The sequence below is a fragment of the Mizuhopecten yessoensis genome, unplaced genomic scaffold (genome assembly GCF_002113885.1).
Source record: "Mizuhopecten yessoensis strain PY_sf001 unplaced genomic scaffold, ASM211388v2 scaffold716355, whole genome shotgun sequence".
NCBI classification, from domain to species: domain Eukaryota; kingdom Metazoa; phylum Mollusca; class Bivalvia; order Pectinida; family Pectinidae; genus Mizuhopecten; species Mizuhopecten yessoensis.
In genome coordinates this window covers 780,793-838,216 of record NW_018480075.1, presented here as the reverse complement: position 1 = coordinate 838,216, position 57,424 = coordinate 780,793, and the positions used below count along the sequence as shown (strand labels likewise).

At 35.0% G+C, this 57,424-nt stretch overlaps 3 protein-coding genes across 5 annotated transcripts in view; 1 reads left to right on the top strand and 2 right to left on the bottom strand.

Moving 5' to 3' along the window:
- Positions 1-12,682: 12,682 nt before the first annotated feature.
- Positions 12,683-23,375, bottom strand: LOC110443631 (spindle and kinetochore-associated protein 1-like). The gene is made up of 6 exons (XM_021487968.1): positions 23,225-23,375; positions 21,438-21,721; positions 20,702-20,811; positions 19,229-19,408; positions 16,710-16,879; positions 12,683-15,080 (listed from the first exon to the last, which is right to left on the bottom strand). Exons 2-6 carry the CDS (start codon positions 21,654-21,656, stop codon positions 14,923-14,925), a joined length of 837 nt encoding a protein of 278 aa, XP_021343643.1. The 5' UTR covers positions 21,657-21,721; positions 23,225-23,375; the 3' UTR covers positions 12,683-14,922.
- Positions 23,376-23,403: 28 nt separating this feature from the next.
- On the top strand, positions 23,404-31,024 carry LOC110443630 (cilia- and flagella-associated protein 53-like). The gene is made up of 7 exons (XM_021487967.1): positions 23,404-23,683; positions 24,640-24,869; positions 26,398-26,571; positions 27,196-27,499; positions 27,903-28,121; positions 28,717-28,933; positions 29,529-31,024. The coding sequence occupies exons 1-7, from the start codon at positions 23,615-23,617 to the stop codon at positions 29,864-29,866; spliced, it is 1,551 nt and encodes a 516-aa protein (XP_021343642.1). The 5' UTR covers positions 23,404-23,614; the 3' UTR covers positions 29,867-31,024.
- Positions 31,025-33,903: 2,879 nt separating this feature from the next.
- The window catches only part of LOC110443624 (phospholipid-transporting ATPase ID-like), a 76,016-nt gene continuing 52,495 nt past the window's right edge, over positions 33,904-57,424 (bottom strand). For all 3 annotated transcript variants that reach the window (XM_021487959.1, XM_021487958.1, XM_021487960.1), the window contains exons 9-25: positions 56,818-56,900; positions 56,258-56,505; positions 55,557-55,786; positions 54,635-54,797; positions 53,612-53,701; positions 52,372-52,534; positions 51,266-51,345; positions 50,666-50,767; positions 50,229-50,348; positions 49,336-49,433; positions 47,803-47,981; positions 46,673-46,959; positions 45,853-46,036; positions 44,550-44,773; positions 44,063-44,146; positions 43,154-43,399; positions 33,904-42,488 (exon numbers count right to left, since the gene is read on the bottom strand). In XM_021487959.1, the coding sequence (XP_021343634.1) occupies positions 41,898-42,488; positions 43,154-43,399; positions 44,063-44,146; positions 44,550-44,773; positions 45,853-46,036; positions 46,673-46,959; positions 47,803-47,981; positions 49,336-49,433; positions 50,229-50,348; positions 50,666-50,767; positions 51,266-51,345; positions 52,372-52,534; positions 53,612-53,701; positions 54,635-54,797; positions 55,557-55,786; positions 56,258-56,505; positions 56,818-56,900 (3,172 nt within the window). In that variant the 3' untranslated portion in view covers positions 33,904-41,897. The remainder of the gene's footprint in view (positions 42,489-43,153; positions 43,400-44,062; positions 44,147-44,549; positions 44,774-45,852; positions 46,037-46,672; positions 46,960-47,802; positions 47,982-49,335; positions 49,434-50,228; positions 50,349-50,665; positions 50,768-51,265; positions 51,346-52,371; positions 52,535-53,611; positions 53,702-54,634; positions 54,798-55,556; positions 55,787-56,257; positions 56,506-56,817; positions 56,901-57,424) is intronic.

The window sequence follows — 57,424 nt, the reverse complement described above, 5'->3', positions numbered from 1 at the left end:
CCCCCCCCAAAAAATGGTGGTGATTAACCGCGTCTTTGTTGTAAAAATGTTCAGGTTGTCTGAAGGATGTCGACTCTGTGTCAACCAGTTTGCAAATTCCTACTTAGGTCTACACCTAATTAATTACCATATCTGTAAACATTCATTGAAATCAGCCAAGTAGTTTATGAGTCAGACACAGTTTTTTTTAACAATGGGCCATAACTCTGTTTTAAAGGGTCGGAATGAAAATATACTACTTGGATGCACAATGTCAGGGGGCAGCTACCATATCTGTAAACTTCCGTTGAAATTGGCCCCATAGTTTTGGAGGAGTTGTCTGTACAAGGATTTTTCAACAAAGGACCATTACTCCTAAAAAGGGTCAGAATGACAACATAATGCCTGGATGCATAACTGCAGGAGTCAGTTATCATATCTGGAAACTTTCGTTGAAATTGGTCCACTACTTTAGAAGGAGTTGTTCAGACAAACGTTTTCTAAGGACGGTCAGGCGGACGGACAGGCTGATTCCAATATCCCCCTCCCTAACTTCTTTGCGGGGGGTATAATAAAGTGTATAATAGTTTTAATATTAAGATTATTTTATTGTTTTTATATAATTGCAAGTTACAAGTTAAGTACCACCAATAATGAATCATAAAACATCGGTGTCGTTTATCTGTATCTATGATGTTACATGTTAGGTTCCACCAGCAATGATGATATGATATTGCCAATGAAGATGTGTCAACGATGTTACCAAGTAATTACCGCAAAAAAACTATACAAATCTGGTGGTGCTTAACCGCGTCTTTGTTGTAAAAATGTTCAGGTTGTCTGAAGGATCTACACCAGACATACCGACGTCAAAAGTTACTGGTTCCGTAAACAGCAACAACTACCAAATGGTGTTCTAAATACACACAAATCGAAATAAAAACAAGGAAGGAAAAGTGCGCATGCGCTTGAATAAAGGTTAATTAAAAAAAGCAGTAAAGTAGAACTTGAGGAAAAGATACAAATCGTAGCATTAGACTTGGATGTACTTGTAATCAGAATTGATTGAGCGTCTACGTACAATTACAGAGAAGATGTTTGTTCATTAAGCCGACAACACGCCACAGTAACTATGGCAGAGGCTACAACTACGCTTGGGACACAATCGATGCTGATGTATAATGGAAGATTAAATCAGAAAGTGACGGACAGGGGGCGACCGCTGCCAAGTTAATGGCGTCAGGGCACGGACCGTGTTATATAGTGTGTGCTATACTATCGTGCGTGAACGAGAGTCTCGCGAAGTTTTTGATGAGGCGTTAACGGAGAGGGGAATACCGGAAGTAGAAGTGCGGCTGTTGAATCTGGAGCAATTTTCTGAGAGTCCACTTAAATTGGTCGCGCCTCCCGGGGTTCTAGGGGAAGGCTACTACACGCCGTCCAACTTGGCCACAAGACTAGAGACCGCAAGATGAGTGAGAAATGACGTTTCGAGGAGATAGACAGGCAATCGGCTCGTGTCTACATTCACCAATTCTTGGGAGATTATAGTTTAGAGGCTGCAGAAATAAGGGACGACGTGGCGTGTTCCAATATTATCACGTACGAAGTCAAGATGACTTTTGGTACGCCTTTGGGCGGGAACAACAATGTACATCATTATTGACGTTTCTCGTCCTTGACGCATGAAAGCTGCTATTGTCTCTCTTAAAGCAGGAAGAATGTAAATATGAAATGTCCTTGTTCGAAATTATCGCACTGCCTCAACAGTGATCGATGTTTTAGCGTATAGACGATCATTAACGTCACTGTACCCAAATCTGGACACTATTGAGATAAATATCATTGTTCTTTATACCATACTATCAGTTCCAATTTTTTTCTTCATTTTTCATAACAAGATACTATCCACTTTTCATTTCTATCACAATTAGATATTTAGGGCGCGTGGTTCTATAAAAAGAATGCGAAATACCATCAGAGTTACGTAGGTCCTTGAACCGGCATTACTGTACCCTGAAAGGGACACTTCCGGTATTTGGGACTAAACGATCAATATCGGCAGAAAATATGCATAGTTGAAATATTTTAGAGTAAACGAGGGTTCTGATTAAATTTTTCTCCAAACTAGCATTAGTTGTGATAAAATAGACTTTTGAAAATGATATCCAAATAAATAGCGTCGCACGTGCAGGCACGTAAATCAGGAAAGTATTGTTTGGGTAATTGTTCTTACATTTGAATTGTCCATGTAAGGATAATCCGCAGTCAATAAAGCTTAATACAGTTTAAGTCTCATGAAAAGTATTATCAAATGAAAACTGTATACATAAAAGCACTTCTTTGCATTGAATGACAGTTTATTGGGCCGTTTTCACACAAGTGTCCCGTTTTGGGTGCTGTCCCGATTTGGGTACAGTGACGGTAGTCCAGCGGCGTGGTCTAACGATATTTATGGAGCCCGTGATGGAACATTCGAATGTTATCTTCAAACGCAAATTTACGAAAGGAAAGCCTGAACATTACTTAAGAGCACAAAGACAACGTTTTTGAATGTGACTAATTTGCGTTTGAACGCAGAGGCTTATATTTCTCTCCAATTCTTTGCATGCTCCGGGTGTAAATGGATGTTAGTCAGCGTAAACATTCACGTCTAAAATAATTAAGTCCGCAATTGATTACCTATTTAAGTGCATAATCCTATTAAATATCCGGTCAATCAAATGGTCTTTTATTTATCTGACCCTTCAGCACCGGAGACATCACTGCAGATTACGTTAGCACACCCGTCCTGTACGTAAGTAGACTCGTCCGTCTTATTCCTTCTGTTGTTGGTGTGTTTAGTGTGTAGATGAACTTTGTTAAGATCTCTAATCCTCGCCTTGTGAGAAATTACTTTGCAGATAGTTAACTATGTGACGTTAGGACATCGTGACGTCACGTTCAGTCTCTTCAACCCTCAGTTGTATATCGCTGTTGGAAAGTTAAACTATAAAATATTACTTCGCCAGCACACAAGGACGAACGAAAAACACAATTGTTAAGAAAACAAGAAAAATAACTGATGAGACTCGAACAAAAGAAATTACATCACGATGCGTCTCCCACTCCCAAACCCCAAACCACTACCACCAGAACGAATACCAAAATCTGATTCAGTGCCAAGGATCTTTATATACAAATTGAGCAAGTACTTTATTCGGCTAAAACAGGAATTTGATGATTTTAAATACATATATACTTTCGTATCATTATTGATAACTACCGAAACACACTGTGTATATTGAATTATATCCTATATAAAACCCGGACTACATATAATGTATTGGCCAACATGACACATCTATCCAAATCTGGTGATATTCAACTCATCAATTCTGAGAAGAAGTCATGATTGATTCACAGTAGGAGAGATAATAGCTACTGGCAGTTTCAACGTGTCGGCGTGGAACGAATCCCTTATGACTTGTACAAGCATATGCACACTATTGGCGTGAAATAGCAGTTAATCTGCTGAGAATCTGCGGGACCCTTCTTTAACAGAATCAATAATTCAATTTACAAAAAAGACTGCGGGTATGTAGTTTTAAAGTCAGAAGTTCTTGTTACACAATACTTGTCATTAATCGATTGCGGTAAAATCCGCTCGTACGCGCAATACATCATCGGTCAAGCTCAACCGAAAAGTACGAGACAGTGGACGAACGGCGTAAATGTGTCAGAGGAAACGCGCATTTAAGCATATTTGAACCCCCCCCCCCCGTCCCAAAACACACACGAACAGAGTGAGACGACATGTAGTGAGCCTACTTTGCGAATTATAACCCCCAGATCACAATAGTTGCACAGTTGCACAGTTGCACAGTTGCACCCCCCCCCCCAACGGCGTACAATGGCCGTACATGTAGCTGGCATATTTGTTCTTCAAATCACCTGTCTTAGCGACTATCTGTCTATAACGAAACGTTTAAAATCGTCCAAGCCGTATTTACTACATAATGACTTTGTGTAGCAACAAACTGCTCAACGCGATTATATGATAATAGCATTGTATCCAACCTTTACATTCTGACCATCTGTCTAAAACGACCGTTTCCAAAGTCCAATGAACAGAGAAATGTTGAAATGCTTCATATTTTCGAGTTTATTTTATACGTTTTTTTCTTCTAAATTCCATCTTGAAATTATACTTCTCATACATGTAATTATAAATAAATCCTTAATTGCTTTGAAACTATTTCGGATCTAATACTAGTTTAGTTAAAACATATGTTATTGTACAAATATACAAATGGATCGGACAACAAGTTATGACAACTTAATAGAGTCCTATCTTCAATACAATTTTTGGGGAAAGGGGAAAAGATAGGGTGGAGAAGGAAAGGTGGGGTGGGAGGGGGTCGGGGTGATGGAGGGGAGGGGTGTTACCTAGAAAATAAACGTGTAAACTGAGAAATCGATCCGCATTTGAATAAATTATAAATTATACAAATTTCATGACATGCATCCTGGTAGGGTAATTTAAAAATGAATGGAATCAATGTAACAAAGAAATCAGGCAAAATAATGCAACACAATTTCTTAAACACGTATAACAACTTCCACATAAATAACAAGAGGCCCATGGGCCTTAACGGTCACCTGAGTCCTACAGTATTTATTTTTGTTGTTGAAATATGTACCAATTTGAGTAAAAAATTGTTTAGTGTAACGTTAACTAAAGTTTGTCAGGACCATGAGCTGATCTTTCCTAGATCGATTTTCAGTTAGACAGCCTATTAGAACTTGTTTTAAAGTTTGAAATAGGTATTTTCAAAATAGCGGCCATGTCAGCCAAATTTTATTTCTGATCGACCCGAAATTTAACAAAACCTTGTCAGGACCATGAGTCGATCATTCCTATAAAGTTTCAGTTCAATCGGCCTAGCAGAACTTGACTTTAAGTTAGAAATAGTTTTCCAAATGGCGGCCGTATCAGCCATATTGAATTTCTGATAGACCCGCAAAATAACAACACTTTGTCAGGACCATGGGTCGATCATTCCTACAAAGTTTCAGTTCAATCGGCCTAGCAGAACTTGACTTTAAGTTTGAAATAGTTTTTCAAAATGGCGGCCGTATCAGCCATATTGAATTTCTGATAGACCCGCAAAATAACAACACTTTGTCAGGACCATGGGTCGATCATTCCTACAAAGTTTCAGTTCAATCGGCCTAGCAGAACTTGACTTTAAGTTTGAAATAGTTTTTCAAAATGGCGGCCGTGACGGCCACATTGGATTTCTGATCGACCCGAAAAATAACAACACTTTGTCAGGACCATGAGTCGATCATTCCTAGAAAGTTTCAGTTCAAACGGCCTAGCAGAACTTGACTTATAGTTTGAAATAGTTTTTCAAAATGGCGGCCGTGGCGACCATATTGTTCTGATCGACCCGAAATATAACAACACTTTGTCAGGACCATGAGTCAATCATTCCTACAAAGTTTCAGTTCAATCGGCCTAGCAGAACTTGACTTTAAGTTTGAAATAGTTTTTCAAAATGGCGGCCGTGGCGGCCATATTGGATTTCTGATTGACCCGAAAAATAACAACACTTTGTCAGGACCATGAGTCGATCATTCCTACAAACTTTCAGTTCAATCGGCCCAGCAGAACTTGACTTTAAGTTTGAAATAGTTTTTCAAAATGGCGGCCGTGGCGGCCATATTGGATTTCTGATCGACCCGAAAAATAACAACACTTTGTCAGGACCATGAGGCGATCATTCCTACCAACTTTCAGTTCAATCGGCCCAGCAGAACTTGACTTTAAGTTTGAAATAGGTTTTCAAAATGGCGGCCGTGGCGGCCATATTGGATTTCTGATCGACCCGAAAAATAACAACACTTTGTCAGGACCATGAGGCGATCATTCCTACCAACTTTCAGTTCAATCGGTCCAGCAGAACTTGACTTTAAGTTTGAAATAGGTTTTCAAAATGGCGGCCGTGGCGGCCATATTGGATTTCTGATCGACCCGAAAAATAACAACACTTTGTCAGGACCATGAGGCGATCATTCCTACCAACTTTCAGTTCAATCGGTCCAGCAGAACTTGACTTTAAGTTTGAAATAGGTTTTCAAAATGGCGGCCGTGGCGGCCATATTGGATTTCTGATCGACCCGAAAAATAACAACACTTTGTCAGGACCATGAGTCGATCATTCCTACAAAGTTTCAGTTCAATCGGCCTAGCAGAACTTGACTTTAAGTTTGAAATAGTTTTCAAAATGGAGGCCGTGGCGGCCATATTGGATTTCTGATCGACCCGAAAATTAACAACACTGTTCAGGGAGATGTCAGTAACCTTCCCATGAAATATTAATGAAATCCCTTTGCCAGTATTTCAGCTTAAGTTGGAAATGTAAAATGTTAACGGACGACGCACGATGCACGACGGACGACGGACGAAGACGGATAGCAATAGGTCACTTGAGCTAAAGCTCAGGTGACCTAAAAATAGAAAAGTAATTATAACTATCAAAACTAATTGCTGGATTTGATGTAAAGATGCACATGTCTAAAGATACTTACGTTGTTTTCTACCGAAAGTTGACTGTTACCAAACAAAAGTAGTTCTAAATTAAAATCAACATGCAAGACATTCACATTTTGGGATAGGGTGTGTCTGTCATTGTTAAAAAGTAAGCACTCACAAAAAAAGGGAAAGGCATTTTCAGAGGGTTGGCCACAATAACAAACTGGACTATCAACCAGATTTACTCTAAAATATCTTACTAGAGTGGACTACACTGATGTCTAAGTTTAGTATGCAAAATGTTCAATTTACGTTCACCGAAACCTAAGTAGATTGGTGGAGGAGATTGTACATTTGAAGTTAACGAGATTTTAAAAGAATGTAATGAGGTCAGTGATCGTACTGAAAGGTACAATGAGTTCCAACCGCGAAGATTTGAAGGTATAAAAGATGAATTTGTTAGAGAAAGCCTGAAAGGACGAATTCTATAATCATCATTGTTTCTAAGGGTGTAACGGTTATTTTCTGCAACGGAAGATGGCAATAGATAACTTTAATAGTCCGAAGTTAATTTGTTGTTCATTTTATACAAAAGTTGGAGTTTTTCTGAGTTTCTAGACCAGTTTCAAAAAGTAAGTCTTCAATTCGGGCATATGAAGGAAGACCAGTACAACCATCCCACAATTCACAAGCATATTCTAAAACTGGTAAAATAAATGATTTATAAATCTTTCAAAGATTATCACGATTTAATAAGTATTTTAGTCTACGTAAGAAGTTGACTTTTTTCATAAGTGAAGTATATATTGCACAAATATGATCCCTCATTTTGCACTTGAATTAAAAATTACACCTAAATGTTTATGATGATCAGTAAAATATAAAAAATCGCCATTAAATTCTAATTGTAAATCTTCATCAATTTCAACCAAGTTTGAAACAAACATTACCGCAGTTTTTTTCTGGATTGAATGTTACTAACCAAGTTTGGGACCATGCATTAAGAGACTCGAGATCTCTATTCATAACCGTTTGGATTTCTAGTCACGAAGAGGATGATTTTAACAAAGAAGTATCGTCTGCTAAAAGACGAGAGGTTGATTCAAACACATCAGCAATATCATGAATATAGATAAGAAACAAAAGAGGTACAGGAATCGAACCCTGAGGAACACCTGCTTCAATGAAACCTAAGTCGGAATAGAAATATCAAAAAGACTCTCTGGTGCCTCTGAAATAGGTAATTTTCCAACCAATGATACAATTCCCCTGAAATTCCATAGGATTTTAACTTAATCATCAAACCCTTATGCCAAACCCGATCAAAAACCTTAGAAATATCTCAGAATACCATACATGCATGTTTTTCTTCTTCTAGAACAATACAGATGTTATGATACATTTCAATGAGCTGATATACAGTAGAATGACAAGGCAAAAACCAGACTGGTGCTTATAAAAAAGTGAGTTTTCAATAAAATAAGTATGCAAGTATTTGAAAATTACCCTCTCAAACACTTTTCAAACTGTAGATAAAAAGAAATTGGCCTGTATTTAGAGGGAGAATGCCTGTCACCTTTTTTAAACAGTGGCATAACTTTGGCTGTTTTCCAAGATATTGGGTAAACACCAGACGATAAAGACTTATTAAAAATGATTTCAAGGGGAACACAAACTGTTTCTGATGTGTTTCTTAGCATATGGTGACTGATTCCATCCTCATCCGAGGCCTTACCAAGCTTCAATATCTGCAAAATATCTCTCATTTCATTATTATTGACTCTAATGTACCTAAGACTCTTGTCAGTTTTTGGCTCGATAAGAGGAACCGCAGTATTTCTATTTTTGTAATATAGCTCGTGTAGATGACACATTTAATAAATTAGCTTTGTCTTCGTCACTAGTAACCACATTGTCAGAAACAGGATCTACAAGAGTAGGTATAGATTGTGTTGCATTAACCTTTTGATGAGTCTCCAATAAGCTTTTGGATCAGAGGACGAGCACTCTTCAATAATACCATGAACATTTCCATAAAATAATTTATGGGCATATTTTTTCTTGTTATTGACCTAATTTCGTTGAGATTTGAATTTGTTGATTTGTTGATTCACCGGTCACAGCATACCGATGTATTCCTTCCAAAAACAAATTGAAACCGTGGCTTATTCGGGAGATGGGAATGATTCATTTTGTGCATGTACTGTCGTGTCTACATATAAGTAAGTGTAACTGGACAAGGTTTTAAAAATAAATAGATTTTTTATATGCGAAAATGTCATCTGTTTTTAAACAATTTCTTTTTGTATAAGCAATATGACATTCAAATTAAACAAGCAATATGACATTCAAATTAAATCTTATATATGAGAAAATAATGTGTATGCTACATTTCGCCGACAATTTAATCTTGCGATTCTCATCATTGTAGTAGATTATTGGGGAATTTCGTGACACGTTCTTCAATAAATCGGCCTAGTGCCAGTTCAAATTTGATTTCCTTCCTCTGAGCCCAAGATATATCTTTTAAAGTTCTAAAGCTGCAGAATGGTCCAATTCCTCCTAATAAATGCTGTCGCTACGTCTGCGCCGTAATTGACATTTATGCAGCCTGTTCTTGTGAATCAAGGATATTAATGCTTTCTCATGATTAAGACAGTTTTAAAGAAACTTAATGCGCTTTTACGATACCAGGGGTGTCTCCGTCTTCACGACCAAGCTTCAAATGGTGGTAGGATTTGTATATGGGGGCTCACAAAATGAAAGCATCAACAGCTTGTGTATTACAAATTTAATTTGTGGCCGATACCTTCAACACAAACTAGAATGCCAAAAGATGATTATCTTGAGTAATTTTAACAAAAAGAAGAAACACTGTTTAAAATATAGTATTTTGAATATCACCTACGCCGTAACGTGTATTGTTCCGGAATTTTTTGAAGGGATATTTTTATATTAAATTTGTTTTCAAGTTCACTGTTCTGTCATGAAATATTCCAGGTTTTGCGAGTGTTGTGTGAATTTCGTGTAGGCGTTGAGTATGGATTGTATTATCAGGAAACGAAAAACTCAACACGGCAGGTCTGCTGCATGTTAAAACAGACATGCTTTGCTACAGAACGAAAACGAGTCAAGATATGGCGGATATTGTCAATGGCTGTTATGACTTTTATAACATTCCGGTTAAAACATGTCCCTTTTGCCTCGAAAAAGCAACATTAGAAGTAAAATGGAATAAAACATATATGTCTTTTCGTTCTTTAATCCAGGGAGCCCAATTTTGAACCCTCCCAAACACGCTATTGTCACAGATACCAGTGAGTCTATAAAAGACAACCATTTGATTTTTAAAGAAGGCAAAATAATCTGTAAAACAAAGACAGCCAGATTTTGTTTCTATGCAGACAAAGTCATAACATATTTTTACGCAATAAAATAATGTGGTAGTAGTCGTCAACACAAGGTCATACAATCAATGTGATCATGATGCAAATCTCGTCATCCATTTTGTCGTCATATATTTCAGTTCACGAAAATCGCCGTTGTTTATTGCGGAAAGGCACTCATTTATATTGTAAGTGTAATTATCAAAGATGGTGTACATATATAATTGATACATTTGTCTCTTTGAACTGGAAACGAACTTATGACAAAAATAATTGAAGTTTGAAATAAAATTTTGATGTTCTGGCGAGGCTGTTAATCCATTTTGTTTTATCATATACGTTCAAATTCGTTTTAAAGCAAAATATCACCTTGTCGCTCCCGATATGTGTAATTTAATATTTCGAGTCAGTAGGATTTAACCTTTTTAAAACAGGTTAATTATATGTTTACTAAGACCGACAAACCATTTTTTCAGACACAAAGAATTTCAGAATAATTCGAGTACGTCTCCTTGAAGAACACCTGAAATTCGGAGAACACTACTACATCAAATTGCGTCATGAAAAAGCCAACTAATTTACGTCCTTTGGAAATAATCTACGTTTAGATAGACACATTTTTGTTGTGTTATTCCGTTTATAGTGAATAGGCCTAATCGACCCAATTGCTAAAAAGGTTTAGTTATCAGGAAATTTTGATTGACCTAGTTTCGATACAGGAGCGCTTGAGAAAGACGTCATATACATCAGAAAACAACAACCCCGTTGCGAACATGCTGACGGAATCATTGATTCGGTGTGAATGAACTATCAGAGATGCACAGATTATTATTTCCAAAAGATTGAGCACTCGGCTTAAGCTTTCTGACAGATCGAACAAAAATGCCAATTTAACATCCAAACGTGGGCGGATTGATTAATATCCGCAAGATTCAACAGCGGTCTGTGTTAAAGGGGCATCACGCTGAAGTAACTCNGTTTTTTTTTTTTTTTTTTTTTTTTTTTTTACATTTTTATACATTTAAAAAAATAAAAATAAGCCAAGAATAATAGAGGGTTTGCTTCGAATTCTGCTTCCTCTATGGAAAGCTTAATGCAGTGGGTTTATACATGTATACGTGGTGTCAATTTCAACGGGAAATTGACATTATATTCTCAACCATCAACAGTACTTATAGTTCAGCTGGACGTTAGGCCGCAGTGATCGACGCAACATGATTTCTCATTTAATGATTTTTACCGAAAGTCGATCTTAACCCTTAGTTCAGGCCCAAATATATATAGCTGTTACAAATTCTCAGGTCCCTGTGATAGACCCAAGAGCTCAGTGACACATCAGAGCAGTAACATACGGTGCCCAATGTCACTACCGATGATGTTTCACTATGTCTGTTTAATGAAATTGAAACAGCTGTAATGAATATATCTATATCCCAATATTGATCCCTTGCAGATTCGGAGATAATAAAGTTACATTAGCCAGCTATAATTCCACAGAGTGTTCATATGAGGCGACTAATGAGGCACCAGATGGCCCCTGAAAATTAGGATTTTTCTTCAGTCCAAAGTTAAAAGAACATCAAATGAAACAAAAATACTTGGTATTTTATTACAATGTAATATTGTCATTATGTTTTGTCGTCTTTATGTAGTATTAGATGAAAAAGGCCGTCGCTCAGTAATTAATTCCATGCCTCTGTCCAGCTGTTTTCTGCAAATAAACTAAACTTCATCCCCCCCTCCCGACATATTCTGAGGATTTTGATTCAACAGCACATATTTGAATGCGTGGATTCTCTTGTCAGGAATGAGCCTGACAACAATTATCTGGCGGAGTATCAATGATTTACAGTATAAGTGTATATCATTTTGTGAGGCCGTGTTACAATGTAAATACAATTTAGGTTCCTAAAGTCCTAATTCGGGTTTGGTAGACTGGTGACACAGACATTAGCATATATGCCATTTCTAACGATTTGAGGTGAGACTCACGAAAATTACTTCAGAAAAATTCCTCACAGCATCAAGTCACATTTTTCACAAATTTCAATCAGTCTCACAAATGATTTGTCCAATATTTCTGCCTAGCATGTAATTTCAGGAATATTGATCAGCTTAAAATAACGTATTTATCTCAAATATCGCAAAACATTTTTGGTTATTAAGATCATTTTAATGTGTGCTTTGAAAAGAACCTGAACACAGGTGTATTCAATGTACCACATTTAACTTCGTTAAAGGGTATAGGCACCACTGCATAAATTAGTATCTCTGACAAAGCAGTGATAAACTAAAGTCAATTTGTTTAACTTGAAGTGTCCTTCCTTTTATATGGTACATATAAAATTGAATCAACCACAAAGGAGGTTCCACCTGGCTCAGTGTTATCATCTCTTCAGACATATTGTACAGAGGGGATAATTAGTGTCCTAGATCTGGGATTTTTTATTTTCAATGCAAATTATTTTTAGAAGGCAAAAAATTAAAATGATTTTCATTTTTATATGAACATCATGCATCTTCACCACAGAACTTTGTAAGGCTGAATTGAAAAGTTATGAAAATAGGCAGCAGAAAATTAATGTATTTCTTATTCATATACAATGTATATGAAGGAGGCACATGCATGGTAGTCTAGTGGTAGGACCGAAGGGTTGCGGTTTCGAGTCAAGGCAGGGCATTGAGTTTTAGCAAGATACTTTACTCCGCTTGTGCCGGTCTACTCAGCTGTAAATGAGTTCGTGGTTGGGCATTGCTAAAATTGTTGAATGCTAGCTTTGAGCGCCGAAATGGCAGCACTGGCTGTATGCTCCACATGGAGTTGAGAAAGATATTTGCTACGGATAATAATTTGTGAACCACTTTGAGACACCCTACAACTAGGTTGTGAAAGAACCTTGAATTATTATTATTATATGTGAACTACTGAAGTATCTAAGTAATCAAACTAGTGTGTTTACCTAAATGTTTTTCTCTTTTGCTAATGGTCATTGTATGTACTCCCAACACTCATTATAATTGTCAACTTGACTAAATAAATCTAAAATCTACCTCTGACTTATAGGAGTGAAATATTCGTATGTGTACTTCATTTTACATACATATGAATTTTCGATCAATTTTGGGTTACTCTCAATAAACTTCGTCAACAGATCAGTTTGACTTACCTCCCCTTACCCAGTAAAAGTTCAAGAAGAACATGTAACAACATTTTTCAAAATCTTACATTCTTGGAATTCTTAGCGCATATATATGCGTCCATTGAGCTTAAGATATTTAATATCTTGCCAGCTGCTTTTTGCAACATGACAACACATCAAAGTAATATGCGGCGGCATTAACTTATCCTTTTGACACGCCAAAAACTACCTTTAAAAGTCATAAACTTACACTGACTTTACAAACAATATATATACAACCTTTCAACAGTTTTGCAATTTTTACGCCAAAATCCCAAAGAGGGAGATGAAAAAAATAAAAAATATTATGAAGTTGCAGCTGAGTAATATGAAGTAAATGGAAGTTCTTCCACCATAATTTACAAAGTTTCCATGTCTATCAGTCTTACTTCGTATGCTAGGGCTTACCATATTTTACCCCTAATAAGCCCCCCACAGTATTTTAAAACAGTACAGATATTTATATCATAGGACCTGGCTTCTGTGATGTATCGCATGGAACTTCTTCCACTTAAGGATCCCTGTACCACTGCCAAAAACGGTAACTATGAATTGGGAGCTATTTTACAATGGCTTTAACCCTTTCATCCCTTTGTAACTTGAGTAGACTCTACCATGCATTAATATGGATGAGTCCATTATGGTCTACAGTGGTGAAAGGGTTAATATATTACTGTACTCGAAAAAGAAACACATACTTTTCAGTATTTTCATGAAAACAATGAAGACTAAATATAAAACCAAATAAAATCAACACTAGTGTTTTGAGAGTAAAAATAGCAGTACATCTGGTACATGTAGGTCAGACTGCTGGGATTTACAATCTGGTAGCTCTTACCATCTACGCTAAATGATCAACAGCTGAGGTACTGTGGCCCAGCTCCACTTGTTATATCCAGAATGAATTTAAGAGGAGATTACTCTACGTGTGGAAAAAACTACAGTGAAATTCTCTTGTATTCCTCCTGCAGTGGGAAAGGGATCCTTAAGTGAAACTCATACTCATTTAAAACACACCAGCAGATTGGGACATTTGTATTAACAAAACAAACACTCAGTAAAACTAGGAGAGATATGTAGTCAGGAATGTTACTGGACTACTCCGTGTAACAACATCATCACCAAAAGGTTTGTTATACAACATCATCATCACCAAAAGGTTTGTAATACAACATCATCATCACCAAAAGGTTTGTAATACAAAATCATCTGAAACGACATGTATTGATTGTGATGTCACAGGAAACGAGATGATGTCATAAATTTGCAGGAAAAAGCAAACACTGAAAGTGTTTGGTCTTTCATTTTAATACCTAGTATGGTGTAAAATATGATATTACATTTTGTAAGTAAATCCTACAATAAAAAGAATCCCACAGTCATTTCCATACATCTGGGATCCTGTATATAAGTGTCACTTCCGATCTTTATATTTAATAACACAAGTATACTACATTGTACACAAGTTGATGTCAAACTCTGTAAAATATACTTCCACACAGCTAATCTCTGTGCAGGCAAAACGTGCACTATAAAAACCTTGCATTGTCATATGCACCCTTTTCTGGGTCAGACATCTGTGTGGTTACCGTTTTATGGCATGTAGACATACGATGTAGAAGACATATGTATAACCCCGTAAGTAAAATTTTATAGCTGACATCCACACATAGGAAACAAGTATACTGCATCCCCAGTAAACTGCTATCGTTGATGAGGCATAACCGTTATGTCGACTGCCTCAGAATATTTCCACACACGGGAAGCGAGTATGTCCCCCTCAGTATATTTCCACACATGCGAAGCGAGTAGGTCCCCCTCAGTATATTTCCACACATGCGAAGCGAGTAGGTCCCCCTCAGTATATTTCCACACATGCGTAGCGAGTATGTCCGCCTCCCCGTATTTCCTTCAGTCTACCACAATGTCGTAAAAGTGTCAGCACACTTCGGTAAACACTGTCCATCTTCATGTGTGAGAACTCTTTTATATCGTCATCCACAATGAAATGCTCTCCTGAAATAAAAACAAATATCACCTTATATAATTATCCTGTGTGAAAATCAAACAGGCAAACACTAAGCCATTTGTCTGAAACAAACAAGCAAATTTGTGGAGTTTATATCCCCCGCTTTCAGGACATATTGAGGTTAGGTTTAAACATGTGAGTATCGTGCTGTTGAGACATAATGTATAGCTTGAAACTTGAAGAAAAAAAAGCCTTATCTAATATTTGCTAGAGTTATTAAGCGAAAACTGCAGATAATGATTCTGCCAAATTGAGTCTGATCAAAGCGGTCATTGAACATGGCCGAGCCCTTATAAGGCATTTAACCCTGTGATCAAGTTTGAAGAAATTCGGTTAACATTTGTTGTATTTATTGCACGGAAACGAAGCGTGAGCGATAGACAGACAGACGGACAAACCCAAATTAATATCCCCCGTTTCGGTGAATGCGGGGGATAAAAAATACAGTAAGGTATCTGAAACCATACAAATGGTTATGAAACAGTCAAAGTTTACCTCAATACAAGAAACAAGTCAAGCAACAAAATGGATGTGATGTTATCATGGTAGGCTGTGAATGTTTGACAACATCTGTGCTGGTGTACGATGTACTGGTAGTCAAAGTATCACAACTATCACATGTAAATATGAACTTTTTTTTACAACAACTCTGGACAAGTTATGTTAACTTATATCAATCGTTTTTGTAGGGCCTAAAGTTATAACACAGGGTGTCTTTGATGTGGATAACACAGGGTGTCTTTGATGTGGATAACACAGGGTGTCTTTGATGTGGATAACACAGGGTGTCTTTGATGTGGATAACACAGGGTGTCTTTGATGTGGATAACACAGGGTGTCTTTGATGTGGATAACACAGGGTGTCTTTGATGTGGATAACACAGGGTGTCTTTGATGTGGAAGGAAACTGTATGTAGTACCCTGAGAATACCCACATGGTTGGGCAGGTGACCCCATACCTTTACACGTCCGTTTTGGGATTTGAATCCCGGCCGTCTTATCGAAAGTCAAACATGCTATCCAATGCGCCATCTGACCGGCCCGACTACCATATGTATTGTGATATTCGACGTCCTCAATTTACAATCTACAGCTACTGTCTAAAACAACTGTTAAATTACAATTTAGACTTCTTCTATTTTTGACGATCTGATAGAAATCTTAACTTCAGGTGTTTTTTCATGATTATCTAACCAAAGGCCCACTTCAAGTCCAAAGCCAAGCATTTAAGAATCCAAAACCATGGGTTGAGATTCCAATGGTGTATCATCATGATCGCCATACATAAGGATTCTTTTTCTCCCATCGTTTCAATACAATGTTGGAAAACAATTGTTTTCAGCATTGAATCTATTCCTTTTTATCCTGATTTGCACATACATGACCTCTTCTGTCGAAAGCTGATTATGATGTCATATTTTATTGTTCCTGTGATGTCATATTGAAAGTATTGTTTCTGTCCACCATCTATCTCTTATCACCAATATATAGGTGACAGAAGAATTCTGATAACATAGGAGGCAAGTACCTGAATAGTGAGGGGAAATCAACTCTGGAATTCATCGCTAAGAAAAACTTGACCCCAGATCTAACACATCACAGAAATATTTGTATACCTGTTGTTTCTTTAGATTCCTGTAACTTGAACTTTTCAAAACGTTTACGGTTGACGTCGTTGAGTGTTGTCCGTTTCATGGAGAGGATCTTGTACTTTTCCTTGTAAGCTTTGTTGATTTCGTCCATCATGGTATTGATCTGGTTGTAATTCATGCGTCCCTTGATGTACCTGGTAAACAGCAATATTGTATTTATATTCCATCATTCCTCAGATGTATGGATTTATGTTATCCTACATCTGACACAAACAAAGGGGAAGCAACTGAAACGACTAAAGGGAGATAAGGGAGAGAAAGATTAGTAGGGAAATAGACGAGAAAGGGTCTCTTAAGACATAAACACCCCACCCCATTGGTCACATGGTTGGATTATGAATGGCAACAGTGATGATTGTGTTAACTTGACCAAGAATACAAAATTATCAGAAACATTTTCATACTTTACCTTTGTTAAAAAATAAAGTCAGTAGATTCATGACAATGAATTGTGACAGAAAAGGACAAACATGAATATATAACACAATACACCCCCCCCCCCCCAAAAAAAAAACAACATTAAAAGGGAGAGCAACAGAGAAGATAAAAGGGAAATGAGAAAAGGAAAGAAGAGAAAGAAAGAAAAATCCCATAAAGCAAAAAGGGAAGGAAAAGAAATAGAAAAAGTATGAAAGGGAGAAAGAGAAAACCTGGTGACTTCAAACTTTCAGCCTCTGCAGCTTCAATGTTATGGTTTTCTAATGTCTTGAGAGCAGGTTTGGTCACAATGATATTTTGATTTGTTGCATTGGGATACTTAGCTTGCTGTCTCAAAAGATCAGACATTTAACCTTCTTCTCCACAGTTTGCAATCTTATTGTCACAGAAATACTTAAGTTAATTTCACTGCACTGTAAGAGTCTGACAGCAGACAGACATGCAGATGACAAATTACTTCAGCCGGAGAAATTGACTTGAAAATTGATTATTTCTTTCATTTCACTGGCTAGAAATCTTTGTTCAGAAGTCTGAATTAAGTTTATATTTACTAACCAGTGACATAAATATATACAAAAATGTGTATTATATATAGAGTTACTATCTAGTGAGTTATGATTGTTTATTATTTATAACCAGTAGAATAAGTTTATTCTCAAATGTAATCTACAAGCAACATCAATTTAGAATAAATTTATATTAGATGTAAATAACGATCAATTCTTATATTCGTAGAATATCTTATATTAGATAATATCTGTCGCACTCACTAACTTTGTGTAAATATTCAGCCATTGATTTCTGTGCATGCAGAAGTTTGAGGCTTGGACTTAATATTTGGTTCCCTATCTTTTTTGAAATGATGGGTTACATTAACTCTGAAACAAGAGGCCCAGACGGCCTGTATCGCTCACCTAGAAATTATAGCAAAATTTAACCTGAAATAGCCAGATGTTGCTGGTAGACTAGTGTACATGTATTACATGGTTACTCAGGGTTTATATTAATATGCATTTGGACAAAATCCTGTCATTCCTTCAGGAAAAGGAGGATTTTGAAGAATTTGCTATGTTTCCCATATTGGGCTCTGCCCCCGGCAGGATCAGACCCATTGTTGATACAAAATTAAGTCCCCTTCACCTAAGGACACTTTAGACCAAATATGGTCAAAATCCTGTCATTCCTATAGAAGAAGGATTTTAAAGCTATTTTTCTATTTGGCCCCGCCCCTGTCTCCTGGGGGTTCAAACCCATCATTTATACAAAATTGATTTCCATTCCTCATATGATGCTACTGTTCAAATTTGGTTAAAATACCTTCATCCCAACAGAAGAAGAAGGACATTAAAGCTATTTCTCTATATTCCTTATTGGGCCCGTCTCTCTGCCCCAAGGGGTGTCAAACCAAACGTTTATACAAAATTATGTCCACTTCACCAAAGGATGCTTTACACCAAATATGGACAGTCCTGTCATTCCTACAGAAGAAGAAGAATTTTAAAGAATTTGCTCCAGACCAAATTTAGTCAAAATCTACTGGGCCGTTCAGGACTAGTAGCGTTTTAAAGGAAAAGTTGACGGACAGACGACGGACGCTCTAGTATGGCATAAGCTCACCATGGTCCTTCGTACCACGTGAGCTAAAAATGTTTTGCAAGAAAATTTTAACCAACAGTGACAGGCTAAAATAAATGTTTGGTTTGTTTGTCTTATGTACTATGGTCATTTAAAACATATGCATGTCAGGTTTTTGTGGTGGTGGAGGAAAGGCGGAGTATCCGCAGAAAAACCACTGACCTACGGCCAGTACCTAGTGACTGCCTCACACAGGCCTCGAAACTGCCATCATTTGGTGGAGGGTTAGTGGTAGCAGAATGTCAGACGTCTTAACCACGGTGCCCCCCCTCCTCCATTTTTTTTTATTGTTATATCAATATAAAATAAAGACCTACTAACTGCTTTTAATTGTAAAAATAAGAAAAATGGACCATAAGTCTGACAGATATAAAATCAATTTCCAATTTTACCACAGCTAAAGAACATACTTTGGAACATTTTCGAAATCTTCCACTGTGATATATTCCAGTGTTGGTATATACACATTTTTCTGTTTCTTCCCTCCTGATTGGTTTTTTCGTGGAGGCTGGTTTTCCTTACAGGAGCCCTGATTAGTTGATTTCTTGCTCTGTGCTGCAGTTGTTTTAGTTGTCACTGCAGGCTTGTCTCTGTGAATTTTTAATTAGAACCAATTAATTTATATAATGATATTGGTTCAATGATAAGTTGCTTGAATTAGAATATAATCAATTAAAATATAAAAAGTTTCAAAATATCAAAATTCACTCATCTGTTCCTTTTCATTTTGGACAAGAAACCTATTAACAGATTTTACCTCAAGAAAACCATTGTACTTCTACACAAAACTGCTGTATATGGAAGGGTCACTTTTCAAATTATAGCCCACAGTTTAATTATGAATCTAAAAACAAAATGCTGAGCCCTGTATCAATAGTAATAAAGTTCCAATGTGCTGGAAAATACATCTGAGCCTGAACAGCTTATATCCACCAATCAAAGGTCAGAGAGGCCATATTGGAATATAATTTTAATTTGATTTGATTTCGAACAGACATTTTTTTTCTGATATTTGGCCCCTTTTTGGCCTAAAATACATGTATACATTGATCAAGATAATTTATTTCAACCAAACTGATAGCCCCGGGCCCTTAACTCCAACATGCTACATCTAGAACAAAGGGTTCATTAGAAGATGATGTTTGAACTTGACCAGGTGACATGAAATAGACAAATAAAATTTGACAATGACTGCTCTGAAGATGGATTAATCTAAAAAGTTGTTTTTTTTACCTCATGATCAGAAATCAATTCTTTTACATGACTTATACAATATATTCATAAATGCCAAACAAAATAAATGTTGTGCTTCTGTAATCAGCTTAAAAAAAAATAAAAAAAATACTGGGTAGATACAACTTTTTTTTTATAAAATTATTTCACCAAATTATTTACTCAAATGTAGTTGTATAAATTTAACCAAAGAAAACTATTGTGCTGTTATAAATATATGTGTCACTAAACTACATTCTGTATGTTTGGATTAATCTAAGGAAGTGAAGTCACAGGAAACTATTAATTTTGTTAATTATATATAAATAAACATTATGATATCAATCAATCAATCAATCAATCAATCATCTTATTTAAGTGTCACATGTTAATACATATATTAAAACAGGTATCTTGAGAAATTTAAACATAAAACTAATATTAACCTCCAGCCATCAATGACTTATGAGACACTTTCAATCTCTAAAATTACTTCAATAGTCCATACCTAAGATATTAAAGAATATTACAAAAAAAGAGAAGAAAAATTAAGAACATTTCCTAAATTATAGGATATATCTACTTAGTATATATTATAGTACAGATGTAATCTAAGGAAGTGAAATCACAGAAAACTATTAATTTTGTTAATCATGTAAGGAATGCTTTACCTGATCTCAACAGCAGCCTCTTTCTGAGCTGGTTTTGGCATCCTCGATGGTATATAAGATACAGCATGACTTAGATTGGAGACGAGCGTCTCCATGTCTGTCTTCATCGACTGTCAACAAATCAACATTGGTATTTACATTGTAATCAACAAGAATGAAATACAGCCAGGAATGAGAATAAATGTACAAAATAAAGTTTGGTATGTACTTCAAATATAACATGTGTTATTCTAGAATTGCTGAAAATTGTCAATACGATATTGACATTGATTTTAATAAAGTGTTGAAATTTAGCATTAATTTGCTAAATAATTGCTAATTATTCAGTATATAGGTATATAGATTTATAGATATTACTCAATTTTTCCTTATTTAATATTCAACAAATTCAATTTCAATACTATCATAGTATTGTTGCCAGAATAGCAAATTAATACCCTTTGCTCGTGCCAAGAACTAAAAGCAGTGTTCTTTCACATTCAGAATATGATTTAAAACAAATTTAAGGGGAATTACTCCAAAGATAAATTAGTGTGCAGTACTTAAGAAAAGAGCATGACAAACCATACCTATTTACTTCATATATAATAATTCCTTTTACCTACTTCAAAATTTTAAACGTAAATTTTCATGACAGATATACATGTCAAATTTCTCTTCATTTGCCCTGCTGCTTTCAATGATAATAAATTACTTTTTATATCAATAAAGGTATAAACATATATTTATTATATACCTGTGTCTGCTTCAGCTTTATTGTCTGTTTATTGACTTCTGTCTTCATCAGGGCAATGACCACTTGAAGACTGTCCAGTTCAGTTTGTAAACTGACCACCTGTGACTGATAACTTTCACCCTCATCTTCATCTGCACTTCTCAAGTCCATGATGGTGTTTACCGTGTCCAACTTCTTCTGAAAGTGCTCGGCCAGGCCATCTAGTGATGTAGCGTCCATTTTAATGCAGTTTAACTTTCTCTCTCAATAATTCACGAGAGTAAAATATGGTGTTTTGCACTGAACTGAAAAACAAAATTGTACAGAAATGCAGATTTATTACATGTGATAAATATGTATATTATATAGTTGATTGTCATCCCTTGTTTCAAGCATTTGTGACTTATCTTTTTAATTAAAACTGAATGCATATCTACTTTATATGGAATAAAACAAGTACATCTACATTATCATTAACAGCTTATATTAATTACTCCATTATTCTACATTGGTACAAGTAGACGGTATACCAGATGATGAAACAAAGGCACACTCATGACAATTCAAATATTGCTGTTGTTTAAAGTTAAAGAAACAGAGTATTGTAGTGGAACTGGACTTGGTCGATCATCGGTGACCAGGCCTAGCTCAATATAGCTATAGGTGCATGATTGGTCTCTCTAAATTTGGAGGGTCCCAGGTTCAAATTCTCGTCTGGCCGTGCATTTTCTGCTCCTGTTACAAATCTAGTGAGCTTGCATTGTCAACCCTTGTTTCAAGCATTTGTGACTTATTCTTTTAATTAAAAGCACTTAAAAGGCGGGAGGAATGTAGCTGAACTGGACATGTGTCGATCATCGGTGACCAGCAGCATCTCGATTGGTAATTTGGTAGAGTGTACGTCCGTTGTGATTTTGGAGGATTATTATTATATTTGTTTTATTTAGTAAAAACAGCCCGAAATGAAGTGAAATTAGGTTGCAGTTACCCCATGTGTAGCTAATAAATAAATGAATGGTTCGAGGAAGGAGTAATTCCATTTATTGGATAATGAAGTTTGTGCCTTGTAATATATAACAGGAAAGAGAATATAGTGTGCTTCCACCGGGTATCGAACTTACAATCCCTATAGGTTCCTAGTCAGATGCTCAACCACCGAGCTAATGGGAAATTACTCTAGCAAGAAGCTAGAAAGCGACCTTAATCCTATGTACAATTAAAATCGCAGGTGCTCAGGTTCTGGAATATATTATTGCACCCCCTTATTCTAATAAATCATATACCTTTATGATTTATTAGTATAAGGGGGTGCGATAATATATCACATATATTCCAGAACCAGAGCCCCTGTGGATTAATATCAATGATTCGGAGAGAGAATTAATTCAATTTTTGTAATTGCAATTTTAATTCTGAAACTTCATGCTTACAAATTTATTGTTACTGTCCCTGATCGAAAAGTTCAATCAGAACCAACATTACAGTATCTTGCAAAAGAAATAACACCACAATAAGGCCTGTTTTTTTAATAAATGTGATATCGATGGCACGCAACAAAAATCTGAGTTTTATTAATTGTGCTCAAAAAGTCACAATTTCATCAACATCCTGTGTTAAAACAACAACATATATAGGACTTCACTTTGTGAGTCCAACAAGTGACACGCCAGATCAGGGATGGGGCTGTTGAAATTGAAAGGGAGGTGTGTCTCGTCTTGAAAGGGGGGGTTATAAATCCATTTCATCTTTCCACAATCAATTTACTTGTGGGCATATCATTATGTATCCACCAGTTGGCATTTCCTTACTTAAGTTCAACGATTTGATCACGTCGTCATTGTCGCCGATGCCGCGCTGTCTTCACTAAACACATGTATATCGAACAAAGATGGTCACTGAATCTCAATAACAATTCAAAAACTCCGCCAGAATTGGATGCCGGAAGTCACAACCAAAATCACGTGTAACTTCTCGGGATCGACTTCCTGGCAACGTGACGTCACATCTTCGAAACGTAAATACTTTGGGCAAAATGGATTGACAGTAATAATAAGTAAACAACGGGAGGCCAAAAGAACAGGGATATCTGGTCAATTTCATCGAAGACTAAGACCAGAGGATAACTGTGGCAGCACAACGAGCGTATATTACGCTCTAGATTGTCTTATATAACTAAAAATCAAACGTTAGCTTTGAAGATGATGGTCTCACAGAGAACCCGTAGGACCCGGGAGTTCACTGGACCTACCCCTCACTCCGTCGCTATCGTAAGTATATTTTTTGTTTCAAACAATAATTCAATGGAAAGTTGACGTTGGTATGTTTGTGTAAATAGCACTGGTTTAAAATCATCACTCATCAATTTATGTCAAGGCTTGAAGCCCTGTTCATAAAAATATCAGGTGGTTTGGAAAAAATGATTTTTTTTTATTAAAATTTCCAGTTGAGTCGCAAATTTGGCAGTTGAATATCTTTGACTGTTAATCATAGCACGATAAAGGGTGAAACATTTCACGTTTGGTTACCGCCAACCCCCAGCACGATATTACTCCTTCACCGAAATGCAAACCGTTCTGAAACCATTCATTGCTTTTTTACATCAATGGTGACATATTGCTGAAAACCCCATTATAGCTGTACAATTTAACAATGATTATGGAACCATGCTTGGAGTCAAAGTCTCAATACACCGATAAAGATAATGAAACGAGAAATAATTTGAGTTGTAGACTTGGTAATGTAATGTTAGAGATAATTCTATTCTTTATGGTGTAGAGAATTTCCTATATAGTGGAACTGGTCTGGGCTGATTGCCAGCAACCAGGTACCTCAGTTGGTTAGAGCGTCTGTCTAGAGCTTGGAAGTCTTGGGTTCAAATCCAGTTCTGGCCATGCATTTTTCATTTCCTGTTACAGTGGCATAAAAGCTTATTTAACTGGAATATTTGTCATTATAGTGTTTTATATTGGAAAAAGTTAACTAAGTAATATTTTCTTTAAAACTTGGAGTTGTTCATCATGTATTAACCACCTATCATTTTATTATGGAGATAAAAAAAATCTTAACTACATGTACTGACCCAAACATCAAAATGGTCGGCCTCGCAATGCCAAACAGAGAATATTTTCAAGGTTGGCCTTAGCTGTGCATTTTTTTACCTCTCCTGTCACACTTTTATCAATGTGTCATGTAATTTAATTTCAAAATCATTATTATTTTACAGCGAGCAAGGCCTCCAAATGTTCGTCCACCAGAGCACCTCATCCTAGAGAGGAGAAAGAAGGAAGAAATGCTTCAAGAGTATAAGAAAAACACACAGTACATGGAATTCAATGATTTGAAAAATGAATGGGAGAGATTTACCGACAGAAAAATCAAGATCAATACAACCATGCGAAGAGTTGATGGTCTAATGTTAGCTAACCAGTTTAATGTAGAAGACCGAAGGGAAAGGTAAGGCTACATTTGGATTATTACAGACCATATCATATTTCTACAGGCCAATTCATTTGAAATAACAAGTGACTTTTCTTCTCTGGTCTGAAACTTAATCCATACTATAGTGCCTAAACTTGTCTGTTTAAGCCTAGCCGACTGATTGTGTAACAACTAAGGAATTTGAGGGGGAAAATACTGCCTTACTGTCAAGCTAGCTTTTTCAGTGATGTGGTATGACCCGGGGACCCGCTCACTAGTTCAGCACATCGAGCGTGGTCAGTAGTTCGATGGTACCAATTGTAATGTGCGGGCGGTCACCCATCCAACTACTGACCACGCTCTATGGTGCTGAACTAGTGACCGCGTCCCCGGGTTGTACCGCATTAGTTTTCTTATCTGTCCTGAGAGTTGGCCTAAGGAATCCAGTCCTCCCTGTTTATCAATGCACCTTCTTTAACCCTGGGAACTGGCCTTACCTGATCACCCAGAGTCCCAGCATTGCCACCAATTCCTTATAACTGTTACAATTGCAACTCAGTCAAGAATGTTCAGACAATTGGTTTAAAGCTGTCCTAGTGTCATGGTGACCTCTAATTTACTTTAGAGGGTCAAGTTTTACTGAAGAAGGTAACCTGAAATGTCAAAATTAAAACAAACAAGAATTTCCTGCACAGCCATTTGAAATCCATAATGCCACACAATTAATTTCTGATTAAATTGTTAGAGAGTTAACTACCCTATGCCAGTTAATTATAAAATAAAATTAGCATCAAATGTCTTTTCAAGCATAGAAACAGGTTTGATACAGAACTTAGACTCAAAATGCAAATAAAATATTATACCACTGTCAGTGTTTAAATAGAGAAATCTAATCTACTTCTCACTGTCTGATTTTCCCTCTATTGTAACATATCATTTATAAATATGTTTCCGTCTTTATTCTGCTAAGTCCTTTTATAATACCAAACTTTCACTGGAAAAATGGTGGCAATATTACAAGGATTACTGTATGTATCATATGTGTTTAGTCTACCGACTTTAACAATTGTTTTGCAATACTGCTTACAATTAGCAGAGCACTGGACTGATGTAATATAATCAGTATTATCTTGGGGAGTGGGTTGGGGGTTGGAATACTTAATTACTTTAAAATTTTGTTATACTGCCACCATCAGTTCAGAAAAAGTTTGGAATCATAATGGAGTTTGGCATTATAAAGAGGGAAACGTAAATGAAATGTAAAAAAAAAACAGAACAAAAAAAGGGACTTGAAATGTGTTGGCAGTAAAGATGAGGTGGAGACTGAAATGATGGAGGGGCAGTATATCAAGGTTTTACTGTTAAGTGATAAATGACAGGCGTTGTATCGGGGTTTTACCGTATGTTATAAAGACAGTTCTAATGAATAACTAGGTTTGGAATTTAGACCAAAAAAAATGTTAATGAATGTCAAAAGTGCAAATCAATAATTAGAAAGTCAGTAGCCGGAAACATTCTTTAGATTGACTTTATTCTGATGTTCAATAAATATCTCTGTTGCTAGGTTAAGAACCATGCTCCAACAAGAAGAAGCAGCCTATTTACGTGAAATGGACGAAAAAGAGGAAACAGTATTAGAGAGACAAGCCAAAATGAGAGAACGGGCAAAATACTTAAAGGACAGGCGGGAATCAGAGCGGCTGGAATATGTACAGGAAAAATATGACCAACAGTTCAGGTAAAAATCTTGTAATTACTAAAATACAACATTGTATAGAACAACATGTAAGTTGTTCATTCCATATTTCATAAAACCTCCTTAAATATAATCTTTCCATTGTTTTGAGAGAAGACGCATAGTGAAAATAAAGTGTTTTTTTTTAATGAATTCCTTCTATTTGATGTCAAAGAATTGTGGGTTTTTTTGGAGAAAAAAACCCTCCCCCAAAAAAACACCACTCAAAAACCACAGTAATAATAACAACAAAAAAACACTAGAAAATAAAGAACAATTTTGTGTTCTGCGAAATTAAAGAGCAAAACATTAGGGTTTTAGAATATTTTCTTTCTTCTTAATCGTGCTATCACACCTATATGTATAAGATATATTTTTTTATTACAAAGAATTATTTACAATTGATAAGAAGTTGCCAAATTTCATCAATCAGAGAAAAACAACCCACTAAAGACCTTAATTGCTCTGACTCAAGCTGTCGCTGTGCATTGTACTTTAAGATAAAATAAACTTATTAATAAAAAAATCAGAGAAATGTTCATTCTATATTATATAAATGTTAAGGTGTGTTCAACAACTGCTTCCAAATTTATGGCAAATACTTATTTCAATAAATGCTATTTGTAGAAACCAGTGTGAGGAGCTGAGGTCAACACTGTCCAAACGTCAGCAGGATGAAGTATGTGCCGAGAGACTTGAACAGCTCAAGATTAAGGATGTGATGGATAGAGAGAGGATGGAAGAGGATCAAATGTATGCCAGACTGTGGGAGGAAGACAGACAGAAGAAGGCAGATAGGGAAGAACGAGATGCAAAGGCAGCACAGGAGAGGAACATAGAAACTCTGAGTACACTCAGGACACAAATGGCCTCCCTGGAGGAGAAGAAAGAAACAGCCCTCAGACTGAAGGAAGAGGAAGCCCAGTTGTTGGTAAGCATTAATGAATTTAAGATCTTCAACATTTTGTTTACTAGATTTATGATACATTAGATTAAAATTTGATATAAAGACACTAAATGTTTTGAAAATATTTCCATAAAAGATCCAGAGAATTTGTGTTTGAGTGGCAAAATATGAAATTTCGATTTGATTTATAAATCCAGTTGTCATTTTAAAATTGGAAACTAATGCCAGAGCTGGGTTCTGGGAAGCAAGAATGTCCCTTTACATGTATAGAAATCAATGTAGCAGCCTAAGGGTTAATTTCAAGTTTTCAAGTGGAATTACAGACCCAGGAAAGAGAATTTAACAGATTTTAAAATGATACCAAGAATGTTCGGATATACATTGTTCTTCTTGCAAAGTATTTCTATGAGATTTTATTTGTTTACAGAGGGAACAGGCGGCTCTGAGACAGCTGGAGGAACAGAGAAATCGCGAGGAAAAGCTCCGATTACAACAAGAAACACGAGACATGTTAGATTTGTCTCTCAAACTGAAGATGAAGAAGAGGGCCAAGGCAGAACAGGAACAGTTGGCCTTTGACCTCAAGATCCTTGAGCAACTTCTGGAGGAATCTAGGAATGAGGCCATGGAACAGCTCCAACGAAAGGTAACTACAATAAACCCTCGATATAATGCCCCTGGTGTATTGGCCACCTCCGTTACCGACAAGTTTCAAGGTGCCTTTTTGGCAGTATAACAAGGTGTTATGATGTATGTAACATTGTTTATTGTGGACTAAAACTCACTTGTCCTTTATGTGTCTGCCTTTTATGTGTAAAAGTACAATTATCATTATACAATTATTCATGTCTCTTGAGGTCCATACAATGATTTATCAACCTTTGGAAAATAATTATTTTGTGGCCAGAAGCTAATAATTGCTTTATTATATATATGACACTTTCATACAATGTTAAATACGATAGACTCTGTCCGAGCCCGTTAGGTTTACATGGGGGTAATGAGATTGAAGTGCAACTTTATTCCTATTTAAGGATGATTGCAGTCTTTTATTTACATTTTCTCAGGTGAAAAAAAGAAAAAGATTTTAGATTGTAGTTCGTTTTTTATTGCAATTTTTTTTTATTTTTTTTATTTATTGGTATTGGTTTTATAACTTTCTTTAGTAATGAAAACTTATGACTTTTTACTCTATTTTCATTAACAACTGTCATCAAGGTATTTATTTCTTTTTTTCCCAGAGAGAACTGCGAGAGGAGGATAAACGTTATCGTGAATATTTGCGTAACTTGATGGAGGAGGAGAAGGTAAAGGAGGTCGAACTTGAGCGACTCATCAATGAGGAGGTCGAGAAAATGTGGCAAAAACGACTCGACCAATGGCGATTGGAGAGACAGGCACGCAAGAAGTTAATGGAAGATGTTCTTCATGTCAGAGCTCAACAAATCCAGGATAGACGTAAGTTTTTTTCTACCTCCAATATCTCGATCAAAAGGCAAATATCACCAGACTTGTAAAAGTTGTTCACTCAAGGAAACTTGTTGTAAACTTTTGATTTTCAAGGTATTAAGGCGTTTCAGTTTTTTTAAAAGCATTTTTCATTTTTGTTTTCTTCTAGTTATTTGAAATTGAAACTGTCATTTAAATTCAAACTAAGCCAATTTTGAAAATTATGTTCTTATATTTCAAAGCATTGTGTGTACATTTTACGAGAAATAAATTTCTTGAACATAGATTTCCTCATTATCATGTCAGTTTTGCAATGGATAATACTGCTAAATAGCAAGTTAGATGTAAATGTATTGTAACTATAATGACACTTGATTTGATCAGGGTTGCAAACAAACTTTTACAAAAATAATTAGATAAGGTAATATTTTGTGTTTTTCTTTTCAATAGTGAGATCTACCGCAGATTTGAAACAGAAATGTCACATTTAAAAAAGTTTACAATTAATAAATGGTCTGATTTTAAGTTTGAAAGTTGAAATTAACAACTTTTTTTCTTTTAATCTTAAAAACAACAACAGCATGACTTTATTATTATTTTTCAGTGATGACCAATGACCGAAAACAGAGAGAAGCTGAAATGGAACGTCAAGAACTTCTACGAACGATTGAAGAAAATAAGATTCTTGAACAACAGAAGATGGAAAAGAACTGGAATAAAAATCGTTCATACCAACAGGATCTTCGCGGTCAAATCACGTACAACAACCAACTCCGCGAACTTGAATTTCAACGTGAGGATGAGGAATTTATCCTGGGCATGCAAGCAGAACGAGAGTACCAGGCTCGTCTTAAGGACTGTCTGGACAGTCCGGAATATGACAAACTTCACCCGATGCGTAGAGCAATGGCGGCTCGGAGTGCTCAGCAAAGCCGTCATTGATTGGTAGCCAAATCTCTTATACATTATCTTGACAAATATTTCAAACAGATCAAATTTGAATTATTGGTCCATTTTTATGTTTGAATTTTATGATATATGTAGAAGGTTTTCAATCTGTATTTGCCTTCTACGAAGAACAAATGAAATCGGCCAATCCAAGTTTTTTGAAATGTAAATTATTATACATGTACATATGTAAATCTAAATGCATGTATTTTTTTAACGGATTATCAATGGCGAATGGGATGTTATTAAAAAGTCAACATGAAACATTCGTTAAAGATCTTTTCTATTACCCGGTAAAATAAGGAATATTCCAATTAAAGAGAAGATGTCACCAAAATCTGTTGACAATATCTGCCTTGTATGGAAGTCTTTCTGATATAGTGTTATTCTATAAAGAGCTTTCCCATAAACAAATCTTCAATTTTGACCTACACATTTGATCCAACATGCTGTGGAAAGGTATTAACTTGAAAAAGACAATTTTGTTACTTTTAATGTAATCAGAAACAAAATTTATTTCAACCTAAACATCACCTTTTTAAGAGATTAACCCATATTTTTTTTTCATTCAAATTGCTGGTATAAAAGAATTTCCACATTAATTTTATTTTTTTAATGAATATGGAGCTTATTCATTGATGTATAGAAATGTACTCTTTTTTAAATATTACACTGTGATGCGATAGCTCAGGTGTAGACATCATGATTGACTAAATATATATTTACTTATTGCATTCAAGTTGATAATGAAAAACAAAATTTGTTTGAATCATTATTAAAATATTTAACAATCTGATGCTTTTATATATAAGATAAAAATCATGTCATGGAATGAAAACTAGAATGATTTTATAAATGATATAACAATTGAGATTTCTTTTTAAACCAGATAATAATTATTTAGTTGCTAGAGGTGGAGAGGAAGACAAATATATTTTGGTTTTTATTGAAATTTAATCATTTGTTGGCTCATTAACAGTAATGACTGCAGTGAAGAGCGAAATTAATTTCGAGAAAATGGATCTGAAGATTTTTAGAGTGTGTGGTCATCTCTAAAGGAAGTTGACATTTTCTGCATAAAATTTATTTCTAAAACCCTTTCAGATGGACAATATAAACTTTGTATCATAGTTAAATAAATGTTAAACGTTAGCCTTTCTGTCTTTTTTGTTTTGTTTTGTGAGTTGGTCACTCTGTGTTGTCCCTGTAAAAACCTCAGGGGGCCTTAAGCTTGAAGTACATTCACTTTTGAAGACTAGTTTTTGAAAATGAACTTAAATTCAGAAAGTGCTTATTTCCAGATGATAATCCTTAAATCTGTTTACCAAGGTAATATTGAGGTGAGTTAAGGCTATATGCTACCTTACATCTTTTAGATGCAATTGTACAAGAGTAATCTCCCTTAGACAGTTTAAGTATAGTAACATATATTATAATGAAAAAAAACCCTCCAGTTTCATTTATGTATGTAACTTTTAATTGTATCACAAATTAGTTAATGAAGTCAAAATTATAACTATAAATAGTTTCATCAATGTATGTAGCTTTTAATTGTATCCTAGATTGATTAATGAAAACGTAATTGTAATTATAAATAACATTGTAAATGATAGGTTTCATATAAGGTTTTGAACTCTTTTGTAAAGGAAATGTATTTTGTAGCGAGGTAGCATACAGCCTTAATTCTGTGCACCAGGGGTAAATTACCAAAGAAAAAATACTGCCCTTTTTTACCAAGTTTGATTGGGTGTATTGGAGGTGAATCTACCAGTTTACAATTACTATTGTGTTATATATCTATGGAGATAAACTTTGAATGAAAATTTTATACCGAATATAAAATTCATGAAAAAGACTCCTGTTTTGTTTCATAAGATCTCTTATTTATATCACGAATGTGAAAGCATATTTTAATCTGGAAAATATGCTTTGGTCAAAAACATGCATATTTGATTAAGTTAAATATTAAATTGTCGAAGATCGTTTGAAAAGAAAATACATATTTCTAATATAGTGTAGATACCGGTAGTGGTCTACATGAACCATCCAAGGATTGTGATGTAACGATTTGTCCATTTAAGGCTACAAATATATATATAAAAAAATTGTAGCAAAATGCTTATATAAATTATTATATAAGTTATTATATTGTAATTAAGTCTATCGGTGTGATATTGTTACAGACTGTGATATAATAATGATTGTACAGAGCAAAACTAAATAATAAGTAATGTATTAACATTATTTTTAATCTACACACAAGGGATAAAAAAAGAAATATTGTTTGTTATTTCATTAAAAGAATGTACAGGTAACGATTTATTAAATGATTCTAAAAAGAACTCATTATTTTATGAGGGAATACAATTAATTTGTAATGAATGTTCAAACATCACTTTAAGATTCTGGTTGATACTGTTATATTTCCTCATACACTGTTTTTTCTCTCTCATTTCAACGGAGTTCATGTAAAATGGTTTTAAATTCAAATCAAGGGTGTACAATTCTATTAGCCTAATGCCCGGGCTTGTAGATTCAATATTGGGACTGGTGAACATTTTTAAAAATATTTTCTAAAAAAATAAAGGTTGGGTAAGTCAAACTTTTCAAATCAACCTGTTGGCTTGTATTCAGATTATGAAATTTTTCACCCTGGTAAGGCTTTCATTTGGTTACCCTTTTTTCGTTCTATTAAGTTTTTGTTTTGTACAAAACATTATGTTTTAATGCTAGTAAGATATGTTTTATGCAATGAGCATACAAGTATTTCACAAGTTTTCAAGTTGTCAGTTGGCGGGATCCATGACGTCCACACAGCTGCAGTACATAATTCACAATTTGAAAATGAATGCTGTCTTCAAGATGGAAGTACATGTAAATGTTTATTTTCTGAAAATGAAGATCATTCGTGTACATTACTGTATATATTGTGCAAAATAAAATTGTTTCCATCTTAGAAAAGGTATTTTCATTATTCATTCAGACATACAAAAAGAAATTGTTTTTGAATGTTGAACAGGCCCCAGTTGCTCAACAGTTTGGTTTTTGTTAACCAGTGGGTAGTGATATTCAACTTGTTTTCAAGAAAAAGGCAACAGTTTTCAAAGCGAAATAAAACCTTAAAAAACATCAATCTTAGAAATGATATTAGATGTTCTTGATTTTGTTGTGTTTATATTTTAAAAAGATCTTTAACAACTGGTTATCTCTAACCAATCTTTGTAGCAATTGGGACCAGAGTCTAGTTGTTCAAACAGTGATCAGCATTATCAGTGTTTGGTGCAAATTTTATTTATTGTGTATCTTTAAAACACAGCTATTAACCAAGTTAAAACTTTCCAGGTAACAAATATTTAAGAAGAGTAAAATTACATACAAAACTACAAGCTTTTACCTTGTATATTGACAAAATTATTAGAGGTTGAAAAATGTTGTTAAACAGTGATTAAGCTAATTATTTCCTTTTGAACAACTGAGCACTGACTGATATATTGTGTAGGGATGATCGTTAAGACCAAATCTGATCGGGATTTTAAGGCAGTTTTTGAGACTGATGGGACATGACAACCACACGTTCAGGTCATTACCTTAACTTCTATATTGCGTCAAAACGGTGATGTACACTCTGGAAAACTGTTCTGAAAACAACTGATGACTAGATGATGCACAATGCCGTAGGACCTATTAATGTATTTGTCTATTGGACCAGGCAATTAGGTATAAATAAACTACCACCTTTAGTCATAATCTAATGTTTTATGACTGCTCACTCCCGAATATTCCTTCCATGGTGGTTGCTAGTTGTTGAATTTCTGATATCACAGCCAAAAAGCTTTCCACTAACTGGAAGTAACGATTATGCTAATTAGTAGAAGGACAGGTGAAAATTGTTCACTTTACACATCAATATCTCGGCATTGGGCTTATCAATTTTTCTGCATTTTTTTGGATCATATAGAGTATATAATAATGTATTCATTACTATTTTCGTTCAGGGTACACTTTAATGAAATGAACACAGCAAAAATAAGTGATGGTAAAAATAGATAATTTATTGCTTTCAACATAAGAAATTTTCAACTATAATCAATCAAATATGTATAATATATATAATCAATAAAATCAATGGACCATTTAACTTTGTCACAGTAACGTATACATACAAATACCGCTTTGCATTGTAACACATATATCTTTGTTCAATATCTCTTGTACATAATCTTCATGCTCAGTCACATGCAATACAAACTGCCAAGGCAGAAAATAGCCGATCAAATTACCGATGCATAGACACAATTCTGTTATCATTAGTGACCCACAATTTCTTAATTAAATCTCCTGTGTATGAGAAATTAAAGGAGAAAAAAAATAAAAAAATCTAAGGAATCAAAGATTGCATTTATGAAGTATGCACTGTATATACAGAAATTTTGTATAACAATTTTTTCCTCTTTTAAAAAAAAATATTATTTTCACGTTTCCCAATCTATACATCATGAACTTGCAAAAGCATACACAAACATATCCAAATTGCCAATACTGAAATGTTCACATCACTAAAATTGTGAAAAGTCAAAAACACAAAAATTCCCATGTGTACAAATATGCTCCTACCGGGGTAATCTGGAATTCATGATTGGTCACCAATATTTTGAATGTGTTGAAGTAGGCAATAAACATCAGTAGCCTATATACATGTATATCTCAGTGTCTCTACTTGTGTTATCAAGTATCTGTGATATAACTATACTAGTCCAGTGCAGTGCTTGAAGTTAATTCACTCAAGACGTGTCAGTAATATATGAGAAATTCAGGTTTTATTTTTTTCCAATCTAAAATGACCCATTTAAAAAAAGTGAATAAAATGAAAAAAAATAAAAATGTTGAAGTTTATAAAAATTCTACCCTTTTTATTTTCACTAAAAGTAAACTTATTTTTTAATTCCAACTTGATCACTTTTTTGAATTTCTTCAAAAAATTCTTCCATAAGGAGAACATTTGCAAACGTATTAAAAATGTCATCATTTACGAATTATCAAATGTGGTCAGCAGTAAATGCCTAATTATCATCAAAAGTGAAATCCTTGAGAATATTTTGAGACTTATCTGGGAGTGACAGTGATCAAAAGTGTAAACCGTGTGTGTATCAACACGTGATATGTAGTTAAGTTATAAGGTAATGGACCCAAATAAAATAACTAGTTTACCATCAGTACAACATTTACATTTGAATCAAATGATACAAAATCGCAATGTTAGAAGTTTCTGTTACATATGGGACAACAAAGTTCAATAATGAATTAATAAAATCTCAACTCCAGGCCCCCGCCTGTTAAACAAAAAAAATCTTTCCTTAACATAAGCAGTTGTTTTCCTGGAAAATTTGAGCTAAAGAAAATGTCTCTGTTGATTCATGAAATCAATGCTTGCTCCTAGTAAATAAAAAATGCATAATTAAATTCTGTCATCTATATTTTTTTCACGCATTTCTCATAAATCACAAATAATTGCATTTCACTGAGTACCGTGGTAAATCCAAACCTTTATACCAGTCCGTGACCTTTGGTGGGGGTCATTTTATGGGAGAAACAAAATCTCAAACTAGTGGTCTGATGAGTATGCTACGTTTTCTCCAGACCTCATACGTTACGCTTCAGGATTACGTCAGAAAACATGCATACAATCTAAAATATATAGCAAATGGCCATCAGCAAATTTTACGAAGCAGAAATAATGATGAGTTCTTAACTCATTCACTCCTGAAATTTCATACTGAACTCTTCCAACCTTTGAATTGGATGAGTTCAAACGTGTCTTAAGCGGTGTATGAGTTAAATAGGTGCTCCTAAGTACAATGAATGATATACTGTTAGGTTACCAGGTAATGTATGAATTATATGTATACAATAACACTGAAACAGCAGTTGACAAACATACCCGCAGATTAAAATATCCTCGGAATTTATCTAAGTTAAAAATTCATTTCTTTCATCAAAGCAAATAAAAAACTGAGCATTTGTACACAAGTCATATATCTAATGTTATATACTTACGTATAGGGAGCTAGCTGTATAATGCTAGGATATGTTGGTTTTTACCTGAACACAATCTTCAAATGAAAACTGTATACAATGTAATACACAGGTTTTATTTTAAAAGAATAATTCCTCAAATGAAATTCATCATGGATGTATTAATGAAATATGACAAGGTTGATCTGTGATAATTAAAGATTATAAAAAGGTATCTTCTGTTTTTCTTTTTATCCAATACTCCTTTTTTCACAATTGGTCAAACATTCCCGAACTTTATGCAAAAAGCTCTAATCTTAAAATAATTGTTTTACTTTTGGAGATTCAGGAAAGAAATCGTCCAATTAGGGTAAGTTTCCAGTTATTAACTCATTCACCCCTGAAATTTCATAATGAACTATTCAAACCTTTGAATTGTAAGAGTTCAAATGTGTCTTCAGGGGTAAATGAGTTAAAAATTTGTCCAGTAAACTGCAACCTATAAGCAAATGTAAGATTTAATATTAGGGTCCCTTATCACAATAAATCACCTTTCACCATTAAAACCAACGAGGAGAAGAAAGTTTATTGTTGAAATAATCGACGACAAAGTTAATCTATTACAATCAACTGTAAATGCTGAAAAATGAACATGAATATGTACAAAGTTATCCACTAAGTAATAACACATTCTTTCTATCAACGATCTAGACACCTGGTTGGGTGGTAATTACATGATTGTTTTACTCTCCAGGAATGTACACCTGGCTCAATAATAAATAAACCAAGTTTGAAAATAACAAACATTTCATGGTCTCTATTTATAAATGGATTGCACAAGACATTTGTTTACAAATTAAATTATTTACATATTTTTTTTAAGAAATCTATTTACGTTAATGTTTTTTGATAAACATCTAAAATGCTCATAACACCTATACAATGATATACTGATACCTACGGTATGATTTATATATCTAAGGCCTAATTCAGACATAACATAGATAGGGTTGGGAAAAGGGAGGGCAGGGAGACACTTTTTGACCACAACCGCTGGCAGCACTATTTCCCCTGGGGCCCACTATACACAATTGTTAACATTTACATAATACATCCCCAAAAAAAGGATGTGTTTTTATCTGTATAGATTCCCAAGTGTAATAAAATTGGATAGTGAGGAAAGTATGCAGTAAAATGTTTAGCTAAATGATAACAAATGATAATGATAAATACATCAAAAGAATCTGTGTATAAAACGTCTTTGGATTCTTGTAAATCAATATTTTACACCAGTTATCCATTAAGCTACAAAAAAGTAGCACTAATAAATACAGGTAAGTTTCGAAGGGAGAACTTTCATACAGGTAAGTTTCTCAGGAGAACTTTCATACAGGTAAGTTTCTAAGGGAGAACTGTCATACAGGTAAGTTTCTCAGGGAAACCTGTCATACAGGTAAGTTTCTCAGGGATAACTGTCATACAGGTAGGTTTCTCAGGGATGACTTTCATACAGGTAAGTTTTTCAGGGATAACTTTCATACAGGTAACTAAGTTTCTCAGGGATAACTTTCATACTGGTAGATATGTTGTGAACTTTCATACAGGTAGACTTGGAGTGAATTTTCATATAGGTAAATATTTTCAGATGTTTAGGTAAACTTATAAGGGTATTTTTTCTTTCTACGACTGTTAGTTGGAATAAACATCATAATATCTTTCAACATGAGTGAAATTTCTCGTTAAGTTTGAAAAAATGGATTTTTTTACCAGAAACAAAATGTCTGGATTAGTAAAGTGATTTTGAGATATATATTGGATGGTAGCTTCTCCAAGATATTAAATTGGTCTCTGAGACTGTTTTTTTTAAAGACACTGCAGTTAAACCAAAATAACATCTTTCAACATTTCTACACTGTATGTACATGTAACAAAAAAAAGTAAATTCATATGTATACATATTGTACAATCGTTTCTACCGGTATCTTATAATTACGTTCTTACGCTAATAAAACATTAAAATAAAGTAACAAGCCGACACAATCCCATCACATAGGCTGGCAGTAAACAGTATCAGTTCTTGGAAATATTACTTTATATCACCTTTTTCTACATGAATCCATATTTTTTTTATTTATATATGCAGTTTAATGCAGCATTTAGTTAACGTTCATCTTTTGCAATCTCCTCCACACTTAAATCCCCTCTAGTATTGTTTTCAGCCTGTATAGTAATATTCATATTTAACATAGATATATATTCAATTTTGTAATTAAAATTATCTAGGGTGAACACAAAACATTTGAATTTTATATCTAACAATTGATGAATCTGAGATAAAATCAGCAAATGGCATCCTTTTTAAAGAATGCTTTCATCTTGATTTTAAGACTGAAACAGCTTTTGATCTGAGAATTATTTCATTTTTGAATTAACATCAAAACTCAACAAGTTTTTAAGTTCCCTAATTTTTGTTAGCTGCTGCTAGGTCAAATCTATTTGCAGTTTTGAAATTAAGCATTAATTAGAGATTTATTTTTTCAAATTAACGTTCAAAATTGCACTAAATGATGGAAACAAAAGGAATGGTCATAGTAAATATTCTACAATGAATATTTGAGAAGAAACATTATAGCAAAAAGAAAATAAACAGTCGAAATCCTATTTCATTAAAAAAAAAATATGCATATATATATATTTTTTCATGTATATATCCAGTTTTTAAGGTGTATTATATTTGGTCAATGATAGCATGATTTCAATAATATCATTTTTATAAATTGAATATACGTTAGACTTTTAAATAAAATTTAACACACAAACCCGAAGAAGGACCAACATCCAAAAGACAAACAAAAACATTTTGCGAAATTTTCAAAGAATGAAATCCTAAATTCTATGCATGTGAATGACATATTTTCAGGAAAGGAAAGATCCCAGAGAGCTTTCATGAGTTAAGAAACAAAGTGAACTTATTAAAGAACTTTCAGTTCTGAATCACTTTGGCCAACAGCCACCTTTTAAACTGAACATAGATGTTCCCCTGATGTATATACCTGAGACCGTATTACTAAAACGGTTCTCATGTTCAAGCCTTAATTCTGTGCTCAAATCAACTTTCTTGCAACTCATTTAAATCCTGTGACATGGTGAAAAAATAAAGTGTTAATAATTGTCTCCAGAATTTTTATAAATCATTGATCAAATATGTTTCATTATTCATTTATCACCAAAACAAGGGGTTTGGCTTGAGCAAAAAATGTGAGTTTGAGCATGAGAATGGTTTATTGACTACGGGACCTGATCTATCATATTTAGCAAAATAACAGAAATTGACAGCAAATATCAGAAACAGTAATTTCTAACGAATAGAACAATAACAAAACATGACATTTAAATATGATCTTTAAACTCATAATCAGAGTCTGAAAGACCAATACAAATTGACAAGTTAAAAAATAAATAAACTTAAAATGAAAAAAATAATGAAAAATAAAATATTTGGGGAAAAGGCTGAAATATGCAACAAGTATTTCTATCTTTTTTAAACTTCAATTCGAAACAAATCTCAATCTCACATACCCGTAGCTTTTATGTGTACCTATACAATTGTTACTGTATTTTTATTTAATTGCAAGACTACTTCATTGTCCAAAAGTTTGCTTAAATGAACCTGCTTTTGATACTATCGTCTCGTGATAGTAAGGGAGATACTATACAATATTATATCATCCTTTGATAATATAGTCTCGTGATAGTAAGGGATATACTATACAATATTATACCATCCTTTGATACTATCGTTTCGTGATAGTAAGGGAGACACTATACAATATTATATCTTCCTTTGATACTATCGTCTCTTGATAGTAAGGGAGATATTATACAATATTATATCACCCTTTGATACTATCGTCTCTTGATAGTAAGGGAGATAGTATACAATATTATATCACCCTTTGATACTATCGTCGCGTGATAGTAAGGGAGATAGTATACAATATTATATCACCCTTTGATACTATCGTCTCATGATAGTAAGGGAGATAGTATACAATATTATATCACCCTTTGATACTATCGTCGCGTGATAGTAAGGGAGATACTATAAAATATCATCCTTATAACCTTTTCTCTCCAGTTAATTAGCAATATCAATGTTTCTTTTTTACTTACACACCATAAAATAGTTACCAACATAATATAATACATGTACTAACACATACATCCTGTATAGTCTGTAATTATTTTTTACAGAATTTTAAATCTATTAACAAGATATTTCAAAAAGTGCATATATATATAATTTCCCCTTTCAAATGCAAAACTATTCTATGTGAAAAGATTTACATCAATTTGTATTCCTCTGTGAAGGAAAGTCTATTTAACCTGTAATTATCTCCCTTTGCAGAATTATTTTTTCCACATTTTTAGCAAAGGTAAGTGTGTGTGGTATCAAGAGATATTGGAAGGAAAATTCACCAGGCAAAGTCAGCAATTAAAAAATGGATAAACACATGTACATCCATTAATAAAATAGAAATTATTGCCACAGAAATCACAGGAAAGTTATTCCAATAAACACGTCTGGACCGACTCCATGACTAGTGAAAAAAGCAGTTAGATCAGTTCAAATGATTACTCATTGCCAAGCAGGTACATGTACAAGAATAATAATCATAACATCATTGTAAAATAGTAATACTTTCTGTACAAACTAGAACAATATTTGAATCGATAGAAAAAACTTAAAGACATTTAAACAGTGCAGTATATTAGAAGATTACAGCTACCTGTGTAATATATACACAAAAAATGTAAAATACACATATTTTCTCACATTTAACAGAAACGATTTAAACCTTCAATGAGGCTAAATATTAATTACTTTATAACTTTTATGTACAGGTGATTTCATATCAAACTCACATCATTTTATGTAGATAAAAAGGGAAATACTAAACCAAGTTCAGACATTAATGTAAAAACAATATTTTCGGGGAAAGGCTTTTATTGAAACAATTAAATATTAAATTTTCCTGTCATGCTTTAAAAAGTTCATTTTTTCTCTTAATCAAATTTTGTCATTTCAAAAAATAAATAAATTTAATGTTGACTAATTGTTTTCAATTTTAAATAATAAAAGGCTTTAAATTCACATCAATACCAGCTCTACCAAAAGCAGCTCAACTTGTTTGTGATATCAATACAGCTGAGTTAACAGACACAGAACGTGACAATTTATAATCCAAAACCAGAAAAACTGAATTAAGTGTAAGATGAACTAGGAAGAATACATAGTGAAAAAAGTTATAACTAGGTTTAATTTTAACTAAACATTTTTCAACAGGGTTATAACCAACGATGAATGGCACCGAGGGAGCCACGATAAAGTCATACTATAAAGCGAATGTTCTGTAATAGTGACCCTTGACCTTTGCATCTTCTTCTGATAATAAATTGTGGTCCAGAGAAAGGAAAGATTCTGTATGGACGGATGGGTGGACAAACACCTCAGCTTAGTGGATCATCAGACACAAGAAAAATGGCATACCATAATACAGTCCGTCGAAAAATAAATCATTTAATTAAAAAATCTTTATTTGAAGGGAATATAAGAGCATAATATTAAGAACAAATTTTAAGAGTCTGAACTTGGATTTTTTTATGCAGGAAATCAAGCATGGTACATAGTTAATACAAAAACAGGAAAAAAATAACCCCAATTTTTTCTAACAATTTATGAAATTTCTAGATTATGACATCATATGTATTAACACTATGGTAAAATCTTATTTACAAATATTGCAACATATCTATTTCTAAACATTTCTTTTGAAGATACACTGATCACAAGCTGAACATTTTCAGTTTTGTAAAATAGGGACGTCTGATTTCTTTCATAGGACTTCACGCATTTTATCTAAATAACTTGACATACAATCTTGATATAAATTCACATAATCACAGATTTGTTTTATTTTATCAAAGCTTTTCAATGACTCGGATGGTTTCGTCAGAGCTTTTCACTTAACATTACATGTTTATCATGTTCATGCTCCGACACGTTATTTACATGGGATCCTTCTGAAGCGCTGTTCCCGTTTTGTGGCGAGTTTGAGCTGTTTATACGTTTAATTTTAGTTAACTGGACAGGATTATCTCTTGCCTCACTTTGTTCGACCCGTTGTCGCATATTTAAGCCGCTGGTGATGAGCTCGCCAAAACCTTGTTGGTGGGCGAAGGCGTAGCCTGAGCGTAATGATCTTGTGCTGCGGCGCAGTGTCGACTGACGACGCATTGTGATGTCACCTGAGCGAGCCTTGGATTTGGACATGCGCTGTTTGAGTCGGGCTCGGTCACTGAGCGTGGGATGCATGTCGAGATAGTAGAAGCGGTATGCGATGACCGGGATAAGGAGGATCGTGATGGTGAGGAGTAGACAAAGCCAGAAATTGGCTGTGGAGTAGACCTGGTAGGCCACCCCCATATACGTGTAGTTGAACACGCTGGAGTACATGGCGAGAATGAAGCAGAAGTACAGGATCATGCTTCCCCATATCACAAAGTGGTTGAAGCCAGTCCAGTACGACGTATCCAGCGCACACTGTAATGTAATACCCATCATTAACACATATCTATCATACATACTATAAGGATTAGAGTTTTCTAATGTTCACGATTTTCACAGTAACAATTTTTTTATAAACAACTTAAGCCTTGACATAAATACATTATATTGGAAAATGTTTTGTCCTTTGATGGTAAAATCCTTTTTTCACCCAATATTGAATTCGCCCTTCTCATTTTGATTTCTGTATATATTGCTATGCTGTGTCCTAATGTTCGTTTTAATGATAACTTCACCCTCATTATGGAGGACGAAAAAGGCAAATATTTAAAACTGCAGCAAAAATTTCTTGGTATAAAGTAATACTCCATCGTTACAGCAGAACAGTGAACTATGGCCACTGGACATGACATCCATGAAAATTAGATCCAACACAATTTACTTTTTAACAATGTCTGCGAAAAAAAGAAACAGCGAAAAGAAAGACCTATCTTTAAATAAATTGAGCACTGTCGATGCTCTAATCGGTTAACCCTTTCACCCCTAGTTACTTTAGTAGACTCTACCTTACATTAATATGGATGAGTCCATTATGGTCTACAGTGGTGAAAGGATTAACTACTATATCTAAACAAGCGATACTTAATCAGAATTATTATGTCATTCCGATAAAACCACCTTTTTACAGCATACAAACTTACCCGTAGGTTGACAGCGACCACCAGTATGGACGCGACTACAACCCCAAATGACTGATGGTCGACGAGGTCCGTGCCCCAGGGGTTGGTCGCCCAGTAGAACGTCCCGTAGGGGATGAAAAATAATATAAGGGATGTGATGAACCCTTCCATCACGCCTAACAGGAAAATCTTCTTATTGAACAGCATGTCTCTAAGGCCTGGCGTGTACAACTTGGGGTAGCGCAGCGAGTAAGTCTCATTCACGTCCTGTAATTGATAAATTTGTCATCACGTTGTCGTCATCTGACAATCTAACTTATGTTACTGAGAAAATCAGGAAAATGTACTTTTCGGACAATAAAACATCTTGGTCATAGGACATTCTACCTGTAAGGAATTACAACTTACTGGTGTCATTTTTTATCACAACCTTTGCATCCTTGTGTTATTTGTACAGGGACATATTTACAAAATTACAACAGATTGTTTTTTTAGTTGTTTTTATTTTGGGCTGAAATCAGGTTGAAAGAGAAGGTTTAATCAGTGGTTTTTGAGTCAAAACTATGCTAATCATTGTTCTACATAATTTATAATGCGAACTATACAAAATGTCTAACCAGTCATTTAGGAGAAAAATATAGGTCACAGTGACCTACTTTTAATATACTGGTGCAGTACTCCTCAAAATTTTTCAATATGATGTTCGATGACTGCTAGACATCTAGTATTGGAGTAATGAAGCTAAAAGCCAAGTTTAATCAAAATGTCGTTCATAAGAAATGATGGATTAACAGTAAAAGGCACACACTTATTGTCCCATCAAGGATGTTGTGGGGGTACACAGACTGATTTTTGGAAAACATGATATTATCTGGAATGTTATATTAAGTGGAATCTACTGCACTACGTAAAACAAACAAATGTACTTACCTGGTCAAACGCCGCCATGAAGAGACACGGCATTGAGGTATAGAACAGGTTGTAGAAGGAAATGAAGTAGGGATCAAACAAAGTCTGAAAAATAAACATAATTAGAGATAAACCTAAGTCTGAAAAATAAACATAATTAGAGATAAACCTAAGTCTGAAAAATAAACATAATTAGAGATCAACATAAAGTCTGAAAAAATGAACGTATACTGATAAACCCAAGTCTGAAAAACAAGCATTTAAATTACTAACATAGCTGTCAAATATTACGAGATGACACTGCATTCTGGGAATGTTACCGGCTATAGTCCTTTAACGCTTAACAGGACTGCAGACAAATCAGATTCAGGTACGATTGAATTCATTCAGTTTCACTTGCTAGATATTTCAATCATTGATTTTTTTTAAGAAAAGCAAATAACAGGTTTAATAATCACTCTATATGCCTTCTTAATATTGGCCCAATTCTAAGTAAATGTTCACTTACCTGTGCAGAAAAACCACAGAAGATCGCAAACCACAAATGACACAATGTGAAAGCAAAATTCTTGTAGAAAAAATATCTGAGGAACTTGCTCATTCTGAAGTAGGACCAGCGCCCATGGACGAGGAGCAGACGCTCGAGGTATCTGAACTGAGCGATGGAGTAATCGCTAGAAAGGACGGCCTGGAGTCCCTCCTGGCCACTGATACCAACACCGATGTGAGCCGCTGCAAACGGAGAAACAAATGTTGTGAAAGTCTAGAATTCCATCTCACAAGTCGCACACATTTAACAGCAGGTAGATAAACCACCAGGACATTTTCGTCCCAGTTTCCTTTAAGCTTTTCCCCTTTAGTGAAAAGTGTGTATTTACAATGAGAGTATATAATTAGTACACAGCATATAATTTATAGTAAAAACATGTTAAGGGCAAAAGTTTCCAGATATACAGTAGATGAAATTAACTTGGCTGTTTCCATAAGTACTCATGTGAGGATTCCGGGGGGGGGGAGGGGAGGACACGTATCGGGGTGGTTGTCATGTGATGTACTGGTGTATATATAGGAAACACACGCTAGGTGGGCTCTTTCGCGGTCGTTTTCTCAAGATCATACATGTTCATGTAAATTATTTTTTAATAAAATATTCAAGCAAGGATTTTTTTTTTTGCAAATATATATAAAATGTATGTCAGCCAGTAGGAAACTGTGGATAGGTGTTAATTATGGTTAGTTGTGGAACGTAATAAACGAATCAGCAAAGAGCTATTATACCACTTATGTCTCGTGTTATCATTTGAACTTAATTGTTTTTTATTTGGAAGAATATAATGAGGGAGAATATAACTGATAAAATGATAAAATAACTGAATAAATAATAACAAATCTACTTAAGGATTAACTTGAATATATTTTTCATGTTATGGAGATATAACACAAAAAATGGAGTGTATTCTAAATAAACGGCGAAGCGGTTTATGATGTTTATGATGAGAGTACACTCCGTTTTTTTGTGTTATAGCTCCATAACATGAAAAACATATTCAAGTTAATCCTTATAATTTAATTTACTATACACAATCCCTGTGGAAATCCACTTTTATTGATGGACACTTTTTCTCTTAGAAATTATTGGGCTGCTGTATCAGCCAATCAAAAGCGACATTACAAACGGCGACGTCATTTTTTACGTTATGGGCTGATAACATAAATTTTTAAGCCAATGAAAATGCTTGTTAACAAGCAAGATTAAATTGTATATATCCGACTCCCTCCTAGAGTAAAAAGAACTCTCCAGTAAAACTCACTCTTGATCATGCTGACATCATTAGCTCCATCACCAATGGCAAGGGTGACTGATTTCTTGTTACGCTTGATCAGGTCAACGACAAGCGCCTTTTGTAGTGGTGTAACTCGACAGCAGATGACTGCCTTACAGGAACAGCCTAACTCCAGAAGTAGCTGTTCCATCTCCGGTTTGAGTGCTTGGATCTAAGCGATGAGGAAATTGGAAAATTTATAAAGGATATTCATTAATAATAGCAACGGACTTATGGGGCATTTTTGGCCTCACAAAAAGTAAAAAAATGAACTTGAATTTCTTTACCAAATTCTGTTTTGAACATCATATAAGTTAATCGGGGCCATCTTTCTCGGTGAAATTTGTTTCCAATGCACATGTGGAAAAGCCCTACCATAGCAAAGAAATTGTGTTGCTAAGCAGAAATAGCCAAAATATGGTGTTTTTGGACAGTTAACATGCAGAAATGAAAGCCTCCGCATGTGACAAACAAAAATTCCTTCTTGCGAATGGACACTGGTATGAAAATCATAAGCATGTCAAACATGTTTGTTTGTTGCATGCGGAGGCTTTCAAACATTGAAAAGGGTTTGGTTAATTTCCTTTAAAAAGGCCTTTTTTTAACCAAATAGTGCACAACAGATGATATACACATATTTTCTTATGAAAATGCGGGTTTATGTCTCTCTTTGTAATTCCATTTCTCCTAAACGAATTTGAAATGGAACATTACATGGATTACAACACCTCTCTTTAGAAAAATTAAAACAGTAAGAAAACATGTTTTTTTTATACTTTGCCTGGTTCTAAATGCGATATAAACTTACCAAACTATGACCATTGACAACAAGTGCAAATTCATTACATATATCATCGTCTTCCATCACAGCACTACTCGGTCCACCGTTGTAGAATTGTTGGCCGCCACCATTTGCAATTTGTACATTATCAGTTTGCGAGGCTTCCTTCTTCTCACGATTAATCCTCTTCACCTCCTCTAAGGCATCAGACATTTGTTTTCTCACGTCTTCATAAGATTCAGCGTCTATCACAAAAATGTCTTCCATTTCATCAGTCAGCAGACGACACGAATACCCAATATTGATAGCAGTTTCTGAAATAAATATACAGAATTCATGTTTAAACATCCATCGAAGATGACGTTAGTTATGCTAAAATATGATTGTTATACTTCCTTTAATAACTTGAAGTACAGATTCCCCTCCAAGGCCTCAGGATTATAGATTCCCCTTGAAGGCCTCAGGATTATAGATTCCCCTTGAAGGCTTCACAATTATAGATTCCCCTTAAAGGCCTCAGGATTATAGATTCCCCTTGAAGGTCTCAGGATTATTGATTCCCCTTGAAGTATTCAGGATTCTAGATTACGCTTAAGGGCCTCGAAATTATAGATTCGCCTTGAAAACCCCATGAATTTATCTAGTTTCCCCTAAAAAATCCTGAATTGTAGATTCCCGTCAAGATTCAAGGTTCCCCTTGAAGGGCTCAGGATTCTAGATTCCCCTTGAAGGCCTCACTTTAAAGATTCACCTTGAAGACCTCAGTATATAGATTCGCCTTGAAGGCCTCAGAATTATAGATTCGCCTTGAAGACCTCAGGATTATAGATTCCCCTTGAAGGCTTCAGGAATAAAGATTCCCCTTGAAGGCCTGCAGATTATAGATTTCCCTTGAAGGCCTCAGTTTATAGATTTGCCTTGAAGGCCAGTGGATTATAGATTTCTCTTGAAGGCCTCATGCTTATAGATATCCATTGAAGGTCTCATGATTATTAATTCGCCTTGAATGCCTCAGTTTATAGATTCCCCTTGAAGGCGTCAAGAATAAAGATTCCCCTTGAAGGCCTCATGATTATAGATTCCCCTTGAAGGCCCCATGATTATAGATTCCCCTTGAAGGCCTCATGATTATAGATTCTCCTTGAAGGCCTCAGTACCTTGTTTGTCCCCTGTGAGTACCCAGATTTTGATCCCAGCTTCTGCAAGATTAGCTATGGCTTCAGGAACTCCATCTTGTAATTTATCTTCGATGGCAGAAGCCCCCACAAGAATTAGATTTTGTTCAATCTCCTCGTAAACTGCGTCCACTTTTTCCTCACGATCTTGTAATGATGTACTGAAAATTATATAATACAATTATACAATATTAATCACATGTTTACACATAATGTCAGTTTTTTTTTAACATATGTGATAATTTACAACCCTGATACAAACTCATCTATGTGACAATTTTTATGTAACTAATCCACTGTTTGGACCGCCTCTTGCACTGTTTTTGGCAAATGAAAATATTAAAGCTGTTCTATAGAAATGCAGAAGTAACAATTTTAGATAACTATACATATTGTCGTCTGCTTCCTGTGTGCTGTCAAAAGTATCACGGCATCAGGGTGAACGGATTCTTTATTCTGTGGTCTGATGTTTATTAGAGTTAAAAGTAGCAAAATGACAGAAAGGGTCTGGGAAGAAGAAGACACAAAATAAGTTTGTGTGTTTTTTATAGAGTGTAACATCCTATCAACAGCTGAAGTCATTTAAGGATGTGCCTCCATGTGTTACGCATGCCTGTGGGTATGTCTGCTGGAGGCAGGGTATGTAAGCGTAATTGTCTCCTTGTGACAGCGCGGATCTAGCTGATGCCCACTTTCTAGTGTCCTCTCACTGAAATAACATGCCCAAAGTGCCCAGCACAGCATTTCTCACTGGTTACATTATACTGACAACGGGTGGACCAGTTGTTGCCATTACCCTTAATGCTGAACATTTAGCAGGATATAACATTTACCATTTTTAAGGACTTTGGTATATGTCCCGGCCTGGGGACAGAACCCATTACCTTCCTCACCTGGACAAACGTTCAACATTATGATCAAAAGTTAGGTATTGCCAAGCAAGGCGCTAGGAAACAAAATTCATTTAAAAATAAAGAGAAATATATATCACTTTCTGTAATATTCAAATTCTAAATACAGAAGGAAACACTGAATCAGGCTATCATTAATGCCTATTAAAAATTCTTTTATGAGTTATGAATAATTTTCTTCTCGATTTGTTATGTGCAAGACATATGTTAAAAGTTTATAATATGACCATTGTGATGTCTTAATCCTTATGAGCCTTAAAAGTCCAAAATTTGACCTCCAGTCTTTCAACTCTTCTGGCTGATACATAAACTTTCTGGCTTTGTATTGTCGGTATCATAAAAAATAACCTCTATATACAAGACTGCCCATAATTTTTCGTTGCAATGTAGAACAGACAGATCTTGTGTAAACATTAGACAGCATTTTTAAAGAAATAAAGTTTTACAAATGCAACTTCACTATACATAACTCTATTTTTCTGCTAGAAATTTTGTTAAAACACTGCTAACTGACTGGCTATACCTAGTAATGTATCTTTGAATAACTCAAGAACTAACAAAACGTTTTCCTAATGTTTCCTCCAGGCTTGTATCCATATCTTACCTGGCTTCGTGGTGTTTCTTCTGCCATGCATCCCATTGACTTTGAGGGATAACTTTTTCGGCCAGACAAAGTGTTCGAAGGCCATCCTGAGCAAATTCCTGTGAAGAAAAGTGATACAATATACTTTTGCCGAATCTCATCTTTCTGTGATATACAGAACCAGGGATTTTACTTTTGGCTCGCTGCTCAGAGCTACTGAAGAAACTACCCTGTTTAAACATCTTTAAAGACATTTAACCCCTGTGACCTTAAACATGGATGAAGGACACATTTGAACACAGTTGGTAGCCCTTTATTCCAGCATGCTACTGGTATCATTTTGGTAAGTTGAATTCCCTGCGGTAATTGTTATCATTACATTTTTATTTTACATCAATCGTTATAATTATTATCTCAAATATTTTTTCTTAGAACCCATCATCAGATTAACAAATACTTATGGGAAACCAAAATGAGTAATCAAACGTACAAACATCAACAATATCAAACAAATGATAAAATATCAGTGGGGTTCTACTTGATTTTTCAAACTTACATCTTCTCTCTATCAGGAATACCTTCTATAGAAATTTGCCTGTAATAAGCCTCGGGGCAGAGACTGTAGACAGGTATAATAAATATCAGGTTTATTTCTGAATTAGATTCATTTACAGGAAGGTGTTGCTTCTAGATTAACCTTCATATGTACATTGTGTAATTCTGTGTTAGAGTTATCTCCCTTCTAAAAATGTGTTGTCAATTTGAACTTGTAATCTACAATTTAGGAATACCTATGTTGCAGATTTCTTGGTGTAAAGTGTAGTTCTAGATAAAATATGTCTGTAACAGTACCTTAGTATATCTACTCAATACGATCAAGAATGAGGGCTTATCGCCAGCAGGATATGACATACGTTTAAGTGATGAGTACAAAGCTCCTTAGCGTTGGCACAGCTCGAGTCCAGTCTCTCGTAGATCACAGAATCGGCACCCTTACACAGAAGCATGATTTTACCATCTTTTTTGACCACCACCTGCAACAAATTTTATCCATACAATGTCACAATAACGAATTCCATTTAAAAAATATTTGTTGTATAACCTGCATGAAATGGATAACAAGCAAAGCCTATAGAAATCCTCTCCGTTAATTATGAAGTATCATACAAATATAATGTTAGGCGATTCTGCAGTTCAAACCTACATAATCTTGTCTGGCAACAAATAGGTATTGTACATCAACCTAAAACCATTTATAGTCATTAAAGTCGTCAGTAATTTTATACCAAAATGGGAACAAATTCACAGGTGTTTTATTTTTGGGTCGTTACACACAGTACGATATACTCACAGACATCCTCTTTCGGACATTGTTGAAGTCGAGGATACACAACAGTTCGTACACTTCTTGCTTGCCCATCACTTCAATGGTGATGGTTTGTGGTGTTCGGGACTGAAAATATAAATTTTGTTTTTAATAGTGTATGATCAGTTAAAAATACATGCATTAATAAAATCTCAACTTCACTGTGAACAAATTCCAATCAAACATTGCTACAGTAGAGGTAGTCAACAAAACATGCACTTCTTTTTCAGAATTCAAGATCATTAAAAATTAACAAAGCACTTAACATTTTTGAAGTAGAGAAGAACTTGTATTAACACCCTGTTAATCATTTTGGTTTCTTTAAGAATTTCCAATAAAATAGCAGTTCTAAATCTGCATCAAGTTTGGTCAAAATAATATATATTAAAGAGTGATGAAAATGTGGAGACGGTTTGGTTTGACCTACATCATTGCGATAGCATCGGTTATTTGTTATAGAAGTAACACACATACCGACAAATACTGTCTTACTGTACAATCTTACCTAGATGTAAGATTCAGTTGTTTTCATCAATAGAACTTAAACTAGAATGAGGCGGGTGAGATAATAACATTGATACATACCTTAAAGACGAAACCAAAGTTCCTGGCAGCACCGACCAAAGCTCCCTCGTCAGGTGACTGGGCCTGATACTCAAGGACACCTGTTAACAAGCAAACACGAACAGGTGAGATTATATAGATACCTACGTACCTAGTAAGTTGAGAAAATATATAAATACCTCTCACTGTAACTTCATTTGGAATTCGATTCATAAATACAGCGTAATATACTTTAAAAGATTGATTTTGTTTTTAATTACATACTTCCAAAAAAGCAGTAACATTACAGCATATTTTTTTCACCAGAATTATGTTCTTCTTCTTAAGCACACTGCATATTGACAAAAAACAAAGAACAATTCATGAAAATATACAAGATAAATGCTTTTCTCATTTATTGTGAAAATATTCACTTGACAAGAACGACAATCTCTAGTAAGAGCTTTTCAGGTAAAAACAAGGCAAAGTATTGCAAAATAATCCAGTCACCTCGCTTTTATACAAAGTTTGGTTTCAAAAATTAACAAAAGGCTATAACTCTGCATGGGTGTGGAGAAGGGACTTGACTCAAATATGGACCACTGCACCACCCTAAGGGGGGTTATCTATGACTGCCAACATATCTAACAGCAATAGGCAAGTGTTGCTTTATAAAACAACGTCAAGTCAATTATCGACTGTTTCATAAAGCTGCATATTGACCAGAATATTTACCTCAGATTTACCTGTGTTTCATGCAACACACTTTCTTAGAACAATTTGGCTACATTTGGTCAAAATCAACAACTAATAGCTCATGTTTACCATTTTTTTAACATGCAAAAGTGCCTACTTATATTTTGAAGAGAAAAACATGAAATTAATTGCGATGAAATATTCCAGATATCATTTAAGGTGCGTACAAAAATTAGCAATTATGGAAGGTGACAAAGTATGGGAAATGTTTTGGACAAAGTGATGCACAACCAGCTGACTAAGGGACAGATAGAGAGCAAACCTCTAGTTTGGTCAGGTAGTACCAAACCTCTAGTTTGGTCAGGTAGTACCAAACCTCTGGTTTGGTCAGGTAGTACCAATGGAAGACTGATTATCAAAACGTTAAATGCTGAAATTGTCATAATACTTACCATCATTCATCTCCGGCATAACAGTGTGGCAAAGAGCCAGGATGTAGAAAAACCTATGTGCAAGGGGGTTTCCATCGTGGATAGCTGTCAAAAGCTGAGAGTCGTAGAAATCAAAACTTGTCTCGAAGTAAGGATTGTCGGAAAAATTCACTTTTGGCGTATGCTGAAAATGAAAGGTTTAAATGGCAAGATCAATACAGATGGAAAAGGTGACTTCAGTATCATTTATGATTCCTGATTTATCCATTAAAAGATTTAAACAAGAGGCCCAATGGGCCTGCATCGCTCACCTGGTATTAATCTCACACTTGTAATCTTAAAAGTGGACTAAAATACAGCTACAGGCAGAATATCAGTGTTTGATTCATAGGAACCAATTAAAAGATTTAAACATATGACGCCTGTGACCTTGAAAGTCGAACAATGACATTAGGTTGAAAGTGGGTGAAGGTCATTCATTTGAACAAACTTGGTAGCCCTTCATCCCAGCAGGCTACAGGCACAATATCAGTACCCTGGGCCTTTTGGTTATTGAGAAGAAGTTGTTTGAAGTTTTTAAGTCATTTGACCCCTGTGACCTTGAAAGTGGGTGAAGGTTATTCATTTAAACAAACTTGGTAGCCCTTCATCCCAGCATGCTACTGGCCAAATATCATCAGCCTGGGCCTTTTGGTTATTCAGAAGGTGAGCTAAAAACTAGATTTAACTCGAAGCTTTGGCTTAACGGATACCCCCACTTCCCACATATCTACAAAGTTGGAGCCCGCCCATTCATGAAACAGTGGCTAAGATATGCTGTAGAGACCTAAATTAAATTAAGTTCTTGCGATCAAAGTCAAAGGTCAAATTGAGGTCACAGAGACATGGTTTAAAGATGTGACAAATTGCCTTCCAATGATTTACCTACATACAAAGTTTTATGCCAATTCATGAAACAGCAGCTGAGATTTGTCCGGAAACCACAGTAAGCACGGGCGGATGCATGCACGGGTTGATGAAAGGACAATATGAATACTTATATACCCCTGACTGTGCCAACTAATGGGGATGAAATAAGGATAGGAATCCAGGGATCTTCTCAGTTCAGTGTGGTGAAAAGAAGGTTTCATGAAATTGTTGATAACACATTTTACATTTTGTTTCAGCTTTGCTTGTGTTCTATTGAACAGTGATGACTACAGTTCAATTAAGACAGCCGTACTGGCTTTATTTGACAATGAATTTGCGATATTAATCTTACCTCAGTCACTTCCACAGCGTTCCCGAAATCGTCATAAGCGTCACCATAGGACTTCCCATTTATAGAGCACTTATTGAACGTCATTATATTCTGAAAATAAAGCAAAAATGTAACAGTCAATGATTCTATAACAATATGAAGTAAAACAGCGAGAGATGCATGCTTACAAGGACATTGACAGGTCAGGAAAGGCCCTGCCAAGCCATGTGCCTGACCATTCCATCATGTCTATTTTTAAGTTGACCTTAAACACTTTTTAAAGTCCTATTGCATTGTCACATCTACATAATCATCTGCTGGATAACCAGACTAATCGGTAGTGAAGCGGACGTAAACCCAATCAATCAATTAATCATGTCACATCTACCAATCACAATGTATCACCATGTTTAATTTCAAAAAGATATTTTTTTTGATTCTGAGATAATTAGGACCACCCCATCCTCCACCATGGTTTATTTTTAGAAACAGTGACCTTGATTTTAAAAACTTTTAAAACCCTTTTTGGACATCTAAATATCATAATGTATCACCATGTCAAATTTCAACAAGAAGACGCTGTCATCGATATCCCCCACTCATAGTGCAAAAGTCATTAAAAACATTAAGCATAAAATATAGGTCAAAATCAGCATCCGTAGTATGATCAGTAGAGTACCCTAGATACACAATCTAGATGCAAGTATAATCAACATAGCACTTGTAGTAGGCAAGATATAGGGGAGAGCAATTCTTCTTAACCAGGTGCATCAATGAAGGGACGCAAGGACGGACAGACGGACCCCATTTCTATATTCCCTGCCAAGTCGTTGAGCGGGGGATACAAAGATAAGTCTTTTGGATTCTTTTTGAAAAGAAAGTGCATATAGACAGACAGGCAGACAGAAAGGAGAGACAGACAGACAGACAGACACCATAATTAGTATAAGACACCCGTGTCTACGATAACGTGCCCTTACTAGAGTAAGTACTCTATCTGGTAACTAAACATACCACTACCACAGTTAAGAGATTTAGCCTCACCTGTGTTAGAGTACCAGTTTTATCGGAGAAGATGTATTCTATCTGTCCCAGTTCCTCGTTAAGAGTGGTGGTTCTCGCCTTGGCAGGCGTGTCTACCTTCTTATAGTACATCTTCCCATCCCAGTTAATCCAGAAACTATTCGCCAGGCGGAATATCTCCACGCTGTTCAAAGTAAACAAAGAAAAACAAGGTTTAACACATTGATACAGATATCATGTCACTAGGAGCAGAGACAGCTCCAGGTCAGATATGAGTTCTAGATGCTTGACATATCAATTTGACTATGAAAAGGAATTATTCACCCAAAATCTTAAATAAAAGAAATCTTTAATTCATGAATTTTCAACTAAATCTTGTTTCCATATTGTCTTTCTCTCTAGTGGAGTTACTCCCCTTCTGCAAACCCTGATTTGTTTTTCAACACCTACAGCTACATGTCTGAAATATATTTTTCTACCCCTTCAAACATTTTTGTTTTGTAGGATTCTTTTGCAACTTGAAAATGTTTACCAATAAAGCAGAAAAATATTGTTTTTGTAATTATATGCTATCGCCTTAAAGCCACATTGAAAAGCCTTAATAACACACATGTCAGGCACGTTAAAGATAATGAAAAATAACCTTACATACAGAGATTTACCTGACATACAGAGATTTACCTGACAAAACCGAGATGTACCTAACATACAGAGATGTACCTTACATACAGAGATTTACCTGACATACAGAGATGTACCTGACCTACAGAGATTTACCTGACATACAGAGATTTACCTGACAAAACAGAGATGTACCTGACATACAGAGATTTACCTGACAAAACAGAGATTTACCTGACATACAAAAATTTACCTGACATACAAAGACATGCAGAGATTTACCTGACATACAGCGATTTAACAGACAAACAAACAGACTTACCTGACATATAAGGAGATGGGCACAACAGTATTAAAGATGATGATGGATGAAAAAAATATCAGCAGTGATATAACAGTGGCGCCCTCAGCTACAGTTCCTGACTTGTCAGGGGAGCCAGGAACATAGGACTCCCAGGGGAGATAACTCTGGAAATGATAGCCCGTAGCTGTCTCCCATACACCACAAGCTATTGTCATGGCCAGGCATAATGAGAGTAAAAATATAAAAATCTACAAAAAAGAAACAAAGACAGTAAAAATGCAACAATCCTCGTGGTAAGATATAACAGATTAAATTGAATTAAGTCACTTAACATGCTTTAGTCAACCAAACCAATGTTTTAGTCAAGATATTAAAACAAATCAAAAACTGACATTTTAAAAACTCAGTATTTGTTTTCTTTATTTCCTTACAGATTTATATTTTTTTATTGAAAAATACCCATTTTTACAAATCTGATATTTTCATACTTGCCATTTTTGATAAACTATAAAAGTCCTAAATTTTACAATCTAATGATTTCATATCAAAGTAACCCTCACACTATGTCTTTTTAAAGGACTATTTTGTCCCTAGGCCATGAAAATGACACATTATTTTTATGTTTTTAATTTTGAGAATGTGGAATCATTTCAAAAGGTTGGCAAGTACCTGACTTGAGAATTTTTTAAGCAGAATACTAAAAACCTGGCTGGACTTACACCTATGATGAGGATATTAAGGAGACGGTCAATGTGTGTTCTTTTGAAGATAGATTTCCCACTGTTCATCATTAATTTCGAGTCTAGACCAGCGAATATGACCAAACCATAGCACCATTGTGTGTTACGAAGCACACAACCGCGGAGCAGCATCTTATCGTTGTCTAGAGAGAAAGTTTGGTTGTTCCATTTCATCGTGCCTTCGTATTTACTCAGTTTGTTGTTAGGCGCTTCACACACGATTTCAGCTAAAAGTAGAAAAACATGTACATCGTCAAAATTTTCCCTCCAAATATTACTTTTTAAACACAATTGGGGCTAAAAATATAACTTCATCAAATCAAAAACAGTTTCCGAATCCAACTAAATATCCAGATTTTATATTTGTAGTGGGGGCATCATTTATCCAAGTTTAGAATTTGCTTACCTGGCTAAACCAAACTTAACATTTACATATATACTACACAAAATAGTTATTTTGATTTCCTTCTTTTTTGACACTAGCCATACAGAAACACACATCAAAGCTAATACATATATAGCAGCATCACAAAATTCACCATTAAATTCTGTTAGCTTCTCCATGTCATTCTCAAGTTCAGCAGTTTCCGGTAGAGCTTGTCTCACTTTGAGATTTGTCTCCCTATAAACAGAATAATGTAAAATGTAAATGTAAAAATGAAATCTGAACCCCTGTGTACATGTCAATCAGTCAAAATGAAATCTGAACCCATGTGTACATGTCAATTAATTAAAATGAAATCTGAACCCTGTGTTCATGTCAATCAGTTAAAATGAAATCTGAACCCATGTACATGTCAATCAGCTCAAATGAAATCTGAACCCCTGTGTTCATGTCAATCAGCTCAAATGAAATTTAAACCCCTTGTGTACATGTCAATTAGGTAAAATAAAATTTGAACCCAGTGTTCATGTCAATCAGGTAAAATGAAATCTGAACCCTGTGTTCATGTCAATCAGTAACAAGAGGCCCATGGGCCTTAACGGTCACCTGAGTCTACAGTATTTATTTTTGTTGTTGAAATATGTACCAATTTGAGTAAAAAATAGTATAATGTTAACTTAACTTTGTCAGGACCATGAGCTGATCATTCCTAGACCAATTTTAAGTGAGATCGGCCTATTAGAACTTAGTAGCAAAATAGC

Bases quoted from the DNA above. Each gene is read 5' to 3' on its own strand.
- LOC110443630 (XM_021487967.1), top strand. From the start codon at position 23,615: ATGATGGTCTCACAGAGAACCCGTAGGACCCGGGAGTTCACTGGACCT. The intron at 23,684-24,639 runs GTAAGTATATTT...ATTATTTTACAG, and splicing joins CCCCTCACTCCGTCGCTATC to CGAGCAAGGCCTCCAAATGT. The intron at 24,870-26,397 runs GTAAGGCTACAT...CTCTGTTGCTAG, and splicing joins GTAGAAGACCGAAGGGAAAG to GTTAAGAACCATGCTCCAAC.
- LOC110443631 (XM_021487968.1), bottom strand. From the start codon at position 21,656: ATGGACGCTACATCACTAGATGGCCTGGCCGAGCACTTTCAGAAGAAG. The intron at 16,880-19,228 runs GTATGTTCTTTA...GCTGTTTACCAG, and splicing joins GATTTCGAAAATGTTCCAAA to GTACATCAAGGGACGCATGA. The intron at 15,081-16,709 runs GTATACAAATAT...TTTTTATTTCAG, and splicing joins GGAATCTAAAGAAACAACAG to GAGAGCATTTCATTGTGGAT.